At 47.9% G+C, this 70932-nt stretch overlaps 4 protein-coding genes and 1 long non-coding RNA gene across 7 annotated transcripts; 2 read left to right on the forward strand and 3 right to left on the reverse strand.

The window, feature by feature from the left end:
- Positions 1–3403: 3403 nt before the first annotated feature.
- On the reverse strand, positions 3404–9058 carry LOC118229070 (programmed cell death protein 10-like). The gene is made up of 8 exons (XM_035420745.1): positions 8902–9058; positions 6958–7138; positions 6637–6690; positions 6097–6214; positions 5301–5427; positions 4996–5074; positions 4387–4469; positions 3404–3919 (listed from the first exon to the last, which is right to left on the reverse strand). Exons 2-8 carry the CDS (start codon positions 7045–7047, stop codon positions 3838–3840), a joined length of 633 nt encoding a protein of 210 aa, XP_035276636.1. The 5' UTR covers positions 7048–7138; positions 8902–9058; the 3' UTR covers positions 3404–3837.
- Positions 9059–9509: 451 nt separating this feature from the next.
- Positions 9510–29460, reverse strand: LOC118230848 (Golgi integral membrane protein 4-like). Of its 3 annotated transcripts, none has more exons than XM_035424244.1 (16): positions 29361–29460; positions 28708–29061; positions 21174–21248; positions 21014–21063; positions 20762–20815; positions 20148–20298; positions 19664–19746; positions 19001–19084; positions 16687–16836; positions 15955–16535; positions 15343–15419; positions 14827–14903; positions 14560–14700; positions 14135–14194; positions 13287–13376; positions 9510–12091 (listed from the first exon to the last, which is right to left on the reverse strand). In XM_035424244.1, exons 2-16 carry the CDS (start codon positions 28892–28894, stop codon positions 11933–11935), a joined length of 2019 nt encoding a protein of 672 aa, XP_035280135.1. In that variant the 5' UTR covers positions 28895–29061; positions 29361–29460; the 3' UTR covers positions 9510–11932. The 3 variants fall into 3 exon arrangements, with proteins under 3 accessions (XP_035280135.1, XP_035280136.1, XP_035280137.1); XM_035424245.1 differs by having other exon boundaries at positions 29385–29401; XM_035424246.1 differs by having other exon boundaries at positions 14560–14697; positions 28708–29430.
- Positions 29461–35287: 5827 nt separating this feature from the next.
- Positions 35288–40636, reverse strand: LOC118229371 (pentraxin-related protein PTX3-like). The gene is made up of 3 exons (XM_035421281.1): positions 40342–40636; positions 37785–38315; positions 35288–36513 (listed from the first exon to the last, which is right to left on the reverse strand). The coding sequence occupies exons 1-3, from the start codon at positions 40475–40477 to the stop codon at positions 35879–35881; spliced, it is 1302 nt and encodes a 433-aa protein (XP_035277172.1). The 5' UTR covers positions 40478–40636; the 3' UTR covers positions 35288–35878.
- A 24465-nt stretch (positions 40637–65101) lies between these two features.
- LOC118229564 lies at positions 65102–69271 on the forward strand. Its single transcript, XM_035421622.1, has 7 exons — positions 65102–65155; positions 65623–65752; positions 66910–67050; positions 67701–67838; positions 68293–68444; positions 68757–68860; positions 69043–69271. Exons 1-7 carry the CDS (start codon positions 65147–65149, stop codon positions 69269–69271), a joined length of 903 nt encoding a protein of 300 aa, XP_035277513.1. The 5' UTR covers positions 65102–65146.
- A 323-nt stretch (positions 69272–69594) lies between these two features.
- LOC118230827 lies at positions 69595–70060 on the forward strand. The gene is made up of 2 exons (XR_004765931.1): positions 69595–69720; positions 70000–70060. It is a non-coding gene; the product is annotated as an uncharacterized LOC118230827 (long non-coding RNA).
- The last annotated feature ends 872 nt before the right edge of the window (positions 70061–70932 follow it).

The following is a 70932-nucleotide window of genomic DNA, read 5'->3' on the forward strand; positions in this document are numbered from 1 at the left end:
CAAGCACGCGTGTGTGTTCAGATGCACGCGCATACACCTGCACTTGCAGTCTTACATGCAGGCACACTCACACACATACACAATCACATGCGGCTGCACAGATATGTGCGCACACACACATAAACACACACACACACACACACACACACACGTGCGCTTGCGGTCTTATACGCAGGCGCGCTTACACACATACACAATCGCTCACGTGTGCACACAAACACGAGCGTGCACAAACACACACTCACACGCTTGCAGTCTTACACGCAGGCATGCTTACACACATACACGATCACTCACACATGGCTGCACAAACACAAGTACAAGTGCACGCGCACGCACACACACACACACACACACACACACACACAAAAACACCCTAAAAGCATTTCGTCACATTTGCAAAGTTGTACACCAAAGTCAAATTAGAGAGCTTCATTCACAAGGCAGTCTGAAAGAATCCAGCACAGAACAGCGTCTGCTGCAGTTCCAGCACACATTGTGCAAACCACAGCTGCTTCCATTAACCTTAATGCACATTTAAACCGGCTATTTAGCAATTTTCCCGTTCACTTCCTAAAAACTGTTAGCGTGAGAGCGTGCAGTTTTTTGTTTTTTTTTTCCAATAAAGAGTACTTTCATTTTTATATACACAACTCCAATTCTCGTTCAGCCAGTCAACAGTCCTACAGTCGCATTACTCTCCAGCTAATGGAATAATGGCACATAAGAATTGACCAACACACACACGCACATACACACACACACACACACGCACACAGCCTTATGTCTTTAAAACACTCCTGCAGGCCTCCTTCTCTTACACAAAATTACACATATACGTACACACACACACTTATAAAGTTAAATACCTACTATGAAAATCTATTGCTTCTAAGGAGATGGTTCCGAACTGCAGATAATATTGAATGCCATTTTTTAAAAGACATATCACTTCAAAGTGCGTATATATATTTATATATAAAACATTCTCAGGGTGTCATATTTTACTGACACTGAAGTCTGAGTCAATTTCCAAACATGGATTTTAAGTTCATTTAAAGGTTTCTCCAAAAAAAAAAAAAAATGTGATTTGGGCTTATTCGATATTAAACTGCGCCTGGATGCCAACGCTAGAGCCTGTTTCAACTGTAAACTGCCGGTGGAATATTCCTGTGGCTGGGGAAGGTGTGGAGATCCATGTGCCATTAAGCAGCGGGTACCTCCCCCCAGGAGGGCTCCGCAGTGGGTACCTCCCCCCCAGGAGGGCTCCCCTCCATCTGCACAGTTTCCGTCTGTCTCCGAGCGAAAGAGGCAGAACCGGGAGACAGCAAGACCGCCCGCCCCCTTTATTCAATCTTTACAGGATCGCGGATCCAAATAATCCGGACTCTTCCGGAACAGGGGTGCTCCTCCCGTAACGATTAAAGAAAAATAAGCCGGGGGGGGGGGGGGTAAAGAATAAGGGAGAACAAAAATACAAACAAAAGACATTTATTGCCCCCTGCTGGACACAATGCGTTACTGCGTGTCAATTAGACGCTTCCTTTGAAAGGACACTAGACCCTAATTCAATGTTATTGTCTTTCATCGATCCCTTGCAGTTGGAGGGTTTAAAAATACTGCTCCGAGTAGCGGCTGTCCAGATATCTCTCCGTATCCTGCCTCCACAGCACGCCTGGTCTGACTGAGGCACACATCGCCGGCGTGATGAATGTGGGCGTGGCCCTTTTCAAAAGTAGGTGTGGCCTCTTTTTTTTTCCCCAGGAGAGTGGGTGAGGCTTTTTTTTTTTTGCCTGGATAGCGAAAGCTACAAGACTGCCATGTTTTAACTGCGTTATCGGAGTGGACCCCAGGACGCACACAGGAGGGCCCGCAAACGCGACCGTGAACGCCGCTCGCGCGACCCCCCTGTGGCGGCCGGTGAGAAGCCGCGGTCACGGTCGCAGGTCGACCCGGAGCGACCGAGGTGCTTTCTGACGGCTTCGGCTTAACCTCAGAAACAGCCACAGGCCCAGAGGCCACGCGAGCCTGTCCCAAACGCTCCGGAGTCCGCACGGATCGACTCCTCGCCTCGACCCTGCGTCGCCCTCGCTCGACCCCGCGCACGCCTGACCCCATACCCCCCTCTCCCCCCACCCCACCCCACCCCCCCGGCCGCGTAGACCAAAGCCACGCCGTCACAATCCAGTCAACCCGCCGCGCATATTTCGCTCTCAGACACGCCACTAAGGAAGCGCCCGCGCCCGCGGCTGCCGCACACGGACACCGCTGCGTGCTGCCATGACAACGGCGGGGTCATCCCAGTTAAACCCCCCCCCCGCAGGTTTCAGCATTAAGGCAAGGGGACGACACGTGCTGAGCACACAGCCCCACCACCTCACCTAAAACACCTGCGGGAATATGCTACAGGACGGAGTGTAGCACAGTGGGTAAGGAACTGGGCTTGTAACCGAAAGGTCGCAGGTTCGATTCCCGGGTAAGGACACTGCCGTTGTACCCTTGAGCAAGGTACTTAACCTGCATTGCTTCAGTATATATCCAGCTGGATAAATGGATACAATGTAAAAATGCTGTGTAAAAAGTTGTGTAAGTCGCTCTGGATAAGAGCGTCTGCTAAATGCCTGTAATGTAATGCTATACAAATAAAGCTATTATTCTTATTATAAAATCACTCCCGCTCCAATGTGTCCCACCACCAGAAGTGAAGAGGAAGTGAGAAAGCTGAGGACATCACAGCTAATCTGGTGAATAAACCCCTGGCTCCACACCAGGCGTGACTCAGCAGGAAGTGACACGCGAGTGCTGGTGCACACGCTCTCAAGTGAGACACACCCGCCCTAAACAGAGAGGGGGGGCTTACGAAACTCCTGAGCAGGACGAGAGGCACTGCTTCATATTACTCGTCTAGACTGCACAAAGGTGTGTGTGAAAGGTGTGCACCTGTACTATTGCAAAGAAATTTAACGATGTCATTGTTTTAATTGTTTAAATGATACTTCACACGTATAAATTTATGCAACTTCGTTTTTGGCATTCTGACCAAGTTTAACGTTAGCTAGCTTGCTAACTGTGCCAGCTGTCACCGACAGAGCCAGAGCGATTGAGTCGACAGGGTGATCGTGAGTTAGTGAGGGCGTGGGGCACCAGAATCTGAATTCGGTTCGATACCGGTTCCAGAGTCTTCCCAGGTTCTGGTACCCCACCAAACTTCTGAGAGCTACGACAACACCAGCAGCACAAGTTAGTAGCTTACTGCAGCTTTATTACGATGACATCTACTGTATATGTATTTATGTCTTTTATTTATCTATTTATGATGTGTACTGGTTGTGTTGACCTCGGGGACAATAAAGACTATCCAATCCAATCCAATCCAAAAGTTAAAATAAAACCCACCAAGAACTTTCAATATATGCAAACTATTTATTACAACATTTGCCACAAGATATTTGTTAAATACATAACTTGCCTTTTTCCCGTCCTTCTTTAACTGGGGGGTTTCAGGAACAGGAAACGCATATTTACACTTTTTATACGGAATGTTACGTGACACTTGTTAAGGCGCGCAAAAAAAATAGCCTGGCTTGCTTTTGATCGCGACACCAGAAAAGGAAAAGAAAATAAAAAAGTGAAGAGAAGTGTGTGTGTGTGTGTGGAGATTGCAGCCATGATTCAGACCCCGAACGAGTGTTCCCTCCGAACCGACTCGCTTCCGGTCTTCCCAAACTAAGCAAGGTTTCATAAATTACAGTCCCATGAAGAAAACAAACTTTACATTTTACACAGAGAGGGGGCGGCCCGTCGCCTGTCTGCGTGCGATAGGGGCGGGAGGCTCCTCTAGGCCACGGTTTTGAAGGTCTGCAGTATCAAGTTGGTTTGGTGGATGAGTCTGTTGGCACTGATGAAGACGTTTATCGCCCTGGAAACAGAGAGACCCAGAATCAGGGAGGAGAACCAAAGGCTTATATATACATACACTCACAGGCCACTTCATTAGGTGACAGGAGTGGCACCCGGTGTGGTCTTCTGCTGCTGTAGCGCATCTGCTTCAAGGTTTGACATGGTGTGCGTTCAGAGATGCTCTTCTGCATATATATATATATATACACATCTCTTTTATAGAAACCCTGCATCACATGACCGCTGCGTGCACTTGGATTGGCTATCAGGATCTGTGGTCTTGCCAATCAGCGCCGCCCAGCTCGCTTGCCACGAAGGTGGCTGTCAGCTTTAAAACGCTAATTACGACACTATCATGGCACGTAGGTATCTGCCTAGCAACAGCCGACGCTGACATGACCCCAAAATGGGCGGGCCCAAAGCCAGACCAGCGCAGGCCTGCCATTGGCCCATCGGCCGCCGCATGGGCGGGGCGCGGCAGCTTACTTTCCGTCTTTGAAGTAGGTCTTCAGGGTGTCGCTGAAGCTCTTGGAGTACTTCACGAACTCCTTCTTCTGGTGTTCCAGGGCCTGGAAATGAACAAAGTTTGCCCCGGTTCCAATGAATCCATTAATAATGCATTCTAAAAGCCTCAATGCCTCAATACAAGTGTGCGAAAAGAGGAAAAAAGAAAGGGAATGAATCTGTGTTAATTGCACTTTATCACAGTCGCTAGATCTACTGGGCACATAAAAGGCAAGGCAAGCCAAAAGCAGGGATCTGTGTCACAGGGCCTGTAGAGGCACAGGGACCCCAGAGTCCTGTAGAGGCACAGGGTCCGCAGGGTCCTGTAGAGGCACAGGGTCCGCAGGGTCCCCCTGCTCTCGGTTTTTCACCTCACACACATCCAGCATCCGCTGCAGGCCCAAGGAACCAGGTGAGGTCAGGTGACCACTTATGGAACTGCGTTAGCTGAGCAACTAAGCGCTGAGAAACTCTGAAATCCCGGGGCCCTGTCCCTCTCCAGGTCCGGGCCTGCGGGCCACTGGCCGACAGGGAGGCCCAACGTGCACTGGCCACTGTTCGCCACACGGGGGCAGCAGAGCACGCACTCACTCTGCGGTTCTGGTACTGGTACTTCTTGAACACGATGTTCACCGTGTCCAACAGCTCCTTAATGGCACTGGCGATGTCTCTGCGCAAGAGAGGGGAGAGAAAGCACAGATGAGAGAGAGAGGGAGAGGGAGAGAGAGAGAGAGAGAGAGAGAGAGAGAGAGAGAGAGAGAGAGAGAAGGAGAGAGAGAGAGACGGAGAGAGCACCTGCATGATTTTGCACCTGTGCACTTGGATGATTTTGCGTGTGTGTGTGTGTGTGTGTGTGTGTGTGTGTGTACGCTAGCGCGCGTGTGCGTGAGGCTCACTTGATGGTCTGCAGGAAGCGCACTCTGTCGTTGATCTCGTCGGGGATTTTGCTCAGGATCTGCTTCAGGGCCCGGGCCTTCTCGTTCAGGTCCTGGAACTCCTGCTCCGGCCTGTCAATCATGTACTCTGCAAGCACACGGCCACACAGGAGACAGCCAATCACCACGGAGGGAGGGCGGGACAGAAAAGGAGTCGCCGGTCTCCAGTGTAAGGGGAACGCGGCACCGTCGCCAGCGTTCATGGGGCACAGACCGTTCCTCCTGCACAGAGACTCCGAGACTTTAAACTGCCACTGATCACAGAAAATAACAAACGAGAAGGGAACAGCGAAAGCAGAACGAGAGTGACCGATATTCCAAACCCGATCCACCTGCTAAATGAGAAAAACGCCCCAAACTGCCCTCCCCACCTCACAACCTTACATGTTCACCTTCTAGACACCTTTTCCCATTTCTCTCCCTCCCTCTCATCCCCTCCCTCCCTGTCTCTCTCACTCCCTCGCTCCCTCTCTCTCTCATCCCCTCCCTCCCGGTCTCTGTCATTCCTTCGCTCCCTCTCACTCTCATTCCCTTCACTCCCTGTCTCTGTCATTCCTTCGCTCCCTCTCTCTCTCATCCCCTCCCTCCCTGTCTCTCTCACTCCCTCGCTCCCTCTCTCTCTCATCCCCTCCCTCCCTGTCTCTCTCACTCACTCTGTCCCCCTCTCTCTCATCCACTCCCTCCCTCTCTCATTCCCTTGCTCCCTCTCTCTCATCCCCTCCCTCCCTCTCTCATTCCCTCGCTCCCTCTCTCTCACCCTCCACGTCGTCAGCAGCCATTCGTAGCAGGGACTCTGTGAAGTTCACCTCCACGTTCTTCTTCTCCAGGATCTTCATGATGATGTCCTGAGTCAGGCCCGGGTTCTCCTTCTCCGCCTGCCCAGGGGAGAGCAATCCACTACTGAGGTCATCTCCATCCAGGGGAGAGCGATCAACTGCCAATCACTTCTCCATCCAGGGGAGAGCAATCAACTACTGATCTCATCTCCAAATGAACAAAAGCGAGGCAGTGGGGAAGGACTCTGGGCTCTTATAAACTGTTAAAGGAGATGTAACTCAGAGATTGCAGGTTTCAATCCTAAATTGGGACACAGCTATTGCACCCTTGAGCAAGACGCTCAACCTGAACTGCTTCATAAAAAATATCCAGCAATATGACATTATGACTGACAGCAAGCTGTGCAAATCTGCAGATCTCGGCAGATAATAATAAAAACAATTGTTGTCAAAAGTATTTAGCGAGAAAACCTGTCAGTACTCTTCACCAATGTAAAGGGGAAGTCGAACCCGACTCCTACCTTGATGAAGGCAGCACGCAGTGTCTGTGCCGCAGACAGGTTTACCCTCTCCAGCTGTCAATCAAAAAGTAAGACTTCTCATTAGCACACCAGAAGAGACACCAGCACAGATATCACCACTGACATTAAAAATGAACGCAGTATCTGTGCTTCACCTCACACAAATCAGTGAGGCGAGCATTAGAATCACGCCTGGCTTATTTACGCATCGGTGATGTCAAAATGTATGATTTGGTCAGGCTAGCTGTTCCACGTCTTATGTCACGAATACACACATAAAAGCCCGTAGGCCCATTAGCCCGTTAGCTAAGGCTGGCCCACCTCGTTGAAAACTGGATACATGACCGCGTAGAGCGTCATGGAAACCATGGAGTTTGTCTCAGCTTCATTCTTCATCTCTTCCATTGTCATCCTCGTGGGCAGCCTCGCTCAGGGTGAGAAAAAAGCAGCAGCGGGCCAAGGCGTCGATCACGGGAAGGGCCCCGCCAATCACACAGAGACGCTGCGCAGGAGAGAAAAGCAAAAAGTTAACCACACTATTGACACAAAGTGCATCGCCCCCCGAGTTAACCCTATGAAGAGTAAGTTTCCTAGGAAGGTTTTTTCAAAATTCCAAGTCAGTGTTCTAGAACTCCACTGCTTTAAATCAGCTGCAGCGATTGTTGCATCAGCATTAGAATGTTCAGTTAAGAACATTCTAATCACATATTTGTGACATCACACCTTAAAAAAGGTTAATCGACTCATCTTCCATTCTCAGTCCTGAGCGCACCTGTGCTGTAGAGTTGGACTGCAGTACTGTGGCATCAGGACTGCATTGCTCAGGGTTTTAAATTGTTCACCAATGCTGATGTAGATCACGTAATTAGGTAATGTTTCCGAAAAATAAAATCATCTCCATCTCAAATCATCTCAATGACCATTCACATACTTTTGAGGAAAAAAACAAAAAACATAAATAATCATTAAGAAAATTAGGGACAGTACCCAAGTCCACTCCACTCTTAGCCTACCCTCCTCTGCTTCTGAAGCCTAGTTTGAAAACTGTAAATGGTTAAAAACAGTATCTTTCTCTCACCTCGTGTAATCACGAAGACTTGCTCAACAATATAGGCCATGTTTGAATACTTTGACCTAATTATTTGTATTAATTAACTATTAAAATTAATAATCTAATTCTCAAAACTCTTTTAAAACTTTTACTCTATTTTTAATTTGTTGTTCTACATTCTGAAGTATACACATTGTAGATACAAGAGTTGGATCTCTTGTACTTTGTGCTTCACAGCAATATTACAAGGGGTGACTGACTGGTTAAAGCACGGGTTGCACATCTCCAGTCCTGGCTACGGTTTTAATGAATTACCCTTCTTTTAGTTTTCTGACAGCTCTAAAAACTACAATGGTTCCCTCCTGTACTTGAGCACAATAAAATCTTTAGGGTACACTTGCAGTCTGTGACTGTAGGTGGTGATAATACAAATGTCAGCTCAAGATATGATTGAGTTAATCAATTAACATTAAATAAGATCAGAAGTTGGCACAAAACTCTGAAACGGATCGGCTAAGTTACCCATCTTATTACCCATGAGGGACCTAGTTATCTAAAGGTTTTGTGCTTGCTAGTCAACGCTATATGGCAAACTTGAATCTTAGTTCGCCCAAGTCAAACAGTTAAGTATTATATGCACTAACAACAGGTAAGTCCGTCAGCTAAATAGCTAGCCAGATTTCATTCTGCTATACAGCTGACAGTTGGGAGCACTGATATTAGGCCGACCTAATTCTTCCTCCTTGGTCGCGTTGTTTTTACTACACGAGTTAGTTACATTAACTTAACCCATATATGACACCGTTAAGCAACGTATCAACTAAGGTTGAAAGTTCAGCTACTTATATAATTAACTTTCCTAACTTTTAACAGTTGCTAATTAACTACGCTACACGGCATGCTACAGGGTCAGTAGCACAGCTAGCTAGTTAACAACAAATTACTGTTAGGCTAATAGCTATGCTAGCTAGCAAACTAACGTCGGTTAAACAGACTAGTAAAACCGTGATTAAACAAGCTAGCTAGTTGTCTAGGTTCTTACCTATGTCAGTTAGGCACGTTAAAGAGCAAAAAGCAGGCTTAGCTAACATTAGCCCCCATCAAGCCAAACAAGCAAGGTGACTACAAGCTAGCCTTCGATGGTGGAAACAAACACGGTTTTCAGAAACATATATCTGGTTAGCTAACATGTTTAATGATTGCATAACCCATACCTGCTATTATTTCCGTCTTCAATTTGTTTAGGATTGTTTGCTGATAGATGTAACTACCGGGCGGCTAATATTAGCAGCCTGCTTGTTTGCTTTCTTCGACCCGAAGAAGGAAGTTTTCACAAAAACAGTAGAGCTCAGAGGATTCGCTGACGCGAGCGAGCGCTTCTGTCAAAGATCCAATCAGTTTGCACCACACAAGACTGCACAGTGACGTAAATATAACAGGAATTGTAGTCCTTTGAGGGTCCTTCCGCCCTTTTATAGTACAAAATGGCTTTCTTTCAGAAATACGTATCCCGTTATGCTTTAGTGGTTTGCGGGCCGGCTCTATTTAACCAATTAAATTATAGAATATAAAGGCATAATTTATTTACTATTTCTGCAACAATTACGAATTAGACTTCTGCGTTTCGTTCGTTCTTTAAAAAAATATGGCGGTGGTCATTTGCTACAAATGAGTCCAAAGTTCAGGCGTCGTCGGATGAAATATTGTAAAGGCGTGTTTTTGTGTAAGGTCAAATCCCAAACAGCATGAGTGAGACAATTTAAAAATGGGAATACATTGACACGACATTGCTGAATGAGAAGTTACATTTCAAACACTGATCCGGTAGCACAAAGACCAATTTTATTTCACCATCCATTCATCTTCACATACAAGCTTTTAAAAAATCAAACAGCAATTTTTCCCCAGTTGCTGGAAACATATGTACAAAATGTGTATATTTATATCTGTATATTTTACAGCAGTAAATAAGCAATTGATTGGATGATTGATTGATCAATTTCGTTGCATAGTTGATCTGAAAAAATCTTCCACTGACACAGAATATACAACAGCACACAAGACCACTGAATTATGATACCCACTAAAAATGAAAGTTTCAGATATTGCCCATAATGTACAGGTGCATAGATTCATACTGCAACAGTGTCCCTCGTTTAAAGAAAGAACAAAAGATAGTATTAAAAACATAAATCTTCCAGATGACACACTTAATGGTACCCATGATCAGCAATGGGAGACCGCGGATTCAGGTATCCCAAATTAGGTGAACCGTCAGGTTTTACCAGTGACACGCTGACTCAAACTATTTCACAGTGTTTCCCTGCAGAGAGCAAAGTCTTGCAGCCAATGGTTTCAAGTCAGTGGCTCGAAACGTGACACAAATCTCCCCGTAGCTACACCCAACACTGCACACATTCGCACTCCGTGGTCATTTCTAACAGTACTGTTCACACTCAAGGAAAACAGAATGTCTTTTCCAGATTCACCAGAGTTGGTGGCGCCAGATAACATTCATTCAGGTATGCCTTATAAAAGGGCAGCACATGTTAAAGGAAGACACATAAAACATCAGGAATATAGTTCTTTTTTTTTTTTTTTGAAAATACAAGTATAAAGACTTTTTATAGGGACTTGGCAGGATTTTATTTTCCCATCAATCTCTGCACTCAGTATTAACTCTTATTAAAATATATTTACATTAAATTACACAACCAGATGACAGCATCCATAGCACACAGCTCTGAACACTGGTGTGTGTAACAAATGTTCATAAATACAGCAGGTTTGTCTTGCATTTAATACTTCAAGTCAGAAACTTTCAACATGCTGTAGGTGGGTGGCTAATGTCTTCCTTCAGGCAGTTGGGATGCTCTTGATATTTACATATGTTATCGTGACATAAGTTGAATCCTGCCAAGTCTGAAGACATTTTTTGTTTTTTGGAAAGGCATTATGTTGCTACAACAGCTCAGTGACACCGTGGCAGTGAGAGTTAAGGAAAGAGTGGGCAAGTGCTGCGGAGTCTTCTAATCCCAGCTCTGAGCAGATGGATGCAAGTAATTATTTTCGAGGAGGGACTGGATTCACCAAAAAAATCCCTCCGGGGTGGTGATTATACCTGATTAAGCCTGCAAGACCCCAGCATTAGCCAAAAGACGCTCTTCACTGAACATTCTAACGCTGATGTCACAATCACTGCTGGTCATTAAAAGCAATGGCGTTCTAGAACACTGACTTAAGAATTAAAAAAAAAAAAAAAACATTCTCTAAAAACCTGCTCTTCTTTCACCCGAAGGCAGCGCAGATACGCAGCCGCCACACAGACGGTCTCTGCGGCTCAGCGGCGCTCTGCGGTCCGTCGGATGAGGAAGGCGAAGCACGGCCACGCTTTCTGTAATCAGCTCTCAGCGGTGCAGTCTCTGGCCGTTTGTCTCCTGCAGAAAGGCCGAACCCAAGCAGCAGAGGACAACATTCGGCTGCCAGGGCCCCCCCCCCGCAGCGCGGGCAGGAAGTGCTACCGCGGCGGCGGCAGGAAATGGTACCGCGTGCGGCAGGCCTGAAGAGAATCACGCGGCTCTGCCTGTGTGAAGGCAGGCGGAACAGGTGCGCAGGTGCGCTGTGGTCAGGTGACCAGCCGGGGCAGCATCTGCTCAGCAGCTACAAGTTCAGCTCTTCAAGGGTGCGGGGTGGTTGAGGGTCTGGGAAGTCTCAGCCGCTTCAGACGCTTTTTAAAAGTTTTAAATCCTCTGGGTCTCCTGTATCGAACACACGCCTACGGAAGACTTTTAAAGGGGGACCCTTTCACACAAATGCATGAATAAAACAGTCACGTCCGCCCATGCTTTATCTTTTTAAAAAAATCATCCGTGACTTTACGTCTCCATCGAATCAGTCTCTTCTCACGGGAGGTCCCTTCGGAAGGACGGGCAGACAGACACGCAGACAGACGGTGTGTGTGAACCCCCGTGTGTCACATGTCTGTCGGTGAGGTCAAGGGTCATCTCTTCCCCTTGAGGACGGATAAGAGTCTGGCCCTCAACGGATTTCAACATCTCCGCCTTCCAGAGGATTCATTCATTCGACTCACACAGAATACTCAAAACATTTATTTAGAAAAAAAAAAGAAAAAATATAATATTAATAATAATAATAATAATAATTAAAAAATAAGAAGCTTTGAAGGCCAACGTGAAGGGGCTGGGTGTGTCCTGGCAAAAGGCACTACGTCTCCCTGGCAACGCCTCACATCTCCGCTCTCCGATTGGGCCGGGTGTCCCTGGCCCCGCCCTCCTCCACCACGTCCTCCTCGTCCTCCTCGTAGTTCCCCACTGCGTTGGCTTTCGCCTCGCCCCGGGGCGCTTTGTCCTGCCGTCCCGCCTCTTTCTGCCCGTTCATCTCCACCTGAAAAGGAGAGAGGGCTGAGAACAGCTACACCCATCGCAGGGGTACGCCCCAATACAGGGGTACCCCCCATCGCAGGGGTACGCCCCAATACAGGGGTACACCCATCACAGGGGTACACCCCATCACAGGGGTACACCCATCACAGGGGTACCCCCCATCACAGGGGTACACCCATCACAGGGGTACACCCATCACAGGGGTACACCCCATCACAGGGGTACGCCCCATCACAGGGGTACGCCCCATCACAGGGGTACCCCCCATCACAGGGGTACCCCCCATCACAGGGGTACGCCCCATCACAGGGGTACACCCATCACCGGGGTATGCCTGTAAGAATCCTCTCAAATAGCAGAAGCATCTGTGTGGTAAAAGAATGCATCTGACAAAATAACGTTGTAACCTTTCCTCTGTGCTAACAATTACGCACTATCGCTGTAAGCCTATCGCACCCGGTTAACCTTTGTAGCCGGCAGCTGACTCATAACCGTTCACTTCTGAACGGTGTGCTTTAGTCAGCGGCCACTGCACCACGCCATCAAGGACACCCGCTTAAAGGCTTACATAACGCTCATCCAGTAGAATGCTTAGCAACTGCCGTCTTGTTATCATAGGCTGCTGACTCAGCTCCGTAAACACGGTCTATTTTCCTTTGGGGGGGGTCCGATAAGGGGCACACTTCTGTACACCCCCCCCCCCCCCACACACACACACACACACACCTCAGTACAGAGCCTGGCAAACACCATAGTACAACTTAAGAACACTTAAAATCCACAGCGACTTTTTAGAACACTCAACAGATGGACGTGGAAGCCGTAGGTTGAGGTAGAATTCGGAACGGAGGAAAACGGAACGTTCCGGAATGATGGTGGACGGAACTCTTCCGGCATGGCGGATGCTGAGTTCACCGCCAGCGGCTAACAGGAACGTCGGTGGCGCTGAGTGGTCACATGACTGAAGTAGAGACGTTACAAACAACAAACAGAGACCAATCGATGCGCTCCTCGATCAACAGTTTGAACTGTGCTGTTATGATTCAATTCAAGTCGAGCTCCTCTCAACGCGAGCCTTCCATTTGCCTTTTTAACCCCGTTCACAGTGCATCATGGGAAAGCTCGGCACGCTGGGCTCCCGTGGGGGGGGGGGGGGGGTACAGCGGGCCCTCGGTCAGCCCCGGCGGGACACTCACGGGCTCCCCGTTCTCCTCGTTGTACGGGTCCTCTTCGTTCTCCTCCTCTTCCTCCTCCCTGTGCTGGCCGTCCGGCAGGTCGTCCGGGACCTGGAGAACAACGGGGCCGTTATCTCAGCCGGGGCCGCGGGGGGGGGGGGCGGGGGGGGGGGTCTGACGGTTATACGGGCCCCCCGTGCACCCGGTTTAATCGCGCGTGTCACATGAATAATGAGCCCGGGGGGGGGGGGGGGGGGGGGGGGGGGGACGAGAGATTTCCCCTTAAACAGGCCTCGCTGGAGGAAACGCACCACTGCTGAAATCAAACGATACGTACATGGCAGCGTGTGTGTGTGTGTGTGTGTGTGTGTGTGTGTGTGTGTGTGTGTGTGTGTGTGTGTCTGTGTGTGTGTGTGTGTGTCTGTGTGTGTGTGTGTGTCTGTGTGTGTGTGTGTGTCTGTGTGTGTGTGTGTGTCTGTGTGTGTGTGTGTGTCTGTGTGTGTGTCTGTGTGTGTGTGTGTGTGTCTGTGTGTGTGTGTGTGTGTGTGTGTGTGTGTGTGTGTGTCTGTGTGCGATGATCACATCTGTGTTTCTTATCTACACAAACCGGAGACTGAATTCAGCAGAGTAAACGAGGAATGCACTTCCCTTTCCAAACGCGCATACCTGGACAGTTATTAACTTGTCTGTTTTCTGTAATAACTTCATAATCTGGCCCAGGACCTACAGCAATTAAATCACGCGCCGAGCCATTCTGGACATAGTTCTAAAATGTACAACCGCGTTACATAACGGTGAAATGTAACAGCTTATGGGTGTGTTTTATGTCTCTGCACATGTGCGTGTGAGCTTGGGGATGAAAGTCTCACCTCTTCCTCCTCCTCTTCCTCATACTGCTCATCCTCTTGTTGGTCTGGATTTCCAGCCATCTGCAACAACCCATGACAACTGTCACCAAGGCGACAAGTTGCCTTCAACCCGACACAAAACAAGCGCACAGCCACCCTCCGTGGTTTCCGGAAACAATGTCCTTCCAGACTTCGCATTCAGCGAAGTCAAAGTGAATTCCTGACGTTTGCAGCATCATTGACGTGGTTAAACACGTGATTGGAACAGCATTAATACTGTTTATAGACTCTTTTACCCAGAATGACATACTCTGGTTTCCACACCAGCAGGACCAGCAATGCCCTACCCTTTATCTACGCTGCTGCTCAATGCCCCTCCCCCTCCCCACCACTAGCCCCTCCTCCTTCCTGACCCATGTCATCAGCCCCTCCCCCTCCTCTCTCACCACCAGCTGCTCGTCGGTGGCAGGGCGGTTTGGGGCCGCCGCCGCCGCCGCCGCCGCCTCCCCCCGGTGCCCCGCCGCCTCCTCGAACTCGTCCTCCCCCTGGTTATTGGGGTCGTCCTCCGGGTTCAGGTCCCCCTCCTTCTGGTTGGGGGGAGGAGCAGAAGCAGGGACGCTCAGCCTGTGGTCTGGGGTTCTGAGAGACGGCAGACTCAAACCTGCCGCCGCTGTCGAAGACAAGATGGCGGACGGCGGTGTGCGTCGACGTACCTCCCCTTCGTGCTGCGGCTGGGCCCCTTCGTCATGCTCTTCTTCCTCAGGGTGCGAGTGGGTCATCCTCTCTGCAACTGAGCACACGGTCACGGGACAGTCAAACTTTAAACGCATTCCCCACACACACACACACACACACACACACACACACACACACACACGCGCATGCGCACACGCACACACACGTGCACACGCGCGCACACACACACACACACACACACACACACACACTGACACACACACGCACACACGCACACACACACTCACACACACACACACACACACACACACACACACACACACACACACACACTCACACTCACACACACACACACTCTCACACACACACGCACACACACGCACACACACGCACGCACGCACACACACACACGCGCACACGCGCGCACGCACACGCGCACACGCACACGCACACACACACACTCACACGCACACACGCACGCACACGCACACACACACATCCAGTGTGTTAGTGTCCAGGGAAGGGAGTCTGACCTTCATCTCCCTCGTTCTGAGGAACCTCCTCACCCTCAGCATTGTCGGCATCGATGTTGTCATACTGACTCCTATGCCTGAGAGAGAGAGAGAGTAAGAGAGAGAGTAAGAGAGAGAAAGAGAGAGAGAGAGAGAGAGAGAGAGACAGAGAGAGAGAGAGAGAGAGAGAGAGAGAGAGAGAGAGAGAGATGTCCCATGTTCCACGAGTGGAATGCAGTTTGCATTTTCAGATAGGCTCTTAGGTACAATAACGAGAAACTATCAGACGTAAACCTGGACACCTGGATCTAAATCATAGTTCTTAAACTTCATAATATTTGGACCCAAATTAGAAATTTTGTACCTTTCAGGGACCTTTCAAGTACACATACAAGCACGGTCTAGTGGACTAGGACCCATCTCATACACTCCCGCGACCCATTTTGGGTCCCAACCCGTACTTTAAGAAACTCTGATCTAAAATTCTATTTTGTCAGAAAGCAGTGACTTTAGTGGAGTGGCTGAAGGGCAAGTTCAAGCTTCTCTAATCACCATGACCCTGACCAGAGCTGATTCAGTTCCTGCCAAAATGACCTGTGAACTCCACTCTGACCCCGACCCCTGACCCCTGACCTGAGTCTGTGTTCCTGGAGAGCGGCCTCTCTCTGCTCCTGGATGTCCCTCTGCTCCTGCTCCTGCCGGTGCTGCTCCCTCTCCTGAAGGTCGTGTTGGTGCTGCTCTGTCTCCTGCTGCTCCTGGAGCTGCTGCTCCTGCTCCTGCTGCTCCCGCAGGAGCTGCGCCCGCTCCTGCTCCTCCCGCAGCCGCCGCTCCCGCTCCTGCCGCTCCCGCACGCCGCGGTCCCGCTCCTCCTGCTGGAGGCGCTGCTCCCTCTCCTGCTGCCCGCGCAGGAGCCGCTGCTGCAGCGCCTCCTGGCGGAGCTGGAGCTGCTGGCGCTCCTCGGCCAGCTGAGCGGCCAGCCGCTGCTGCTCCTGCTGCTGCTCGTACGGCGACTTCACCCTCTGCGCCGGGGCCTGCGCCTCCTGCTCCTTCGGCACCTCCCCCACGGGCTGCTGCACGTGCTCCTCCTGCTCATGCTCCTCCTCCTGGGCCCCTCCTTCGTCCCTGTGCACCTCCACCTCAGTTTGCACTGCATTCTGGGATATCTCAGGCTGAGGCTGGTTGTTCTGTTCTTCCTCCTCTTCCTGAAGATCTACCTGCAGGTAGAAAAGGAGTGTGTTTACAGTGTGTGTCGGCACAGAACAGACAATCACCCTGAATGTACAGGATCTACACTGCCAAAACTCAAAATCCCATGATGCAATTCAGCCAGAAGGATCCTTTCGCTCCTCATTCACTCTCTCGCACCCGCGGCTCGTCCTCGTGACGTGGCTCCTCCTCGTGGGCGGCGGCCTGGCGCGGGGCCGGGGCCGGGGTGCGGTTCGGACTCAGGGGCTGGTTTAAAACGGGCCTCCTTTTCAGGTTCTCCTTCAGATTCTTCAGCTCCTCCACTTGCACCTTCACAGAAAGAGAGAGAGAGACGACGGAACATTCAAAACTGTCCCGCAACGCGCATCACCTGACCTCAGCGAACGCTGAGACGTCTTCAGAGAACGTACGCCTGAGGATGAACGACAGGAGGTCGCACAAACACAGCGCTGTCTCCATGCTTTTGATTGGTAGGTAGGGTTGGTACGACGCTTTTGATTGGTAGGATTGGTAGGATTGGTGTGCATATAGTGTCTCAAGATTTCAGCTTGGTTTTCAGAACACGGTCAGGCCACACAAAATAACTGTAAGTGAAAGTGCACCGTCATACAATATATCTCTTGGAACAGACAGTCTAGCAATAATGTGTACACCTTGCAGGACATACATACCAAGAAAAGCAATTATTTTCAAACATTTTCCCCTCAGAAATCAGTAAACCATTGTGAAGATCGGCAACTTCAAACAAAATGTGATTTGCACATTTTAAAAGTTTTAAAAGTCTAATAATTGGATGGGCAGGTCTGATTTGTTTGAGTGAAGCCTTGAATATAAACACAGCAGCCGCAAATTAATAAAGCAACGACTGCGGAAAATGTATGACTGTCAGACAAACCACCAGGGGGAGCTCTCACAGACCATAGTGGATATGGTGGTGCTCTATGCTTCGACAACAAAGAATATACAGTTATGTTCTGTTCTTACAAAGAATAAAGAGGACAGATATATTCTGCTATTCTGTTCTTGGCCATATGAAGGATATAGCCTCGTTCTACTCCACAGGCATGCATTATGTGAGTAGAAACAATCATGACAAGCAGTAAGTAGCGTTTATAATTCAGAAAATAAGAAATCAAATCAAATAAACAGAGAGAGGTTGAGAGAATAACCTTGCGTGTTACTGAGCGGTGGCATGCAGGATTTGGGGAGCAGGTGGAAAGGTTAGGGTGAGTGCAGGGTTAGTATCAGGCTCTTCTCCAACAAGACACACTTCAACAGCCAATCCACACCAGCGCCATGCTCCAGGAAGTTAGGGGGTCAAGGGTCAAGGGTCAACGCGCAGGCAACGACAACCGCGACGGCAGCCACCTACAGGGAGGAGACAACATGGCCGCCCGTTACACCTGAACCTCGTTCGCACACACACACACACACACCGTGACTCCACCTGCTCTCTGCAGTAGGCACAGCCCTCTGGTGTAGCATCCAGTACAGACGCGGGTGCGTATGAAATTCTAAACTTACACAGGAAGCTCGGCCACAACTCACAGAGGTGAGGTGACCAATCTAGTGTGCCTAATATCTATGGTGCAGCGTCGCTCTTTTGTCCAAAAGCCAAACTGCCGACAGCGGTGACGTTTCAGTGCCCCCGTCCCGCCCGCGACCTTTGCCCCCGGGCTCTGCGCATAGTTTTCCGCTTGATTTGTCAGAGAATGCGACCGCAGTCGCGCTTAGTCACCCTCGAACCCACGGCCGGGGCCCAGCGAACAGCCATGACGGGTGACCGATTCAGGGCTCACCTGGGTCTGCATCCTGATCGAGGACAGCTTTAGAAAAATCTAAAAAAGCACTGCTTTGCAAAAACACTGTATCGTTTCTCAAAAGCACCAAGTTACTACTGGAAATAAAAAATTTTTTTTTTTTTTTTTTTAAACACAGAATGAAAAATTTTGTGAGCGCTGACCTTTATTTTAACGGCTGAGTTAGTCCCTTTAAACAGATCATTTCAACAAAATCAGCCTTAGAGTGAAGTTTAATCAGGTCATTCAATCACTTGTAAAGTAATTTAAACCAAGAACAGGTCATGGAGAAGGAGAGAGAAGGAGAGAGAGAGAGAGAGAGGAGAGCACAGGTCCTGGAGAAAAAGGGAGAGGGAGAGAGATAGGGAGTGAGAGGGAGAGAGAGAGGGAGAGCACAGATCCTGGAGAAAGAGAGAGAGGGAGGGAGAGACAGAATGAGAGAGAGAATGAGAGACAGACAGAGAGCAAGACTAAGAGTGAGAGGAAGAGATAGGGAGGGAGAGAAAGAGAAAGAGGGAGACAGAGAGTAAGACAGAGAGATAGAGAGCACTGTGTTTTCTGTTCCATGAGAGGAATGTGCTCTTCATTCACTGAGGCAGTGAGTAGTGAATGAAGCCATAGCCGCCCCCCCCCACTCCCCCCCCCCCCCCCGCATTATGAACTCATCCTATGACCTGGGCCACGGCCAGTGCATTCCGGTGGTCCTGCAGGGTCAGTGAGAGCTGGTCGTGGGACGTCTTCAGGTCTTTGTGCTGTTGCTGCGTGCGAAGGAGAGAGAAACAACCTGTCGGTTCACCTGCAGAGCAACACGGCTGAACACCTGTAGAGCAACATGGCTGAACACCTGCAGAGCTATACAGCTGAACACCTAGAGAGTTATACAGCTGAACACCTAGAGAGTTATACAGCTGAACAACTGCAAAGCAACACGGCTGAACACCTGCAGAGCTATACGGCTGAACACCTAGAGAGTTATACAGCTGAACACCTAGAGAGTTATACGGCTGAACACCTAGAGAGCTATACGGCTGAAAGTGAGCCATAAGCAAATCATAAAACGCGCACATAAATTCAAAAACCAACATACATGAACATGGAAAAATTCCCTGTGGGGGGCGGAGGGTGTGTAAGCATGCACACGCGTACATACACACACGAGCCAGTCCTCTATTTGTTCTATTAGCCCATGGTTTTATTGTCCTCTCTACTGTATCGACACTCCACTACATCAACACACCCCCAACTCCACCCCAAGACATTCTTTAGTCCAGCCCTTACTCCGCCCCTACCCCCCCCCCCCCCCATGATTACCCAGCAGCCCCTGGGCTTAGCCTCACCCGCACGTCCAGCAGCTGGGAGTGCACGTCCAGATGGGCCTTCCTCAGCTGCCTGTTCTCCTCCCGCAGGTTGTACAAGTTCTCTGTGAGGGAGGAGCAGTGCAGTTACACACACACACATATACATACACACCCACAAGTGCAGTTACACACACACACATACACACACACCCACATACACATACAAACATACACATATACACACACACACACACACACATACACACACACCCACAAGTGCAGTTACACACACACACATATACACACACACCCACATACACATACAAACATACACATATACACACACACACACACACACACACCCACATACACATATACACACATACACACACTGAGCTTATTGGTTCTCACTCTACAAAAAGACCTCACTGGAAGGTAGCTTCTCCATGTTTGGTCCTCAGAAGTATAGGAATGCACACAAACACGCCCAGGGGGAAGGAGCCCTGCCTCACATCTCAGGCACCTTTGAAGCGGGAGATCTCCTCCTCCTTGGTCTGCTGGACCCGCTGGATCTGGTCGCGGTGCTCGTCCACCACCCGACTGTGCTCCTCCTCCCGGTTCTGGTGCTGCTCCTGCAGGTCGTAGAACTGCTTCTTCAGGTCATCGTGCTGGTTCTGAGGAAGGGGAGGAGAGAGGGAGAGAGAGAGGGAGAGGGAGAGAGAGAGAGAGAGGGAGAGAGAGGGAGAGGGAGAGAGAGAGAGAGAGGGAGAGAGGATTAAGGGAGGGGTGTGGGGCCTTAAGGATATGAAAAAGTGAGCAATTGAATTTGAATGAGCACATGTGGTTATTCACAAGTGAAAATTAGCCGGTGAGTGTGTGAGTGTGTGTGTGTGTGTGTTTATGGGCATGGCTGAGAGTGTGTATACGTGTGTATGTGTGTGTGTGTGTGTTTGAGAGAGAGAAATATAGGACTTGTCTGCCCATCTACAGGAGAAGCTAGCCACAGAAATGTGTATGAAAAGTAAAGAGGAGCCAGTAGTGCCCAGTAAAATGATCTAATCCTGTATAAACGCTGTTTCACAACTCATCGCTTCCCCAAAACGTCACATTTGCAAGTCGCTCATGCTCTTGATTTACCTTCAACAGCTGGTGCTGCACGTGCAGAGCATTAAACCGGTTGCCGTATTCTTGCTGTTCACATAAAAACAAATGAAAAACACTCAGATTAATAAAAGTACCACATTTATTTTATGTCAATACACACACACGCACACACACACACATGCATACACACACGCACACACACACACACCCTTTAAAATGTTCATTTTAATCATTTCTGAAGTGGATCTCCTGTGTACACTGACTGAACTTGTTGTATAAACACACCTTCTCCTTGTTCAGCGACTGTTGTGATTCCAGTTTGTAGACCTGGTAATCTGCAATCACAAACACAGGAAGAGGGGTATTGTGGGAACCAAGGGCACAAACACGGAGCCAGATCAGATCCTCACACTTGCAGTAGCGTCATTTTAATCACTGGTTCTACCTTCCTTGGACTTCTTGTGCTCGAGCCTCTCCTTCTGCAGGGATTTCTCCAGTCTGGACCGGTGTTCATAAACCACTGACACAGAGAACGAAAGGAGGGCAAGATCACTGCACTGCATCAAGTACAACACACACACAGCATCAACTACACCACACACAACACTAATACAGCATCGCTTACACCAAGTACAACACACACACAGCATCAACTACACCACACACAACACTAATACAGCATCGCTTACACCAAGTACAACACACACACAGCATCACCTACACCACATACAACACTAATACAGCATCAGTTACACCAAGTACAACACACACACAGCATCAACTACACCACATACAACACACATACGGCATCACTTACACCAAGTACAACACACACACAGCATCAACTACACCACATACAACACACATACGGCATCACTTACACCAAGTACAACACACACACAGCATCACTTACACCAAGTACAACACACATACAGCATCACCTACACCACATACAACACTAATACAGCATCAGTTACACCAAGTACAACACACACACAGCATCAACTACACCACACACAACACCAATACAGCATCGCTTACACCAAGTACAACACACACACAGCATCAACTACACCACATACAACACTAACACAGCATCACTTACACCAAGCACAAAACACACACAGCATCAACTACACCACATACAACACACATACGGCATCACCTACACAAAGTACAGCACATATACAGCATCACCTACACCAAGTACAACACACACACAGCATCAACTACACCACATACAACACTAATACAGCATCGCTTACACCAAGTACAACACACACACAGCATCAACTACACCACATACAACACTAACACACCATCACTTACACCAAGTACTACACACACAGCATCAACTACACCACATACAACACTAATACAGCTTCACTTACACCAAGTACAACACACACACAGCATCAACTACACCACATACAACACTAATACAGCATCAGTTACACCAAGTACAACACACACACAGCATCAACTACACCACATACAACACTAATACAGCATCAGTTACACCAAGTACACAACACACACACAGCATCAACTACACCACATACAACACACATACGGCATCACCTACACAAAGTACAGCACATATACAGCATCACCTACACCAAGTACAACACACACACAGCATCAACTACACCACATACAACACTAATACACCATCGCTTACACCAAGTACAACACACATACGGCATCACTTACACCAAGTAAAGCAAATATACAGCATTGCCTACACCAAGTACAACACACATACTGCATCACCTACACCACATACAACACTAATACACCATCGCTTACACCAAGTACAACACACATACTGCATCACCTACACAAAGTACAACACTAATACTTCCATACACAGTATGAATTCAGTGGCATGGTGTTCTCATGCTTTCAGCTACACACTAAATGTCTCTATACCCATCATTCATTGTGTTTGCAGTGTCTAATGCTAAAAGAACAAACTGTCCGCATATCTCACAAAATAAAGGAAACACAGAAATAAGAAAAAGAATGCTGTGACCAATCAGCAGCATTGTGGGTAAGTCTAAAATCGGTCACGTAAAAAAAAAAAAGAGCCAATTACACACCTTTTAATCAGGAACTTCCTGGTTCCTGGCTGAAACGATCGCAGCCTACACGCCGGCCCTCCGGCCGAGGCGCTACGCTAACGGAATACGCTCTGCGCAGCAGGAGTCGGACGCACTGGCGTAACAGTATCCCCCCCTGCATTATGACAGCGTCATTCTAGAACTGTGACGGAACCCGCCGCGGTTCCGCATCACCGGGGAGCCGTTAAACGCGACTGAATCCGTCCAGCCCAACACCGGGTCGCACCGCCCTACCAAACGCGCGGAGCCGCACCACGGGGCCGGCCTGGTAATCCTATATCAGAGGTCAAGGGGGAGCAGCACAAAGGCAGCGTCTGTAGCCCTGTGTAGCGTGGGAGGAGAGCGGTGGAGACTGACCCAGCACACTGCCACACACACACACTGAGAGCTACTGGCTGTCATACACACACAGGAGCACACACACACACTGACAGCTACTGGCTGTCAGATACACACAGAAACACACACACACTCACACACGCACACACACGCACTGAGAGCTACTGGCTGTCATACACACACAGAAGCACACACACACTCACACACGCACACACACACACTGACAGCTACTGGCTGTCATACACACACAGAAACACACACACACACAGACAGACACATACAGAAACGCACACACACACACACACACTGAGAGCTACTGGCTGTCATATACACAAACCCACACACACACACACAGACATACACACGCACGCATGCACACACACACAGACACACCCACACTGAGAGCTACTGTCAGATACACACAGAAACACACACACACACAGAAGCACACACACATACTGAGAGCTACTGGCTGTCATACACACACAGAAACACACACACATACACACACACACACACATGCACACACACACAGACACACCCACACTGAGAGCTACTGTCAGATACACACAGAAACACACACACACACACACACACACACACACACACACACACAGAAACACACACACACACACACACAGACAGATACACACAGAAACACACCCACACACACGTGCAAGGTCATATTGGGATCAGACTGACACACAGAGCTGAAATTCCCCACTGGGGTGACAGTCACTGAAGACTCTGTCACTGTCAGCACAGTCTACTCTGCACAGACATAACAGCCTGCTATACAGACACAATAAAGCACAGTCTGCTATTCCCAGACACAATAAAGTCTGCTCCACAAATGCTCTGTACATCAGCTACTCCACACAGACAGCACAGTCGCACACACATATAGCACAGTCTATTCCACACAGACGGCCTTGTCAACTATATGCAGACAGCACAGTCCCCTACACATAGACAACACAGTCAGCTCCACACATACAGCACAGTCTCAAAAACACAGACAACACAGTCTCACACACACACACACGCACACACACACACATGCACACACACTCACACACACACCTCAGTGAGCGCGCTCAGTGGCACAGCTCAAGGTCCCTCTAACCCAAGCACAGGAAAAGTGAGGACCGGGTCACGCCCCACACTCCCACGGCCCCCTGCACTTCACACGTCGCCATGGCGATATGAGCAGCCAATCGATACAGCGCTGCCCCGAAGCACCGCGCAGAGACAGGAACTCTGTCAACCAGCGAATTAGCCCTAAAAGCCTCTTTCACGGGCGGATCGGATGTCCCTAAAGGGGCCCGTCTTGGTTCGGAGGCACCGTAACTGACACCGGCCCCTCGAAAAAAAAACGCTCCTCCGCTTCTCCGATTCCCACCTCTGTTCACGGGACGCTGAAGCCGTAAACGAATTAAAAAAAACATAAATAAAGAAAAAATTCGATTATCGTCCATTTCCTCCGCCGTCGCTTGAAATTTTTTATGGAGTGTTGTAGGAAAATTTTTCCAAGCGGGCTATCAATAAACTATAAAAGCGCCCAGGGCTGGCTATTATGGGAGATGATGAAACAGTTCGTGGACTCAAATGATCTCCACTGCCCTTCTGTGAAGGACTGCGAAAAGCCATCGACAGGCTGGCTGGCCTCGGTTTAACAGAGGGGTAAATTTACCCCCAGGGGCAGCGGCAGCGGCAGCTGGGGAACTGCAAATAAGACAGTTGGCTTTCGAACCCGGGACTGCCCAACCCCTGCTCCCGGAGATCTACTGTCCAGCAGGTTTTCACTCCGGCCCTAACAAAGCACACCTCACTGAACAGCTAGAGATCCTGTTGAAGCGCTGAACAGTGGAGTCAGGTGTGCCAAATTAGGGTTGAAACCGAAACCTACAGGATGGAAGATCTTCGAGGAACAGGGTTGGGCAGCCCTGTTCCAGCTGGCCACCGTGGGCCCAGACCTGTTCTTCAGTGTTCATACCGTGATATACGAGCGCACAGGTAAATGGTAAATGGACTGCATTTATATAGCGCTTTTATCCAAAGCGCTTTACAATTGATGCCTCTCATTCGCCAGAGCAGCTAGGGGTTAGGGGTTAGGTGTCTTGCTCAAGGACACTTCGACATGCCCAGGGCGGGGTTTGAACCGGCAACCCTCCAACTGCCAGACAATCGTTCTTACCTCCTGAGCTATGTCGCCCCAGGTCTGTGTAAGGCATTCGCATTAGCAGCTAGCCTAACTGGCTAATGTTAAGGCAGTACAGTTAACTTTACACACTTCAGGCAAAATTATTCTGTAGGAGACAATTCATATATTTGGTTGCTTAATATATTATTATTATTATTATTATTATTATTATTATTATTATTATTAAGCATATTACGACTTATCACGATTTATCCGTTTATCATTGGTGTTCATATGTGGATTTACAAATGGGTGCTTTCCTTTCAGTCAGGGATTATTATTTGGTGTGCAGCGCAGTCGTCCGCACACGTTCCCAATAGCAGTGGTGACCAAGCTCACACGACTGGGCGGCAGGGAGGAGCTAGCCCGATAGCGAGCGACGAACTAGCCCGATAGCGAGCGGCTCCGGGCCGGATCCAGGCCGACGCTGGCCCGAAGTCGGCGCCGCCGGGCCGGACCCCGCCGCAGATCTGGCCCGGGGGCGCTGGCTATCTGGGTAGCGCGCTGAGATTCTCAAAACCCGCCGCCCGCCCGCTGAACTCGACTGCCCCGGCTTTCTCACGGGCCTGAAACAGGCCGACATCGCGATCCTGGATGTTCGGAGTAGCTTTTGTTTGCTGAGTGAAGGCTGAGTCCTTAATCAGTAGCAGACAGATGCCACTGCACATTGTTACACACGTGTAGCCATAGCTGTGGTGCGCTTGAACTGTTTTCGTATTCAAATCCATCTCCAGTCACAGCGTCATAACCATAATCGATTTTTTTTTTCCCAAGTATTGTTTTAATGCTGCCACGTTTAATAGGTTAAAAAAAACCTGTGATTATGGGAGTTTTCATGCTGATGCTTGGCAGTTTGTTGATGACAACAAATAAAAAGAGGGTTAGGGGCAGTTATCAGTTCAGTTAAAGGTCAGTTCTCCAGCTTTCTTATCTTTCCCACAAGCCACCGCTGCTTTGTGGATAGTCAACATCAGTTCCAGCGTGTTCAGTAAAATCGGCCTGGCTCTGAAAGTGTTCAGTAAAATCGGCCTGGCCCTGAGCACGTTCAGTAAAATCTGCCTGGCTTTGAACGTGCCCAGTAAAATCTGCCTGGCTTTGAACGTGTTCAGTAAAGTCGGCCTGGCTCTGAGCGTGTTCAGTAAAGTCGGCCTGGCTCTGAGCGTGTTCAGTAAAGTCGGCCCGGCTCTGAGCGTGTTCAGTAAAGTCGGCCCGGCTCTGAGCGTGTTCAGTAAAGTCGGCCCGGCTCTGAGCGTGTTCAGTAAAGTCGGCCCGGCTCTGAGCGTGTTCAGTAAAGTCGGCCCGGCTCTGAGCGTGTTCAGTAAAGTCGGCCTGGCTCTGAGCGTGTTCAGTAAAGTCGGCCTGGCCCTGAGCGTGTTCAGTAAAGTCGGCCTGGCTCTGAGCGTGTTCAGTAAAGTCGGCCTGGCTCTGAGCGTGTTCAGTAAAGTCGGCCTGGCTCTGAGCGTGTTCAGTAAAGTCGGCCTGGCTCTGAGCGTGTTCAGTAAAGTCGGCCTGGCTCTGAGCGTGTTCAGTAAAGTCGGCCTGGCTCTGAGCGTGTTCAGTAAAGTCGGCCTGGCCCTGAGCACGTCTGTCTGACCGGCTCTTATCCGGATCCCCGCCCCGCGCGGGCCGCCGAGCCACAGCTCATTAACACGGCCGGTCACAAGCACGTCCATTACCCAGCTTACAGCCTCACGCGCATTACATCACACTCTGACTGCTCGTAAAGCCGGGCGGGCGGGGCCAGAGCAGGCTTTTAGGATCGCTCCTTTGGGGCCCACGGGAAAGGCCCAGGGGTAGGGGTAGGGGTAGGGGGGCGTGCACCGTGACTGAATCTCCATTATTCATAACCCCCTGAAATCTCAGGCAGCGCAGCCCTCGGGCACTCCGGAACACAAAGCTCAGCCTGACGTTCCGAGCCACGGAACTCTGGACGCGGGGGAATTCCGCGGCATGGAGGGGGGGGGGGGGGTGGAAGCTAGGCCTGAGACACAGAGACCGCGGTGAGGGGGCAAGAACATGAACCCTCCCTCTCTACTCCAGGGCTACAATAACATAGCTTGCTAATACCCAACAATTATACTGCACACTACGATATGACTACAAACAGTGCACACATGTTCTGACGTCTAATACACACAGAGGTACTAATACACACAGTATACAAATGCAGCAATATGTAGTACACACTTAGTTATCAATACCCACTGTGCACAAATATACCAATGCCAACTAACATACTAATATGCACTGCTGAATATAGGTCACGTAATTACCTCTGCAAAATAACAAACTGATACACATAGACATGTCCTATCTACCGCACACTAACACAGCAATAACCAGTGCACAATAACGTGTTCACATATACCACACGCGTACACACTAATATTGCTTAATAAACCTGATCCTTGGTTCCATTGTAGTCGCAGGAGAATGGCGGATTGGTGGTGCAATGTAATTTTGTGAGACTAGTTGATCAGTGCTCTACTTTTGTGCCAACCCAAGATCCCATAAATTTATATTAACAACTGGCTAATTGTTTCTGTGCTATGATGGTCACAGCGTACCTAGTGTAAACCATGCATTTATAAGAGTAGATCAAAGTAATGGCTTTGGAATCCTTAACTTTGATCAAGCTGTTAACTGACACATTGTACCACAGAGTGTAATACCCAGACAGTACAGTCCAGTACAACAGTACAACTGACAAACGTGTGAGATTCAATCAACAAGTCCTTAACTTTGACTATGAATTATAATGAATTAACTTTCTTCTAAAACACAGTTTGGCGAGTTGAGAGACATCACCAAAACGAACTCGACAAACTGTAAATAAAAGAGGATACGGCTAGCGTTTACTGGCAAGTCAAAGACAAGTTAAGGGCAAGCGTTGTGATTAAAAATACAGCGCGGGGACAATAGTTGATTACATACAGCCCAAAGCGTCACATTCCAATTACAGACGGGCCAAAACTAAAGGCGCGCGTGACGAATCAACAGTACTGTAACCGAGCGCTTTACCTTCCCCCCCGCAGCAGTTCTGTTGAGGTGGGAGATACATTAGAAAGACGTGGCGACCAAATAAGCCACTGAAAAAAAGAATGGGTAGTCTCTCCAAAGCAGAACGTTTCCAAAACAGGACGTGATCATATATAAAACTAGACTTACGCTGAAATGTCATATCATGAAACGCATTGCACGAATACAAGGGATTTGTTTCCAAAGTCCACGCGCCAATGTTTAGGCTACAGAAGAGAAAGAAGAATAAAAAACTTCGTCGCGTTTTGGACATTAATTAGGCTACTGCGCATTACCTTGAAGCTGCGCCGAGAGGGACTCTTGATGCTGCAGATATTTCACCGCCATCGCCTCGGTCCTCTTCAACTGCTTGTGCATTTCGTACGATATCATGCCCGCGTACACGGTCCCGCAGACCAGGGTGACCAACACCAGGGACTGAAAGATCCGCTTCTGTCTCCGCGAACACACTCCGCTCCCCATGTTCACTCGCGCCTCCACCCCGCTAGCCAGTGCGGACCGGCTGACTTAAGGCGAGTCGCCCTACAGTGTAGCAATACAAACTTTTTTTTTTCCTGCTTTCCTTCTTTTATACAAAGTGTTCTGCAACTTCACCTTCTCCAGAGCATTGCTTCACGCCAGTCACGAAACTGTGAGAGTAAAAGAAACGAATAAATGTTGGGGTAAAAAAAAAGATACATATATAACTGAAATCGCTTGTGACCGAGTTTACAGTTCTGCCCAAAACTATGCAGCCAAGTCTGTCCCTCCTGCTGAAAAGTAGGTAAAAACTCAAATCGAAGATTTCAGAAATTTCACACTTGTCAGCGGCCCTAAAACAAACACGGAGAAAGAGACACAAGGTATTTCGAAATGCAACGCGCCGGCTAGAACAAACGTTCTTAAAAATGCATTGCCTTGGGCAATCCTGGCAACGCCAACATGGTACCTTTTAATTTTAGTTACGTGTCACCTAGAAGTAGCGAGAAACCATCCAACGACGAAGCTAGAAGGAAGTCCCGCCCTTCTGGAATACTGTACAAAATAAATCCAGGCCCACTCCGCTGCTCCAACCGCACAACCATATAATTGGTTCTGACTTAATTTAACCACGCCCAATTCGGAGAGTAAAACTTTCCAATTGGGCGCCACCGTTGACTGTCACATGAGTTCGGGAATGTTATTAGGGGTGTCTCCGCGTACGAGTGACGGATGGGGACCCCCTGTTGAATTGTACGGGACCAATCCTGCGGAACTGCACTTATGCCAGCAGCAGTAGCGTTATGCACCGCTGGAGAAGACAGACTGAATAACCAGAGCTGGATTGTGAAAAGCAAAACATTTACAATTGATTTACAACAAATTTGGTCTTTGGCTTGTCCAATGATCCTAAGTTTTAAGCTGGTTAGTATTGGATATTATTATATAGTATTTTGGATGTACCAGATGAAAACACATGTCTGCAGATTCGCCCTTGACTAACTTTCACAGTGCGCTTCTCTGCAGGACTACCCCCACTCACGAAGCTCTTTCATGCACCACTTGTATCACTGGTCCTGATCTTCTAACGGTTTCATGTAGCACTTGTATCTTGATCTTGATGTTGAAGTTCTTTGATCACATCTCTCTTGCAATTCTCTTGTAATCATACCTCACCCGAGTCATTCACTGCTTATCTCTAAGCCATAGCTTTACTGACATAGCCGTAAGACCGAGCCACATCTCTACTGCGTGAACTAGACTTGGTGTTCATGGCTATGGCTAGCAGCTGCTTTATCGTAGCTTATCTGAACCGCGTTCGTTTTTGTTCCGGTGGCCTTCAGTATGCACTTACTGTGCATCGCTTTGGAAAAAAGCGTCTGCCAAACACAAGTGTAATGTAATAGTTACATGCCAATTCAACATACTCATTTGCCATATGTCAGAAAACTGGGCGACGGTATCATACAACACACACACACATGCACACACACACACACACACGCACACACATGCACACACACACACACCCTAATGTGACCTCCCTATGGTTAAACATAGAACAGCAGTGGCCCACCTGGCTTTAACGTAGAAATCTGCCCATTTAAACATACGGGTTGAGTAACATGCCCAAGGAGTTGACTGCAGCGCCCTGGCTGTGAGTCAGAACCTACCTTGTGATGTATGAAGGTGATATTCAGACAGCTACAGAAACAGGCCTTCTTCGCTGTGATTTATTTGCATTCGATAAACGCAGAGCACATTAACTTTAACAGGACAGGGGGTATACCCGGGAAAATCGATGATAACATTCTGTCAGGGTCCGTCGGCGGCCTTGTGGGAGGTAGGAGGCACCTCGGTGACCTTGACTCCCCCCCCCCCCCCACCCCCCAAAGGATCCCCCTTCAGCCGTAGTCCCCCTCCTGAGGTCTCTCGGCTTCATCCCGCAAGGCCAAAGCTGGGCCTTGCCTTCACCACGAGCGGCCATTCTCCTAACCCCCCCGGTGTGTCCCCACATCACGTTAATGGTCATCGTTTCATGTCCTTCCCTCTTCCGCCTTTCTGCCATCCCTAACTACTCCTCTGTCCTCTACACTGTCTCTCTCTCTCAACTGCCCTCCCCTCTGCTGTTCTGTCACCCCTCCCTCCTGCTGAATCATTTCCCCTAAACCTGCCCCCCTTACCCCACACTCCCCTTCCCACTCACTCCATCCTATCTCCAACCAAAAGTGAGCTTGTCCGTCTGTTCTTAATTCTGGGCTAACCGGCCGCACACGTGCAGATAGAGCCAAACTGCCGGTGGCAAGGAGGAAGCTGAGGAAGACCTGATCTCTGGGCGACCTGTCAATCTTCCTCTCGCTGGTGACCTCTTTCTCATCAGTGCTTGCCTCTGCTAAGTCTTCCCTCCTTTTTTGCCCATCTGGAATCCAATCTGCTACATCTAGCCTGCGCCAAACTCTTCTCCTCTGTCCTCCTCCCCCCCCCCCCCCCCAACTATGAATTTTGTATTTTTCACTCTTTTCTCTTCTCTTGACCCTATTCCCTCCATCCACCAGTTCATTTCTGGAGGGCATCCTTCCTTCCATCTCTTCTCTAATCAACTGCTCTCTTTCATTTTTGGGCCGCAGTCCCTGTGTCACTGCCCTCCTCAAGAACCCCCTTCTCTGAGCCCAGCAGATACACAGACTTACCCAGCCCTCTCAGTCCTCTCATTCTATACCCAGAACCCTCCAGCGTACAGTCGGCAATCAACCGCCTCTCAGGCTCCTGCAGGACAGACTCCTCGACCCAAAGGAGGGCTTCAAGTCCAGCCAGCCCACTGAGGCTGCTCTCAGTGAAGAGTCTTAGAAGCTCTTCACTCAGCTTATCCTGCTCGAGTTGCAGGATTTTCAGATCTTCAAATGACACCCTCCTCTTATTTTTTTCTTCAGTTGATTGATTATCCAGTGTATCTATAGTTAGATACAAGCTCATACTGTACATCAAGTCGGACAGTATTAATCTCCATTTAAACTAACACGCTGCTGCTGCTGCCACCTACTGGACAATGAACCTCACTGCTGTGGGCAATGGGCATGCCGAGGGTTAGATTTTCCCAAAGCGTTTCTGTAAACTGGCTCCAAGGGGAGCCAAATCCTACGAAATGAGTTTTTGCCGCTACCAGAGGTAGAAAGTCCAGGGGTCAGAAAGCAAACGTCCTGCCATGTGTTTCTTCCATCCAGCCAGCTGATTTCACTAATTAGTCCTACCTCCTGGCTGAATAAATTGTCCTAATTAGCAAATCCAGGGGATTTACCTTCTGATATTGGATTGTATTCCACCTCAAGCTGCCAGTCAAGCAGACTGCAGAGAGGCAGTTTGAACTGGGAGAAATAAAGAGATTACATCACATCATTATTGATGAATATCTCTGGATCAAAATGATTGTTTTGCTGCTGTTGCTGTTGTTGTTGTTGTTGTTGTTGTTGTTGCTCTTGTTGTTGCCGTTGCTGTTGTTTGTTGCCCTTAATCCTTCTTCATCTTCCTTCGTCATCCGTTTTCATTCAGTTTCCCTTGGTCCTCTTTTTGTACTGCAGTATACTGCGTTTTACATGCAGACATACGTATAGTAAACTTTTTAAAAATGTGTACTCATTGTTGACCACAAGGGGGCGGTAAATCCCTTGAAATCACACACATTTGTCCCTCAGGACCCCAGCAGGAGCTGAAGAGAGAGACGTTCTCTTTGCTCAGCACTGTTCCAGTTACCTGTCCAGGTGGCCACCTGCTGGTGCCAGAATGGCTCGCACCTGCACAGACCTGTGAGGCCTTCTCAGTTTCACAAGACCTGAGGGGGTTGGGGGTGGGGGTGGGGGGAGGACTACTCTTTCCTCCATTTTAGTGTTCAATTTCCTCATTCATAGTCTAACACCAGCAAAGTCCTGCACCTTAAGGATTTCAATCCTGTTTGTATTCTGATTTTTGACACGGAGCAACAAATTTTTTGCTGAAAATGGATTCCAGCGTGTCTGAACAGGACGGCCTTGCACAGCGAGTTGTTCTGTGTTAGAGCACCTGCCAAGTAAATGCGCAATAGATGTATATCTGACCTTATAGTGGTGCCCAAAAGCTGTAAGAGAATGAATGATATGCTGTTTAGAGTTTTTGATATTGCTTGAATAATAATGTTTCAGATTTAACAGTATATTCAATTTTGATTTGTGAGGCAGCCCACAAGTGTCTGTGGGGAGGAGTGACTACGGTTGGAGGAGAGGTTGTGTCTACGGACCAATCAGAGCTGGTTTTGGGCCCATGTGGCCCCCAATGTTCCCCACACAGCCATGGACAGCTAGTCCTCCCCTCCCCCCGCCCCCCCCCCCCCCCACCTCCCACCGCAACCCCAAAACAAATATTGGGGAAAAGGGACTCAGAAAAGGAATAACAAGCGGGAATGCAAAGAAAACCAAACGGGAATTTGACGGAAAACTGCACGCTTCAAATGCTGGCTCTGCCGAGCCAGGTTTCCTGTTGAACCCGTGAGCGGTGACATGTAGAATGTGTGTGCATGTGCGTGTGTGTGTGTGTGTGTGTGCGTATGTGTGCGTGTATGTGTGTGTGTGTGTGTGTGTGTGTGTATGTGTGCGTGTATGTGTGTGCGTGCGTGCGTGCGTGTATGTGTGTATGTGTGTGTGTGTGTGTGTGTGTGTGTGTGCGTGTATGTGTGTGTGTGTGTGTGTGTGTGTGTGTGTGGGGCTGTGTGTGTATGTGTGTATCTGTGTGTGTGCATGTGTGTGCGTGTGTGTGTATGTGTGTGTATGTGTGTATCTGTGTGTGTGCATGTGTGTGCGTGTGTGTGTATGTGTGTGTGTGCGTGTTAGATATGCCAGCTAAGCCTCTGTATGACATAAAATAAAATTTAACGGTCGTTGATTTGCATTGTGTTTGAGATTGCTTTGTATTTTACGCCGTGCACTGTAACTCCTTAGCCAAAGCTCCCTTTAAAACAAGATGTTTAACTTAAATAGACATTGGCATTTGTTTATCTACAAAGCCCTCTCTGGAAAATCACTTTATATCACTTCACTGTTACACTGGTCTGTCGGTCTACAAACCCACTCTCATGACTGGTTTATGTTTCAAGCACCTCGATTCAGGATGGGCTCGGAAGGACTGCTTTTAGTCACATAAAAATCCATTCTCTTTTTCCTTTTGGCCACTTTAGAAATATGATGACAAACCTTCCCATATCTGTTTGCAGCTGTCTCAACTGATTTATGTTTGTTTTTATGTTTTTTTGTTTTGTTTTTTTGTTTTTTTTTAGATATATTTGTTTTATTTTGGGGGTTTTTTTTCTCTATGGTGTAATGTTGGCATCATTGCAATTGAGGGCCCACCCACAATGACCTTAAATAAAGGTTGATGACAATGATGATGATGATGATGATGATGATGATGATGATGAACTGCTTCAAGCTCTGCGACTTGAATTTCTCATTAAGGAACCCCAGGTCCGGAGCACCCAAAGCCCCCCCCCCCCCCCACCCCCCCCCCCCCCCCCCCCCCCCCCACCCCTCGTTTCAACGGCCCGCGTTCCTCTCTGTCGTAAAAACGTCTTTCGCGCACATGTGGAGCCAATTACACACGGGGGTCCAGCCGCGGTCAGCGGGGGCGGGGGCACGTGAGCTGGCCCCGCCTCCCCGCCGTCTCCCTCAGATTAATGATCACACGCATGAAACCTGACCGTATACCGCCCACAGAGCCGCTAACGATGTAGCCAACCAGAGGCAGCCAAGAGACCGGCTATAAATAGCACAACGCTCTTCGAAATATATATATATATAAATAAATAAAAACACAGTAATTCCAGAAACCAGACCAGAGCTAAAACAACCGTTTTTCTTTGGGGTAGGGGCTAAAAATATGATGTAAACATGACATCATTTAGAACAAGGTTTAGCGTGCAGGTGAAGCTGCCCTTTATATACGGGACGCTACGGCTCGCGCTAACGTTAATTTGAACGCTGACTGACGTATTCCAGGGGCTGCAGCGAATGAATTTTCAGTTTTTCTGATTGGCTGGGACCGTCTGCGTCCACTGCGCAGCTCTGCAGACGACCGCGCGCATCGCACTCGCCCATTATGGCATAATTCCTGAAAACACGTGCACGTTCTTAGGAATTATGCCATAATACGAAACTTAATGTCGTATTCTGCGGGTTTGTTCTGTTGCACTAAACTTGGAATAATTTAAAATGTCTGCTTCTTTGCGCGATGCTTTATGTCTCCTGACATCCATCAGACAAGAGAAATGAGAAGCAATGATAATGAATGAGAGATAATGAAGGCGCAGTGTGTCATAGATCAGTCAGGACATCAAAGTCCAGGCACATGCCAATCACAGCTCCGCACAAACTTGTGGACTTATCAGACCTTTATTCAGTACACAAAAATATATTTATGTACAAAAAATGTATTCGTTTTCATTTCCAAAAGAAACATAATTTACACTATAGTACATGTTTGGCAATGGACCTCAGGTCTCCTCTCAGTGTACATGTAAGGGAGACATCTCTTAGGGCTTTATGAATAACAAATCCATTCAAATAGCACAACAAAAACAAAAAATGTGAATGGATATAATGCAGCATTGCTGATAGGGAAGGGCGTAGTGGAAATAAGTGGGAGATATGCCGCAGGACTTAATTAAAAAAAAAAAAAAATTTAAACGTTGAATATTTACTTCATATCAAATAAAATAACATGAAAATGAACATAGCATGGTCGTAAGACCCTCCTGGGAAGTCTGCGGACTGGCTCCTTAGGTTTAACACTCTGTTCCCTGTGTCACTTACGATTCATAAATAATAGAGTTGGTGAAAAAAAGCAGAAGCATCCTCATTCACAAAGCACCCATTTTCTCGGCCAATGACGTCGCTCGATTCGGAGGGGGGGGGGGTGGGCCTGCAAGGCGGAGTTCTTGGGCGTGGCGCGGCGGCCGGAGCGCCAGAGCTAGTTCACGTACTTGGCGCCCCCGCGCGGCAGGATGCTGGAAACGCCCCAGCCCACCACGTTGCCCCCGGCGCCGCAGGACCCGTCCAGCCGTGCATGCTGGGAGATCTCCTCCGCCGTCAGCACGCGGTCCCACACGTTGAAGCCCGTCAGCTTGCCGGCGAAGGCCGGCCTGGGGTCGAGGGCGAGCATGTGGTTCCACTCCTGGCCCAGGAGCATGACTCCGCCCTCCGGCAGGGCGTGGCCCCCCTCCGCCGCCGCCGCCCCGGTCGCCGTGGCGACCAGCCGCCCGTCGGCCCACAGGGAGGCGCGGCCCTGCTCGGGGCTCCAGGTCCCGCAGTAGTGGCCCCAGCGCCCGTCCTCCGCCGCCCCCTGCGCCTCCGCCACCGCCCCCTCCGCCCCCTCCGCCCCCCCGCCCACGGCGAACCGAGCCGTCCCGCCACTCAGCAGGAGCTGCGCCCCCTGCGGGTTCCGGCGGGTCCCGTAGGAGAAGAGCACGGTCCTGTTGAGCGCCTGCGTCGGCTTGGCCCACAGGCAGACCGTGAGGGACCGCGCCGGCAGGCCATCGTCCTCGGGCCTGACCACGGCGTGGATGGAGCGCGAGCGCATGGGGAAGAGCAGGGCCGTGTCACAGCCTGGGGGGGGAGGATAGAGAGAGAGAAAGGGGGACAGGGGAAGGGGGGGGATAGAGGGGGGTGGGTGGGGAAAGAGAGAGAGAAAGGGGGAGGGGGGAGAGAGAGGGGGAGAGAGGGGGGGGTGGGGAGAGAGAGAAATGGGGAGTGGGGGAGAGAGGGGGGGTCAGGAGAAAGAGAAAAGGGGGGGGGGGGAGAGGGAGGGGGGAGAGAGGGGGGTGGGGGAGAGTGAGAGAGAAATGGGGAGTGGGGGAGAGAGACAGAAAAAGAGAGAGGGTGAGGGAGAGAGAGAGCGACAGAGAGAGAGAGAGAGGCAGAGAAGGGGGAGAGGGAGAGAGGAAGAGAAAGCAGGAGGAAGTGAGAGGAGACAGAGTGAGGGAGTGAGAGACAAAGAGTGAGAGAGAGGAGTTAAAACTCATACAAGGCCCAGTGCCAAAGGAACACAGTTTAAAACTGACGCTTGACCACACACACAGAATCGTTGCCATGAATTATTGTGCTCCTACATCATTTTGTCACACTTTTCACCAGATAGTAAAGTTTCACAGCCATCTCCTAAAGCATCTCTGGGACCGAAGTTACTGCGTGTGAGCGTAAAACCACGAGTGACCTCTGACCCTCCTGTCCCTTCACCCGACTGCGAAACCAACGGGACTCACGAGTGCCCCGATCGACCTTTTTATCACTGCCACTAAAAAAAGGAGGAGCACAGTGGAAAGGTGTTTGTGGCACACGTTTTTACGATCGCTGTTGTTCTCTGTACGCAGACAAACCGGTCGAAAGAATCGGCCACCGCTGCTGCCGAAAATGAGCCTGACACGGTGACCCCCAGAGGGGGGGGGGGGGGGGGGCTGCTGGGCGACCTTTGACCCCTCTTCCGCTCTCTGGCTGCGGCCTCTGGCATTCGTCAGGTTGTTTGCTTTTTTTTCTTCCCTCCCGATTTCTCGGCAGCTAAAGCTAGCGGCGTTCGGCGCAGCGGGACAAAGAAGCGCTCTTTGAGAGCTATACGGCACGGCCTAACGGCGGGGGGGGGGCAGGGGGTTAGGGGGGGTCGTGATTTACTGGCCCCGGCCACGGGTTTGATGTGGAACGGAGGTGCTGCGGATTTCGGGAGTCTCCTCTGTCGGCCAGAGGGGTGTCAGATTCACGACCCGTTTCGGACACAGCCGGGGGGGGGGGTGGGGGGTGACCTCCTGGGGTCCCTTTCCCCCCCCCTCTGCAGTTTGGAGTCACGAAGCATGCCGTTACCGTGGAAACGGAGAGAGGGCACTCACCGGAGGGCAGGAAGTTCTGCTGGGCCAATCGCTGTGAGGCCTCCAGCTGGGCCCGGACCCTCTGGAGGTCCGTCGCCACGGCGGCCACCATCTTCTCCAGGCGCGCCACCTCCGCGCCGCCGACGCCTGAGGTCACTTCCTGTTGTCCCGGCCCCGCCCTCTTCAGACAGGCGCCCTCCACCTCGTGGAGCCGGGCCGCCTGGTCGCGCCCGGCCTCCAGGAGGCGCTGGAGAGCGGCGTCCTGACGGGCCGCCGTCTCCGCCCCGGCGTCCCGAACCCGCTCCACCGCCCGCTCCACCGTCCCGCTGAGCCGCTCGCCCACCGCGGCCGCCGCCCCGGCGCAGGCCGCCCCGTCGCCGCCGGCGACCTGCCGCCGCAGCTCCGCCCCCAGGGCCCGCAGCTCCGCCCCGACGACCGTATCCAGGGAGTGCAGCAGCATGTTCTGCCTCATCTGGGAGTCCTCCATCATGATGAAGAGCTTGTCCCAGCGGGACGCCTCCTCGGCCTGCCAGGGGGTGTCCGTGGGGCCCGCTGTGGGACAGAGAGGGACACCCCCGTCAGTGTGGGGGGTGGGGCCAGGGGTGGGGACGAGGGCAGGGCAGGGAGGCAGGGGGGGCAGTGCAGGGGCAGTGCGGAGGCAGGGGGGTGGGGAGGGCTGGGTACGGGGGTGGAGGTGGGGGCAGGGGACCAGGGGCATGGGGGGCGGGGGTGATGGACAGACTCTCAGGCAGAGGGACGGATAGGTAGAAAAGCAGGACTGGGTAGTCCTCTGCAATAGACATAATGAATGCATGAGTGCGTATATGTTCATCAGGGCATGGGGCCAATTCCAGCCACAACATTGATTTAGCCATAAAATCCCCATAAATGTTACGGCCATTCATAAAGTGAATTTCAATTCATTTCTTGACTTTACCAAATTGTGATGGTGATGGAATTGACTCCCAACTTTGATGCCCAAAGAGAAAGAAAGATAAATGCATACATGACAAACACATACATACATACATGCACACATGCATATATACATACATGCACACATACATACAGTACATACTACACACACTCATACATACATAACTATATACATTCATACCCGCATACTGTACATACATACATACACACAGATATGCATGCATACTGTACATACGTGCGCACATACATGCATTTGTGTATACATTCATACATGCATACGTACATACAGATAGCACATGTCTGTATAAGTCATGGACAGAATGGTGAATATTAAATGGTTCAGAAGGCTGTGGTATCCATAGTGACAAGGATTACATTAAATTACATTACAGGCATATATAGCAGACACTCTTATCCAGAGAAACTTACACAACTTTTACACAGCATTTACATTGCAACCATTTATACAGCTGGATATAATGCTGAAGCAGTGCAGGTTAAGTACCTTTCTCAAGGCTACAGCGGCAGTGTCCTTGTAATCGAACCTATGAACTTTATGTTACGATACCAACTCCTTACCCATTAAACTACGCTGCCGCCACCGACAAGGAAAATGCAGTAAAAAAGGGAAGGCAATGTGGGATGAGCAGAGGAGAAGAAGATTTTTTTAAAAGTCTGTTTCTCCTCAAACAAAGAAAAGACCCTTCTGTCAGGAGTCTGGTTTTCCCCAGACGCAAAGCTTCAAAAAAAAAGACCCGTTCTCAAACCTTGGAGCAGCACCGAATTTTACCTCCGGGTGTTACTCTTCCCTCCGTGTGTCCCAGGACCCCCCTCCCCAACCCGCTTGGGGTTGTTAGTTTGGGTTTCTCCTGGCAGACCCCCCCCCCCGTGCCTCCCCTGCCGTTCCCACTGTCCCACGCTGGGGTTATTTTTTTTGTGTGTGTGTTTTTTTTTTTTTTTTTTTGGTGGAGGCTCCCGCACGCATTTCGCCTAATGGCGTGATGTAAGCGGGTCAACGTCCAGGCCCTCGCAGTTATGCACAGTTATAATTACTCAGCGTGCCATGCAGAATTACTATGAGTGCACCTCCAATTAAGCTCGCCCTGGTTCCTCGTTAGATTTCCGATTGCTTGGTCGCCACGGGCAACCCCCAGCGACACCTAGCTCCTTTCTCCCATTACATTACATCACATTACATTACAGGCATTTGGCAGACGCTCTTATCCAGAGCGACGTACAACAAAGTGTACAACCAAGACCAGGAACAAGTGTGTTAAAAACCCCAGAGGGAAGTACAGTTCCAAGTGCAGGGAACGACAGCATAGTTTAACTTGGACCCTGTAGGTTAATCTGATTAACACAGATTAACAGAAACAGCAACAAAGCAGTCTATGCAAATAAAACAAGCAATAGTTGAGTACGCACAAGTGCAATAACAAAGTCAACTAAGATAAACAGCTCACCTTGCTACAACCCTAAGATTACAGAGTCAATTAGAGACTACGGGGAGGTAGGGAGGGATGGGGAGAGGTGCAGCCTAAAGAGGTGAGTCTCCCCTTTCTGGCTGATGAACGGGGAAGGGAGGGGGGTGGGTGAGGTTAGGTACAGAACAAAAAAATAAAAAACGGGCAAGAGCGCTCACCTTCCCGTTCCCCGTCCACCGGGATCTCGTTGAAGTAGGAGTCATCGTAGGCCACCGCGTAGTCCTCCTCGTACCCGAGCGCAGCCCGGCAGCACAGGAGGAGACAGCCGGCCAGGAGGACCCTCGGCAGGGCCATGCTGGGTGTGCGTGTGTGCGTGTGTGTGTGTGCGTGTGTGCGCGTCTGTGTGAGACAGAAAGAGAGAGAGAGAGAGGGAGAGCAAGCTTGCCCTCCAGGCTACCTACGAGACCGCTGATTTGGGCTCTCTGCTGCCCCGCCCCCTCTCCTTTGCAGACGATCGTGCTCGGCGAGCTCCTGACAGGGCGAGCGCTGGCTGCGTACTGAGCGCGCTCAGTGGTCCGCGCGGTCTATATAAGCGCGGCGCTCCGAGCAGCCAGCGGTGAGAGACGCTCTGCTGGAGGTAAGGCGTGTTGTAATCAAATATTACAAGGGGGGCGGGGGGGGGGGGCTGCTCCTGGCCGGTCGGTGGTGGTGGGAGGGGACGTGGGGGCAGGGAGGCGTGGGGTGGGGAGGGGTGGGGGGGTTCAGAGAGGAGGAGAAAGAGAGAGAGAGAGAGAGAGAGAGTGGGGGAGGGGAGGGGAGGGGAGGGGAGGGGAGGGGGGGGGGTCCGCCTGGGTTTCCTAACCTCCTCTCCCCACAACCAAGCCCCCACCCCCACCACTCCCCTGAGTATCCTGGTGTGTTCCCCCCCCCCTTCTTTTTTTTCTGACAGATAGAAAAACAGTAATGACTTCCTCATGAGACTGCCCCCCCCCCTCCCCTCCCTGTTCTCCTTCACTCTCTGGCTGCTCTGCTCACAGAGTGAGGATGATGATGGCCTGGCAAGCTGCCACAGAGAGGAGGTATGGGGCAGGGGGGGAGGGGGGGGGTGTTAGGGGTAAAGAGTCGTCACACATGTCCCAGCACGACATTGTCTGAACCCGAAGGCATTTTCAGAATGCCCCCTCCCCCCCTCCCTTTAGGGGTAAAAATAAACTCAGTGGGAACAGGTAAGAGGAGAAGCAGAGGACCCTGCCGATCAGAGCTACAGACCTACGAGAGCTTTGTCTGTGGCTTCGGGTTCCCGCCCCCGAAAGCAAATCCCCATTCAGCATCCATTCCTCTGCAATTCAGTCAGCTCTGGAAATGAATCCTCACGGAATGTGGTGACAGTTTTGAAAAGTGAGAACGAAATTTTGACTAATTTCCCGAATTGAAAGTTAAGTTGAAATGGAACCGACCTCGGACCCCAGGACAGCGTCACTGTTTCTGCTTGTGCTCTTTCTAGCCTGCATTACATTATGTTAACTTCCATTACATTACATTACATTACATTACATTGCATTACGGTACTTTATGTTACATCACATTACATCGTGCGACATTACATTGTTACATTATGTTACACTGAATTAGGTTACATTGTGCTACCTTATGTCATGTCACATTACATTGTTACATCACATTTACGGTTACATTACATTGCATGATGTTATAGGCCATTACATTGGATTCACTTAGCAGACGCTCTTACCCAGAGCGCCATACAAAAGTGGAGACCATCAACATCAGTCTCAGGAGCACAAGCGTGACATCACCAAGAAGGCACGGACAAACCACTTATAATCAACAAGTGTAAAGTTCGCTAAACAAACCAACGCTAAGTACTGTAAACAAGGGCGAGTGTGAATACACAGCAAACCTCTCTTTATGAATACGCAGCTTTTCTCTCATTATGAATACGCAGCTATTCTCTCATTATGAATACGCAGCTATTCTCTCATTATGAATACACAGTTCCCTCGCATTATTGATGTGAAGGGAAATCGGAAAAGAAAGAATGAGGGCATGGAGGTGGTCAGGAGAGCCACGGGACGGTCTGAGGAGGAGGGGGGTTTCGGTCGAGGCGAGACAGGCGGGGGCGGGGGGGTGGGGGGTGGGGGGGTTCGACGCGTGGAGACGACCGCACGGCAGGGTCAGGCCCGGCGGCTCGGCGGCACGGCGGGGGGGGGACGGGGACGGAGGAGACGCGATACGCGCCTGTCTGGGACATCAAAGCGGGGGGGGGGGGGTGCAGACGCCGCGGACATGCCGGACTTTGTGGGGAACCCCCCCCCCCCCTCGGCCGGAGAGGGTCAGACGCATGCCTGTCATTCCTGCAGACGGGGGGGGAGGGGAGGCGGCGGGGGTGAGGGTCGGGGTGGGACAAGAAAGGGCAGCGTCCAGCTGTGCTGGCCTTCCTCTGACGGGACTTGTCCAGACGAGAAGCGTTCCGAAAATTTGCCCCCGGGCCGTGACCCGCGCACGAGGGGTTCCCACGGCCGAAGGGTCTCCGGGTTTCCCCCCGATCTCCTCTCAGTCCGCGGCCGCACTGCGCGGAGGCTGCGGGTTTGAATCCCGGCCGGGGCCATTCTGTGCACAGTTGCATGATGTCCGCGTAAGTTTTCTCCAGGTACTCCGGTTTCCTCCCACAGTTTAAAGCCATGCAGGTTAAGCTAACTGGGGAGTGTAAATTGCCCAAAAGGTAAGGGCGTGAGAGTGAACGGTGTGTGTGTGTGTGTGTGTGTGTGCCCTGCGATGGATTGGCGACATGTCCAGGGTGTATTCCTGTCTCTCGCCCAATGCCTGCTGGGAAAGCCTTGAGCACCCCCGCGACTCTGACCAAGAATAAGCGGGTTAGATAATGGATGGATATGGATGGATGAATGGATATGGATGGATGGATGGATGGATGGATATGGATAGATGGATGGATGGATGGATGGATGGATATGGATGGATGGATGGATGGCTGGATGGCTGGATGGCTGGATGGATGGATGGATGGATGAATGGAACTCACCAGTGTCAGACACTGTGGCATTCCAGGATCTGAGATTTTGAGATCCCTGCTGAAATGGAGGAGACATGAACAATTTTGCACGGAAAATGCTCAGGTCTGGTTGACGGGCATCTCTTCAGCCAAAAACACGTCAAATATGAAACGCATCAATGTCCCCGCCCCCCCCCCCCCCCAAACCCCCTGCAGAACATGCGAGATCCTTTGGGGGGACATTTCCCACGCAAACGAGTCGTGCCGGATGGGAGCGGGGTCGATTTTCCAGTTTTCTTTTCTGGACCCGGAGAGTCAGAACCGCGACCGACCGTCCCACCGCGAGCCGAAGGAAGAGGCGGAACGGCGAGTCACAGCGCCCGTCGGGGCGGGCCGCGCCGCGAGATCTACGAGCGCTCTGGGGGGCTCGGCGGCCTGAGCGCCGTGCTCCGAAACCGGCGAGTTGCGGGTTTGAATCCCGACGGGGCACAGCTGCGTAAGCCCCTGGTGGATTAGGATTAGGTCTATAACCGCGGCCCCCTTCGTGTGAAACTCCAGATGTCTGCGTTTGGGGGGTGGGGGGGGGACTGGGCATGTGCGAAATGCAAAAACTCCTGACGTTCTATGGTCCCCCAGTGCCCGCATCTGCTGAGCGAATGAATTATTAGGAGTCGCACAAATTCAAAGAAGTCATTCGTAACTGCGGCTCTTAAACTATGTCCCCCAGCGTACCCGTGGTGTGTGTGTGTGTGTGTGTGTGAGAGAGAGAAAGAGAGAGAGAGAGGAAAAAAGAACAAGAGAGGAAAAGAAAGATGTTGATACATTTTACGGTTTATAGTTTACATTTAAGTCTCGAAAAGTCGACATCAATCATTGTGTTGTGCCTGAAGATCTCGTCATTGTGGTTACAACGTAATAAAATCTGTTTCTCAGTCCAACTCTCTCAACTCTGTCTCCAAGACCCTAGCGAAAAGGATTGAGACTGAAAGATTTAGTGTCCTGGACCAGAAAAACCTATAATCACGGCACGAAAATCACGTCACTGTTATGAAGCATTCGATTCAATAGGCATATTAATATCTAGTCATCTGGTTGTGGACAGTGGCCATTTTTGTCATGGCAGTGACACTTTGGTGTCAGTGTAATTGTGGCCACACCATTTGAGAGTTATTTTAGCATCAGATTCACATTTTCAGTTTAATTTCTGGTACTAATGTAACGGCATCATTTCAGCACCCATGTTTCAGGGCTCTTGTGGGGTCTGGCATTTCGGTGTCAGTGTCAAAGGAGGGTGGAGGAGCACTGCTCCACAGATCGGGACGCCCTTAACTGAACATGCTAATGTAACAGTCGCTAACGGCAAGCGAAAGCGATGAAGTTCTAGAACTCTGAGAACTTAGAATTTTTGGAGAGAAAAAAAAAAAAAACACCCTCCCGAAAAAAATCTACTTTTCAAAAGGGTTCACCGCAAGGGGGGCGGAGCTCATCACACGGATGCAGGGAGGGCGCGGTCTCCGCGGAGACGTGCGTACGGCGCGCGTTCGGTTCCTGTATCTGGGGAGCGCACGCAGCGCAGTTTCCCCCCAAAACCGCAGTAAAGCGTTTCTCTCTCTCTCTGTTTCTGACGGGCGGGGTCCGTCTCTCATTAAACACCCAAAATCCACCTCAGACCTCTCGCCCACATCTGGGGGGGTCCGGCGTGACTATCCCGGTCAGAACAACCGAAGTTGCTCAGCTCGAGAGTAGAGTACATTGGACAGGTAACGGCACTGAAAGGATGTGTCTTCCTGTTTGCTGCGTGCTCGGCGGTGCCCATGTGACACTACGAGGGCCAATGAGGTCGTTTGTCTTGTGCACCAAGCTCCAGTTCGGCTCGAGGATCGAATGACGGACTGCTCAAAGGGGCGGCTGGCGCTCACGGCAGAGCGATACGAGCAGCAATAAATCCCAGCATTCCCTGCTGCCAGACGACTGTCTCCTGACCTGTGCATTCTTCTGAATAACTAATGAGTACTGCTTCAGACAAACACACACACACACACACACATAAACATACATGTACGCACGCATCCACGCACACACACAGACACACGCAAGCACACACGCACACACACAGACACACGCACACACAGACAAACACACACACACTCACATAAACATACATGTACGCACGCATCCACGCACACACACAGACACACGCAAGCACACACTGACACACACACACAGACACACAAACACATGCACACACAGACACACACACACACAAACACATGCACACACACACACATTCGCACACACACCCACACCAAAATTCCGTTTTTTTTTTGTGCCATATATAGACTTGAAAGGAAAAAAAAAGTGTTTATACCAGATTTAGTACAGTAAATTTAGTACGGTGAATTTGTACTCAAAAACTATATGAGCCAATACAAATGCATGTCAAGTGGATTTGTACTCTACAAACCATATGTTGTAGGCCAACAGAGATGCACACGCGTGCCCGTGCGCGTGTGTCTTCTTGTGTTATTGGGTACATCGCAAAAGTAGCGGAGGCACGGGTTGCGCCGCGCAAAGGTACGACGCGCGCGAGAAACGCGCGAGCGAGCCAGCCAGCAGTACAAGGTGAAACAAGTCCGCCATCTGCTAGCCGTTAGCCAACGCCAGGCATGAGGGGAGAAGCACAATGCAGTTAGCGCTCCACACAGGAGACCGTTGTGCAACAATGGGGGAAAGCCTGCTTGCTCTCAGCTGCGGTTTTGCATCAACACGTTCGGACCGATCCGGTCCGGTTCTCCTTCGCGCGGCGAGCGTGAAGAGCGAGACCGGTGGGAACGCGTCGCCGCAACAACCTCGAGCGGCCGCAAGGGGTTTGTGGGCCGCCCCCCCGTCGTCTGGAATCAAGGGGGGTGGGGGGGGCGTGGGGGCGGTGGCGGCAATTCGGACGTCTGGCCTCTGAGTTTCTGCCCGCTGTGCAACTCCAACGCTGCGGCCCAAACTGTAAACGGATACGTCCCACAGGAAATTTTATTGCAAGTGTTAAATTGTTCAGTTTCTTTTTTTAGAGTGGTGGGGTGGGGTGGGGTGGGGGTGGGGGGGGATAGGAAGGGGTAGGGGCGGGGGCAGGGGGGAGCTATGGGTTAGGAAATAAAGTGGAGAGAGTCATGGCTTTTTTGGGTATATAACTGATGACAAGTAGAGTTCTTTTCTGGCTATGCAATTCCCTGCAGAAACCATATATTACTGACCCCTGTCACAAAAAGAGCTCAGTAGGCGTTCAGGCTGTGGGGTAAACATGCTTGTTTTGTCCCCCAAACCGCGTTCCATCTCAACGGGGCGGGACCTACACATCCGACTTCTGCGGTGTGGTGTGACACCATTAGGGCCCAGGGAATGTTCCTGTTTATTTTAAATAAAGTGAAATTCCCTTATTGGCAATTTGAGCTAAACAACTTGACGATTTAAAAGCAATTATTCAATTGCAAATGGACAAACACATTTTCTACCAATACAGCAATGGACGTATATTGAACATGTATTAAAATAAGATACCGCAACAATTCAGAATAGGCAGACAAGTGTATTAATTATTTTAGCTTCCAATCTTTTTTTGAAGATGAACTGCTGTAAAACATATTTTGCATGCCATCATAGAAATTTGAAAACATTCTGATATTTGCCTCATATTGCCATATACAGCGTATTCAAGTTCCTCAAGGGTGTCAATTAACTCTTTTCTTTCTTTCCTACTAATCTAGGTACATGGCATAATGTACCTAGATTAGTAATCATAATGGTAATGTAGAATATAAAGAGCCAAACGTGCATTTGACACTGGAAATTGGCCATGTTTCCCCTTTAACACGCTTTTTTAATAAAATTTAAAAAATTTTTAAATGAAACTTTTCAAAAACGCTTTGGACATGTTCTGTCTCTTCATCCATTGTGTCCCCCCGGATCCAGGCACGGCACTTTTTACCTCAAGTTCTGCATAATTGAATATGTCACACTTCCAGCGTACAACTCCACGGCCCATCCCCGCCGCTACAGAGGACTGAGTTTGCGGTTGACGTAGCTGGTCGCATAAGGCTAGTGTACATTTTTAGCTCACATTATAAAAGGCACATTGAAATCTAATACAGGAATGATCGGATACAGAAATTATTTAATTAACGAGTGAATGAGTGATTGAGTGAATGAGTGAATTAATCCTTTCCCACCCTCATCCTTCCTCAGCTCCCAGCTGCACAGCGACTGAAACGTCCTGTTGCACAGTGAGTGAAACTTCCTGTTGTACTGAGCCAGCTTCCACAACATGAACGCCATCCTCCGCCCGAAACAGGATCTGTGGGCCCTGATATCCACACAGGAAGTGATGGGGGGGGGGGGGGGGTACTGGGACCGGACCCATGCAAGCACCTCAACCACCTCCCCCAAAGTCTCTACCTTCCCCTCACCCCCACCCCCACCCCGCCTGTCCAAAAAAGGAAAATGAAGATTCCCATTTTGGTGTTTAGGAGCTATTAGCAATTGCATAAACCTCAGGGAGCTGCAAATATTAACTGAAACAAGATTCACCTGTGTTTTTACGAAAAAATACATAAATAATAATAATAATAATCTGACCGTGCGCTGATCATGTATGATAAGCTTTTTAAATGTGGCCTCTATTGCCGTGGCTACTCTTTGAGTATAGCCATGCTCGCGCAGTGTAAACAGGCTTTTAAACGAACCGTGACACTGCCTGCCTGTTTTATGCCCGCCAGACCACCCAAACATTATTTGCACGTTGAGTTACATGTTTTATTTTTAAAATAGCGGCATATAAATATAGTTAATTACTAATATTACTACAGTATTACCACTGTTACAGTGCTACTGTTTTGTTTCCATCACTATGACTGTACCAGCATTAGCGCTAGGCTACCACTGTTACTGTTTTACTATTGAGTACAGCTACTTTTTTAGCAACTTCAGTACTTCAAATTACATAAGAGATGATATTTTGACGATGATGATAAGATTCAGAAAGGGGATTTCAGTGAAACACCTCGACTTCAACATACGTATTTCTTATTACAAACCCTCTGTGTGTGGGCGGGGGGGGAGCTATTGAATAATGCAATTCATTTCTCATGCTATTTTTATTTTCTTTTTTACGCAGAGGAGAATACATTTATGTTCATTTGAATGAATCAGATGCAGGTTTTGAGCAATGAACTATTACAAAGGAGGACGGCGGTCCCCGTTTCGCTCCACTGCTTCTCTGCAAACCAAAGATACAGCTGCCGGATATCCGGCAAGGAGCTCCACAGAATGAACGTAAATTAAACACAGCGAACTTCTCCGAGACACGATAACACCCAGTAGGTTCGAAAAAGCTTGGCCGTTGTCTCTGGTTATGTACATGACACTCACTTGTTATACGCCTGTTATTCCACTTTAAGTGTACGTTTTGCATTTGTCACATAGTTCTGTGGCGCTTTCCAAATACATTCTGCACAGTACATTCTGCTCCGAATGTGGGGAGCCAATGTTAACTGTGAGATTGATGGTTTCCGTATAAATAAGTAGCATGCCCATATATTGTACCAACTGTGAAATACACACTTGAGAGGCATGTACTATCCGAATGCCAAAAAGTTATATTGCCGTCAGTTTTGACACATTTTCTCCTATTTTGCATTACATAGTTAAAACACAGTTTTCTTTATTTTATGAGGCGCGTTATATTATAATAATAATTCCTTGCATTTGTATAGCGCTTTTCTCGAAACTTTTTTTTTTACAGTGATGAAGGGGAAATTCACGTCAGTCACCAATGTGTAGCACGCACCTGGGCGAGGCACAGGACCCATTTTGTGCCAGAACGCTCACCACGTACAGTGTCAGCTGAGGTGGAGAGGGTCCGGAGAGACAGATTTTTCCATTGTTCCTTTGAATAGGAACAAAAGTGAGTTTTCAGAAATGACCCGTTCAGTTACACCATTATCTTCCTGAAAATGTACTGTATAATTGCAGTTCTCTTGTGGAAAAACCGAAGGAATAAGCCAAACCACGTGTTGCGGTGGAGCTCTAGCTGCAACGCGTCATGAAACGACTCTGGCATGAAATTGTTCTGAACCGAGGGGCGTAGCTAGACATAAAGCTATATTGGGGTACAGGCCCCCCATTACTCAAATCACACAATTTTTTTCTTGAATGCCTACGACATGCACACTGCCGTGCACGGACAGTAATGTGCGCGCCGCGGTGTACGGACCCGGACCGCAAGCCAAGGTGCGCGCCTCAGCTTGTATTTTGGGTTAAACTGCGTTGCTCTGACATTGTGGATTAGGAAAAAATCCATTATTTTCCCGTTATTATCAATCTAAATTAATCCACTTCCAAATATAGGAGCTTACCCCAGTAAAACTCGAACGTGAGATTTTACTGGGGCACAGCAGATCAATACGGGGGCACGTGTCCCAGTAAAAGGGGTCTAACAACACCCATGTCTAAACCAGCGGAGAAATATCCAGTTCTATATTAAAGAAATATAGAGCACTCTTTTATTTTAAGACACGTTTTATTGTAAAACAGGTCATACCAAGGTACTTGTGACTTTTTTTTTTTTTTTTTTAAAGAGGTATTTGAGTGCCGAGTGACAGTGTTGGGATAATTTTCTTCAAAACGGAATATATCAAGACGCACCTGAATACAGCCGTTGGGATTTCATTGGCTGAAACACACGCAGGCTTGATGGAAAGGGGTGACAGGCCGGGGTTGTTGATCCCTAAGGAAAATAGGAAAATACATATTTCACAACAAGATATATTATGAAAATATTTAAACGCTTTACAATATGGGCAAAGATACACATTATGCAACATAATTTCATCATTTTATAAAAATAAAAAAAAACATTTTTTTAATCCACATATATGATATATTGCATTGTATTCAATTCTCATTTAGGGAAATCTTGTGACCTTGTGACCTTGTTACATCAGGACTGACCTGAGACAGAGGTGATTCTAGTCTCAGTATCAATCTATGGTTTGAGCCGCACTTAAGAGCAAAACTGAAACGTTTCCGTATGAAGTACTTTCGCAGAACGTCACAAAAACGTATCTGCTTGTCACAAAACAAACCTGAGCCTGCAACCTAGCTCAGCTACAGAGGTGTCCCTGGCCATGGAGTGTACAATAGTTGTGCTTTCTACTAGACTGACCATGCATAAATAATGACGATGTCCTAATTGTCTTCTGAGTCATCCTGAAATAATGACCCACAGGCCCTGTTATTGGGCAAAGCGTGTCAATTCCATTTTCTGAAATTCTCTGCCCACGAACCCCCCCCCCCTCCTCCTCCACCCCCCACCCCCCCCCCACTTCCCAAAACTCATTCCAGTCTGGAGATTGTGAAAAGAGAAAGGACACCCCCCCCCCCCCGCAGTTATAATCTGAAATGGGGGGTTGGCAGGGGGGGTCAGGGGACCACAGTTCACGCTGTCTGAGTTTGTCAGCAGAGAGAAACCAGGGCACGCTCAGATGCCGCGGGCAACATGCCCAAGGGCGGGGGGGGGGGGGGGGGGGGGCGGGGGAGCGCCTGGTGGGGGGGGGGGCTTCCTGGTTTCATCACGGGGCTTGGAGGACATGCTTTTTACGGGCCTGTTTGCTGACACTTCCTGTCCGGAGGACACGGTCTGCATGAGTTATTAATGTGCTGCACACACGCAGAACCACACGCGCACACACACACACGCGTGCGCGCACGTTAACACACAAACATGCACATATGCACATGCAGAAACGCATGCACACAAACACACGCACACACATGTAGGCACACACACGCGCACACGCAGGCACACACACACGCACACAAACACACTCACACACACACACACACGCGTGCCCTCACACACATGCGCCAACACATACACACACAAATGCACCCACACACACGTGCACACACATATACATGCATGCATATTAATCTGACCAAAACGCACGTATTCAAACTGTGGAATGCAAAAAAAACAGAGGGGGGGTAGGATGGGGGTGCTGCTGTACTTCCAACATAACTCATTCATTCCCAAACCCATTCCATGTAAGTTTGTGGGAAGAAAAAAAAATTGGAAACATCTGGAGATGGAAATATTTACACTGTCACGCTTAGCAGGGGGGCAGGGGGAAGGGGCGCAGGGGCGCAGGGGCGCAGGGGGGAGGGGTGGGTTCCGCGCTGCTAAACGTGTTTTTGGAGCTTTTTTCGGGGTCCCATTAGAGCCCCGGGCCGCAGAGACCCCGCCCTGGATGCCAGTCTTACGCGCTGAGCTCGGGCCACCAGGCGAGCCCCAGAGGCAGCAGCGCCAGGCATCCCGCTGGCACCCTGCCCCACCGCGGGCACCCTGCGCCCGGGGCACTCTCCGCTCAGAGTGGGTCCCACGACCCCTGCCTGCAGCAGGACCCAAAATCAACCCCCCATTCTGTGACTTTTCGGCTGCTCGGGGCTGTGTGATTACATTACATTACATTTACAGGCATTTAGCAGATGCTCTTATCCAGAGCGACTTACACAACTTTTTACACAGCATCTACATTGCATCCATTTATACAGCTGGATATAATACTGAAGCTATGCAGGTGAAGTACCTTGCTCAAGGGTACAACGGCAGTGTCCAACCCAGGAATCGAACCTCTGACCTTTAGGTTACATGACCAGCTCCTTGCCCATTATACTACACTGCCGCCATGAGATGGTAACCCATAGCATGCTATCACCGCATAGTTTGCCACTATTCCACATCTTTTACAGTCGCACATTGTGTTATTAAACTACAACGCGCTATACTGCCCAATATAATATTACCCCCCCAGTGTCTTACGGCTTCAGTGCGTTTTATTCACGTCAGCAGGGGAGCCGTTGGAACAATAAAGACTGTTGTATCACTGTAAACTTCTTAACACTCATAGCGTGTCCAAGCACACACGTACAGTACATACACACACACACACACACACACACACACCTGCATGTTTCCAAACATACACATACACACTCACACACACACCTGCATGTTTCCAAACATATACATAAACACTCACACACACTCACACACACACACACACACACACAGTGCCGTAGTGTCTGGCTGTGCTGAAATGCCCACAGCTGCTCTCTCTCTCCCCGTTAATGAGATCCCACAGTCTGTGGGGGTGTGGTGGGGAGGGGGGTGTGTGCAGGAAAACCTCTCCCTCTACCTGAGGAATTACAGCCTGTCAGGAAAAGGCCAAATGACACACACAAAAACACCCGCTGACCCCCCATGACCACAACCTCCACCTTTCCTGTCAGAGCTCAGACGCCCCCCAAAAACGCCACGTTCGGGGGGTGTGGAGTGGGCGGGGTGGGGGCGGCACTCGACCAGCATATAGCCTCACTCAACAGCCTGTACGGGCCAGTGACCGGGGGGGGGGGGGGGGGGGGGGGGTTATAACTTATCCTGTACAGGTTAAAACAGCAGTGCCTGGGCGCCGCCCCACACTGACCTCAGATCAGGGTCACGTGTGAACTTGCGCTGGCCTGGGTTGGGTTGACCGTCAGGCGGGCTGACCTTTGATCAGCTGTCGGGGTCAGGAGCGGCCGCACGTGCCAGGCTTGTGCTGCAGGCCCACCCCTGACCATTTGGGAGCACTGTACGAAATTGGAATTGGGCCTCTCCCCCTTTTCACTCTGTGGCTGTCTTGCTAGGGGCCCTAGCATTGGTGTGTGTGTGGCGGGGGAGGGGGGGGGGGGGTGTAATGGGTTGGTAGTACTCATTTTTGACCAGGGGATGGGGCTGATGGTGTTAGATGGCAGCTTGTGATTGTAGACCGGGGGGTGGGGGGGAATAAAGTAGTTGTCATTGACAAAAGCTTCGTTCTTATCTTTGGAAGAGAGGGGGCAGGGGGGCCGGTGATGTACTACTTATCCCTTGTCGTAGCCAATGCCTACGATGACCCTGAATGAGGGCGACTTCTCATTGGATGCCAGTATGAGTGGGACTGCATTTAGGGTGGGTATCGCAGCCGAGTTTGCTGGAACAGGCGCCGGTCCGAACGACCCTCTAATGTAAAGAAGGGCAGCTGGAGTCGGAGCTGAATGACGACGTCTCATCCGTGGAGAGGCAGCCCAGCTGACTGCAGACATGTCTGGAACGTTGAGGTAAGATTCCGCATTCCGTATTCCGTATTCCGCATTCCATTCCGTTCCATTCCCGTTGGGCTATGATGCAACAATATGAATAGATGAGTCCCCGCACAGTTTTCGGAATGTATGTCCTCTTCCAGACAAGCTCTGTAAATCACACAAACTTGCTCCAGTGATGTCATACGAAACACGCCGCTGTCCTCGCCTGATGGTTATCATTTAGTCACGAAAAAACACTTCCCATGTCCCTCCTCCACATCCCTTCCTTCGAACCGTAAGGGCACAGATAGCCATCTTTGGACAGTCCCTCTCGGTCCGGGGGGGGGGGGGGGGGGGTGTGCAAATATACTCGTTTCCAAATGGGTGCATGAGTCAGCGCCGTTCGGTTGCAGTTACTAACCGGTGTTTTCAATTTCCCGGCTCGTCGGCCCCCCCCCCCCCCAAGGAATAAAATGATAGATGGAGCATAACAGTCCCCGTTTTGATTTTAACTCTGGTTTGTTTCAAAATATTTAGGGGCAACATCATCACGGATGGGGCGGAGAAAGGCTGGCCAATTCAACATGAATTGTGGTAAATTATTTCACGCTCATAATATACTAATGAGCTCTTTCCTGGCAACAGCATCTTAGTCATTGAATAAGCCTGTAGCGTGCTGATGAGTACGTCCGTAAACAAGTTTACCGTTAACGCAGTATCTGTGCACCAAATGCACACGGTAAAATGCAATGTTAATTCAACTCTGACAGAGTACATGCAAGTCCAGTAGGGAGCATGTGTACTTCACAAGGATTGATTTAACACTGAACATTAAACATCCACACCAGTGAGTATATGCCCATAAAAGGTATTATAGCACACGATATCTCTAAGCACATAGATATTGCGTGCTATAACATTATGTTCAGAACCAGGCTGCCGCAGTGCAGAAGAAAGTGATATTTATAAATAGGCACAAATGAAAACTTGTTCTTCGTATTTACGTAATAAGGGGAATTGTGAAAGTCTCAGATTCGCTCATAAACGCTCCCCTGGTAAAAACTGTCTCTGCTGCAGCCAAGGAACAAATGAGATGATTTATTCTCAGACCTCCTCGTTTAAAAAAACCCGCTGCCTCGCTTGCCTCGTTCGTCCCCACGGCGGCATGCGTTCTGAATAGGAACCAGGGCCTCTCACACGTGCACACTGCGTATGGATGCAGAGCTGTGTGTGTCTGGGGCGAGCTGAGGATCAGAGAGATGGAATGACCCTGTGGAGCATTCCCACTGTACTACTTGCTTTCCCACTGTACTACCTGCTTTCCCGCTGCACTACCTGCTTTCCCACTGCGCTTCTCTCTGCACTTCCTGCTTTCGCACTGTGCTTTCCCCTGGACTTCCCACTGTGCTTCCCTCTGTGTTCCCACAATCCTGCTGTACTTCCCTCTGTGCTTCCCGTTTTCCCGCTGCACTTCCCACTTTCGCACTGCACTTCCTGCTTTCCTTCTGCGCTTCCTGCTTTCCCACTGCACTTCTCTCTGCACTTCCTGCTTTCGCACTGTGCTTCCCCCTGGATTTCCCGCTGTTCTTCCCTCTGTGCTTCCCACTTTCCTGCATCATTTCCCGCTGTGCTTCCCACTTTCCCGCTGCACTTCCTGCTTTCCCACTGCACTTCTCTCTGCACTTCCTGCTTTCGCACTGTGCTTCCCCCTGGACTTCCTGCTGTTCTTCCCTCTGTGCTTCCCACTTTCCTGCAGCACTTCCCGCTGTGCTTCCCTCTGTGCTTCCCACTTTCCTGCAGCACTTCCCGCTGTGCTTCCCTCTGTGACTCCCGCTTTCCTGCTGTGCTTCTCTCCCCAATTCCCGCTGCCCTTCCTGCTGTGCTTCCCACTGGTGCAGCGAAGCCTGCCTCTCCGTAAACCATCAAAAAGGTCTCTGTCTCTGTCTCTGCCTCAAACCAGATTAAAAACACATGTTTCTATTTTCAACTTGTTTTATCGCTGCAGTAAGCTTTTTTCTGCCGATACAAAAAATCATTGTCAACCTACCTTTTAATGAACACTGTGTGTGTGAATATGGGAGGAGTGGTTAGATAGCTGAATTTCCAGTTGGCACACTAGACTGTCTGATTCACATTTGAGGTGATTTCATGGGTGGTTAAGCATAGAAACCAAATTTATTGCTTAGTAAGTTCCAGAAAATCTCATACAGTTGTTTTATTTTATTTGCAGACTTTGTGTAAATTAAGCATCTGTTGTCCAAAGCTGGGAGAGAGAGCATTTTCTCTGCCCACTTTCAGCCCTGTGGTCCCCAAGACCAGTAATGGTCAGGACTGCAGAATCATGGGAAATGTAGGCAGGCATGCATGGAGCAGCAGGAGGAGACCCATTCCGGTCGGCTATCAGCGCTTTGCTGTGTTTCGGAGGGTTAGGGGTTCTGGGCGGGATTGAGAAGGGGTGTCCAATGCAGTCTTTTACAAAATAAACCTCAATTAGCCCATTAGTGAAAACAGAAAGAGGCAGAGAGTATAACCCAGCAGAGAGTATAACCCAGCTGATCGGCACAGGTGACCTAATGTGGCTGAGAACAAACACAGTGTCCCATTTTTTTCCTGTCCTCAGTTAATGACGGATCAAGAAAACCGAAGAGGAAAACAGTTCGACAATCGGCCCTTTGTTTGTCTTTACCCTGGATGGGGGGGGTGGGGGGGTGGGGGGGCCACACGCACTGACTTCACTAGGGGAGTGGAGTGGTGGGGGTGGCAGCCCAACTGAAGGGTTTCTTCCACCCCCCCCCCCCCCCCCACCCCAGCCCTCAATACGCTGTAGGGGGTACTGTGTTCCTTGGCCACATAACAGCCTTTTTTTCCTCATGTAACATTCCTCTCCCCCCCTCTCCCCTTTTCGGAAAACCACAGACCGTTTCCTTTTTTTTCCTGCTGAATATTATCCAGTTGTGATGCAACTGCGGATGGTGGGTGAGTGTGTGTGCGTGTGCGTGTTTGCGAGTGTGTGTGTGTGTGTGCGTGCGTACGTGCGTGTGCAAGGCTGAGTGTAAGTTTTGAAGGGGAGGTGCTGGCTGACGTGTACGTACCCAAGCTTGCTTATTGCGCCATGTTTACCGATACTGGGGAGCCAGATTTCCCAGTCCGCTGTTCTGAGCTCAGTGATGAAGCCCCGAGTTTTTTGGAGCCAGTCTGTGGTCGTCCCACTCAGTCCGTTTCCCAGAATCCAAAGTTCGGTTCCTCCTGTGCTCAATCACTCACTACGTCTGCCTGTGTGGCAGTGTTCGCCTGTGTTCTGATAAAGGCCGGCATTTACAGATCCAAAATATAACCATATCTGTGACTAATAAGTCTGGAGCGTTACGTGTATACACACACACACACACACACACACACATATACGCACACGCGTACGTGCACATGCACACACACACAAACACATACACAAGCACACACACTTGCACACGTACAAACACAAGCACACACACACACACACACGACTACTAAATGCACATGGATTAATGCAGATAGTAAATATTGAATGATTAAGGTGACTGCCGCCAACAAGTAAATTACTGAGTTCTTGATATGTGGCATAGAGCAGTTGCTGATTTGAGCCAGATTAGCTCAAAAGCAGAATATGAAAGTTTGCACAAGACAATAACAAACGAAATCTGTCAAAAAGTCAGTTTAGACCGAATAAGGAAAAACAACAATCACTCAATCACTGGCAAGAAAATGGAAATCAAATTAGCCTCTGAGAGAGCATCACCCCAAAAGATGACAATTATCATGTAAAAAAAAAAAAAAAACTATATTGTAAAGGGTTCTACGTGGAAGCTAGACATCAAACAAGATCTCAATAGAATAGTATGTAAAACTGGCCATTTTAAAGAAAAACAAATAACATTCTACTGTAATGTTAGTCCTAATAAAAATGTCTGTTTGACAACGTGTAAAACATCGAGATCCATGGGCACTGCATGACATTACAGGCAATTCGCTGACGCTCTTATCCAGAGCGACATACACAACCTTTTTTTTTTTTTTTTTACATTGTATCATGAAGCAATGCAGGTTAAGTACTTTGTTCAAGGGTACAGCGGCAGTGTCCTACCCAGGAATCGAACCTGTGACCTTTCGGTTACAAGCCCAGTTCCTTACCCACTGTGCTACACTGCAGAATGCCTGGGGGAGATCTGTCAGCAGGACCACTGCTTGCCTGATTTTAAGAGCTGAAAATGTGCATGGCTTACATAAACCATGGTTGTTACAAGCTAAGCTATTTTGAAATGGAAAGAACGTGTTTTTTTTTTGTTTTTTTTTTGTTGTTTTAAAAAAAATTATTACTCATATTTTGACTCAAGAGTTTTCTGCTATTTACAATCAGAAGGCTTTACATTGACGTAACAATTTCCATTGTACCTCCTTTGTCAGATGGGGAAAAAAAAGGTTTCCCACAATTAAATTCTGACGGTTCTGAAATAATTTAATAATTTTTCAAGACAATTATTCCCATAGATCCTCCACGCTCACCATTTTGTATGTGAAAAATGTTTTTTTTCCACAGGTCCCCAAAATACCAATGGGGGAATAATTTATCTGAGAGTCTAAACTGACACATATTACAACACCCCTTCCCCTACCCCAAGTACGTCAGTTTAACAGGATTCCCTTGTTTTCCCACAGAAAAAAATTACTGAATTACTGTAAAGAGGCCTTCTCCCAGAAGCCCTGAAAAGGGGACGTGTCACTTTTTCTTTATGTGCCAAAACGCATTACAAACAGAGACTGAAAGAAACTTAAATCAAATGAACAAAATCTGATTTATTTCCATTTTGGGTGTTTATGTTGTCGATGGGGTAGATGTGAAACAGCCTTCCACATTTTTTGGTCAGCAATCAAGTTGTTTTTTGTTTTTTTGAGGGTGTGTCTCTTTATTAGCTGCTAGCATGCCCCTTACATGCCCAGGTTCTTCTTTTGGGAGTTTAACTCTGCCAGGGAATGCAGTGGAGGATCTGCAATTTGGGAAAAGAAGGGGTGACAACATGGAGTCATTATCACTTGAGATCTATGTGAGGGGCTTTGTGACTGACGGCTGTGTTGAGTGCGAGACTCTGGAGGAGGAACTGCGTTGGGTATGTTGCTGTGGGTTGGCTGTGTTGGATATGTGACTGTGGGTTGGCTGTGTTGGATATGTGACTGTGGGTTGGTTGTGTTGGGTATGTGACTGGGTTGGCTGTGTTGGGTATGTGACTGTGGGTTGGCTGTGTTGGGTATGTGACTGTTGGTTGGCTGTGTTGGATATGTGACTGTTGGTTGCTGCGTTGGGTATGTGACTGGGTTGGCTGTGTTGGATATGTGACTGTGGGTTCGCTAGGTTGGGTATGTGATTGTGGATTGGTTGTGTTGGGTATGTGACTGGGTTGGCTGTGTTGGGTATGTGACTGTGGGTTGGCTGTGTTGGGTATGTGACTGTTGGTTGGCTGTGTTGGATATGTGACTGTTGGTTGCTGCGTTGGGTATGTGACTGGGTTGGCTGTGTTGGATATGTGACTGTTGGTTGGCTGTGTTGGGTGTTACTGTGGGTTGGCTGTGTTGGGTATGTGACTGCATTGGCTGCATTGGGTATGTGACTGTGGGCTGGCTGTGTTGGGTATGTGACTGTGGGCTAGCTGTGTTGGGTATGTGACTCTGGGTTGGCTGTGCCAGGTATGTGATCGCGCGTTGGCTGTGTTGGGTGTGCAACTGAGGGATGACTATATGTTCAGTGGTATACATGACAACTTACTGTTCAGGAGTGAGTGGGAAACACAAGACCAAGGCACATGTGACCCACTACAAAATGGCTGATGCCAAAAGTAGTGCACTATACAGGGAGAAGGGGGTGATTTGGGACTCAGCCCGAGATGTTCTCCAGTGGAGACGCCAAGACGTTCTCCAGTGAAACCCCTCCCCCCCACTCCCAAGCACCCAGCAAGGCTCCTCCCATTTAGAGCCGTCAGCCGATTGGTGGAGCACAAGGAGGGCTGGTATCCGGCTGGAAGCGATTAGTCCACTGTGCCGGCGCCAGTTGCCTTACACATCTGCTCCCGAGTAACAGTTTGTTTCAAATGCCAATCACAGCCGAAAGCAAATGGCAGGGTGCCATTCCTCGCCCACCTCCTGCCTCTCCGCTGCTGCGTGTTGTAGTGTGTGTGTGTGTGTAAGTGTAAGTGTGTGTGTGTGTGTGTGTGTGCGTGTGTTTGTAAGCACAGCCCTCCAACACTACAGCAGAGCTCTACCAGTTTGAAAATCCCAGTGCAAGATTATTATAACCTGAGAGATTAGCTCAAGTTCAAAATGTAGAAAGTAAAGGGGGGGGGGGGGGCCCGGTGCATGGCCAATCCACCCTATCCACCCCAACTCCCAAACACCCCCTAAACCCCCCCCCCCCCCCCCCCCCCCCCCAAACACACACACACACACACAGCTGAAAATTTCTGCCAAATTCCTTTAACTTGTCCACCTGTCTATACTCAAGCAATCATGTGATTGAGTGGGACACTTATCTTATGAGAGCCTGAGAACAAAAAATTGTGCATTAAAACGTACGCCATTTCTATTCCTGTAGGCCGAAACAAGAAAGATATATGATTGTGCATGTGCGATGTGATGTCACAAGAGGTTTGGAACTTTACCTTTAGGTCTTGTGCAGCATGGGTTGAGAAACGATCCATAAACCAGACTGGCTTACCAAGAAAAGGTTTCTTTAGTTAACAAACTTAAGTTTAACAAACAAACTTAAACATAAACAAAAGAAAAATTAAACAAGGCCTTGTTTCCCTCCGTTCTCTATTTATCATTCTCTGTTTCCAAGAATTGTTTCAGAGAGCTCCTGCAAAAATAGTTTCCTTCCTCTATCAACTCAGCATCAGCCCAATTCATTTCACCTGGGCAGCAAGGTTTCCCTGATGGTCATGGGCTTTGTAGTTCAAAACTGGGCCACCATAATGGTATGTAGTCCCTGAAGAGCCCATCAATGGGTCTGCCTCTGATCACATCACATTATGTGTGCGTGTGCATGTGCATATGTGTATGGGCAGGGTATGAACGTGTGTAAAATATAAAATCCATAATACTTCAAATTTCTCATTACTTGGAAAAAATACATTAGAACATGGGTCTATGTATGGTTCCATTTGTATGTGTATATCATATATACATATATTTTTTCACGTACACTATACGATCAAATATCTGGACACCCCTTGGTCTGGGGCTGTTTTTCATGGTTTTGTCTTGGACCCTTATTTCCAGTGAAGTCAAATGTTAGTGCTACAGCCTAAAATCACATTCTAGATGATTCACTGCTTCCCCAACATTTTCGGGAAGGCCTTTTCCTGTTTTGGCATGGCAGTGCTCCTGGGTACACAGTAATGTATGTCTTTAGTCATTTAGAAAATTATCTCTGAAAAATGTTTCTTTAACAGAGATATTACATCCCACTAGAGCACATCATCATATGAATATGAATAATGTATATTCTAACCAGGAAATGTGCTGTATGCATTAAATTGATTTGCACGTACTCAGCTCTTCTCTCATTGTGATTGGGTGTTGTTAAAAAACCCAGGAATTCACCTCAGCTAGAAATCAGCAGGAGAAACAGCATGCTCTTCACGTTACAAAACACATCAAAGACCATGCCTTCTCAGAAATCGGGAGATCCAGAAGTCCGTCTCCCAGCCTCCGCCCCCGTCCCCACCTCCCAAACCCCAAACCCATCCCCCCCCCCTCCCATTTGTGAACTGTCACCCCATTCAGTCATTCTTGTATTATTCCTTTCCTTTTTTGCTGGATTTATGACGGAAACAGTCGTCTTTTCGAAAATGATTTTGCCCAGAGGAACGCATCAAAGCCCAGGGAAATAGAATTGGTCCAAAAGTGGGCCCGTGGGGGACGAAGCAGAAACACAATCGCAGAAACAAAATAAATCAAGGAGTTTCATAAATTGGGAGTCAAACCCAATTCCCAAAAGCGGAGGGTGGGGGGTGGGGGGTGGGGGGGGGGGGGGGGGCAGGGAAGGGAGTGGACGAAATGTGAGGAAAAGAGAAAGGGCTGGGAACGGCGAGTCAAATTTGGCGCGAGGACATGGCGCAGTTGAACATGAGCCACTGTCGTCCAGGAGAAGTTCCTTAATCAAAACCACACCAAAGGGGCGTTGAGGTCAGCCGTCCTGCGGCAACCTCTGACTGGCACGCCAAAGAAAGCCAGAGAAAGTCAAGGTCACACGAAGTAATTCATCCAAGTCTGAGGCATGAATGAGGAGGCGGTAGGTAGTGAGGTTTCCCAGTGCTGTTTGAAAACCGCTTTCTCATTTTTCAGAGGTGAAACTATATCTGTGTGGTAGCTGGGTTAAGGGCAACCAAGTGTGTTTATTGTTGAACAATCTCTGTTTTTTTATGTAAAGCACATATTTCGTGGCTCTGTGTGGGTGTCACATTCCTCTGGTTTTCGGCGGGGGGTGGGGGGGGGGGCGGTGGAGGAAACACAAAGCTGCCCCCACGTAAAACAAAAAGTGTCCTCCCCCTGCTAAAGCTGCCCCCCCAACAAGTCAATGTGCCCTATGAATGACCCCTAACATCACGTTTTTTAATGACACAAAGGCAGGCAGGCTGGAGCACTTTGTTGTCAGAGCTGCCATTTTTTAAATGTCCATGTTCCACAGCTCGATGGAATGCTGCATTGTGTATCATGTACCCCATAATCAGGAACAGATTGTGTGTGTGTGCGTGTGTGTGTTTTTCGAACACCTTCAGGGCCTACTGGCTAAGAGCCTGAGATTGTGAGTATGTGTTTGTGTGCACATGTGTGTTTGTGTGTGTATGTATGTGTGTGCGTGTGTGTACAGTATACACACAAAAACACACAGAGAGTGAGAGGTGTTGCGTTTAATACCCATTCTTATCAAAATCCATACATACTGCAGGAAATTAATAGCATGTTGTCTAAAAATCTCTACAATACTATACAATAAATGCGTAAAATTACAAAGACTATTTCAAAGTATAAATGAAATTATAATTAAAAAAATGATCCATTGCATTAAAATTGGACAGTGGGATTCGCCCTGCATCAGTGGAAACATTTCAACAGTTAAAAATGTTTCCACTGACACACAAGGCAGAATCCTCTGTCCCGTTGACTGACAGGGGTCAATGTGTAGTAATGCTTCTTTAACCTTCAGGTTTAAAACCCTTGACCACAGAACTTCATCACAATTGGACCACCTAATCCATTTTTAACTGATCCCAATAGCTGTTCCAGTTGTAATGTAGTTCTGTGGTCTAGGGATTTAAAACGTGAGGTTTAAACTCTAGCTAAGCACACTGCAGTTGACTCCAGTGGAACATCCTTTATAAGGATTACTTTTAGTAAAAACACCAGATATTTGGTGAAGGTACTGGACTTTAAATTGCATTTCACACACACACACACACACACACGCACACACACACAAGCACACGTATGCACAGACACACACACTCTCTCGCACACACACGCACACACACACTCTCTTACACACACACACACACACTCATAGGCCAGTATCTGTATCACCCAAAGGGCACTCTGCTTCCTGTTGGCTGGCTGACACAGGAATTATCTGCTCTCCTCGTGGAGGTGCTGCTATTTAGGGAACACAGAGCCACTGTTAGTGGGCGGGGCGGGGTGCGGGGCGGGGGTGACCCCCATAGATCTGGACCGTCTCTTCCCCTGTGACCAGCTGAGGGGGAGGGCAGAGGGTGGGTTGTGGCTGAGTGATGACTCAGCGAGATTCTGTCCTCCTGTTATATTTTTCATATTTTCCCTGATAGACGTAGAATGCACATGTTGTATTTCTTTTTCGGATGTGTGCACTTCCCAGATATTTTGTTTGTTTTGATGACATAAACAATGCACCACTTTGTGTTCCGGGTGAATATTGCCCTGTGTATTACAAATTTAATCAAAAGAGTCAACCGCAATTTTTTCAGTTTGAAAGAAATCTTTCTTTTTCGCCAAAGGTACAATATCAAAAAATACCATGAACATTAACAAATGTATCCATACACACCATACACACTTGTCACATTTGTCACAGTATATGAGTGTCTGTGTGTGAGTTGCAATGTACCTTTTGCATTTGGAGCAAGTTGTGCCGGTTTTGCATTCTTTCCTGGACGGGCAGGTGTGGCAGCCCTTCCGCATTGGTTTCAGACCTCAGGTGGAGTATGACAAGATTCCTGAAAAAGGTACAGATTCCTCCACTTGAATGACCTTCATGATTAATGCAGAGGCTGGGGTTTTGGGAAGGTGCAGTCTTTTTTTTTTGGTTGGGGGGGGGGCTATATTTTGTGGAGCTGGGAGAGGACACACTTTCCCAAATGCTCAAGGAATATCCTCCTCCTGTGAAGTTTCCCACTGTTCCCATCCTGGGCCCACCTCATACCGAATGCGCAAATGCATTCTGCGCAGACACATCAATGAAACTGCAAGAGATGACCAAAGGCCTGAGGGTTATTACCCCCTAATTATAGCTGTATATTCCTGTAGGTTTATCAACCCCACCCCCTTCCTTTTATGTTGCTTTTTTGTTTTGCACGCCACCCATGTCTTGATGCCGCACTCCCCTGCTGGGCATGAACTGAAAGGACAGCCGAAAAACCGCCCTCCTCATGTATCAAGCAGGCGGTGCATAAAGCAATTCTGGAAGGTACCAGTCAAAATTTTCGAATTCATATTTTTAAAATTATAATTATTATCCTTTCGTACGTGAGAAGCCGTTGTATACCGTTTCGTGCTCGGCCTGGGTTCCTCTGAATGTCTGTATGTTTGTTTTGCTAAGCTACTGCGTGCAAATAAGTTGTGTGACAAAGAGGAGTCACCTTTTGTTAACTGTATGTTGACCTTGGTATTAGTCATCACTAAACTGCTGAAACCCAACTGCTTTATTCTGTTCCACCATTCAAAAACAAATTAGGTATAAACAATTCCCACCCAAATGTTATGCATTCATTTAATTATTTCTTATTGGTGGTTACAGGTTTTTGCATTTGATGTGTTTAAATTTTGGGTTGCAGACTGAGCATGAAATATGGACTGCTGGATTTAGAAAATTAAACATATTTTACTTAATCCTCACTTCCCCGACACCATATAACAATGAAAGATTGGGGTCCTTAGGGTCTTTTCTTCATTGTGGTGAGAATTTTTCAGTCATTAACTGTTGAGGTCTACCTTGGCCTACCAGGCCTTCTGCAATTTCTGAGCTCACCAGTGCTGTCATTCCTCCTAATGAGGCCTAATGTTTGGCCGATGTCTTTGTTTTTTCGGACTTCTCATAATCAGTCTCATAATAGCTTTCTTGACATTCACTGGCACAACCCTAGTCCAACTGGGGCACTTTGTCCAAGGCCCGGGCCTAAGGGGGGGCCCAGGATATGGGGTGTAACTATTTTTAATTTGTTGCAAAATATATTGTTTCCTGGGCCTTAGAATTCCACCCTGCATCTGTTTCTTCTGGCTTGTTAAATAAATGTAGTCTGCATGCATTTATAATTTGTACTTCGGTTCTTCACTAGCATAGTTGCACTGGAGCTTTTGGGATGTTGCAGCTATACTCACTGGTCTGTAAATGTTGGCCCGGTCTATTGCTCGTATTAATCAGGTGAATGCACATGCAGGTTTAACCAAATAATGAGTTACATCAATGGACACACCCAGACCGTTTGCGGAAAGTTTCAGCTCCACCTTTTCCAGGAACAGTGAACCTGAAAGTATTAGCTCCACACAACAGCACTGACCTTGGAGCAGCTGCGATGTCTAAGGTAATGTCTCCACAAAATAAACTAAAGTAAGCTGATTATTCATAAACAGGTGTATTTTACTAAGATATTGTTAATAATGATACATTGTATTGATGCTAATTAGAAGTTTATTCATGGTTTTTTATTGTGCATATTGAATCGGGAATAACTCAAATGAAACAATGAAACAAATGAAATAATTGCAAGCTCTGCATTTCACAATAATTACAGCTGGATTTCTTTGATTTCATTTTTAAGTTCATCACTCGCTTGCTATTTAAATATATGGTCTTAAAATATATGGTCTATATATTAAAGTTGTGACTGAAACACTGCTGGCAAAATACATTTAGATATACGAAATATGCGGTGTTAATTGTTTTGTAATTGCACAATTCATTGTTTATAAGTTTATACATTGCTCAGAGAAATTTTCAATACTTAATTATTACTCTGTTGTCATTTTTGTACATTTTGTGTCTTTATAGTTGGAAAAGATATTCTCCCTACTTCAGAGGTTCCGATTGGAATCTTACTACAATGCATATCTTGAAATTGGGGTAAAAGATGAGAGAGACTTCATTGATAGTATTGATGATGACATCTTAGCAACTTTAGGTGAGTAGCCCTGTCATGGTTCTGTGTTTTCCTGTCTGTGTTTCCCTTGTTGGGCTGCCAGATGGCGGCACTTCTGTTTTGTGTCCTGCTCCCCCCTGTTAATTGTATGATTGTTTTCAATTGTCTAATTATGGTTTGCTGGTTGTCTCGTTTCCCCATTCCCTCTCTGTGGCCTGATTGTTCATGGTGCCCTCCTGTGTCTCGTCAGTGTCTGCCTATATTCGTTTCCCTTCTCCTGGACTTAGGTGCTGGATCCTTGTTAGTTTGTCGGTTTTGATTGTGTCTGGTTGTGTTTGGTCGCGCATGTTCCTGCCCTGTGTATTCCTGCCCATGTTCTGGTTCCCTTGTGTTTAGGTTTTTCTGGATTTTCCTTGTTCCTGGGTTTTTTTTTTTTTTTGAAGTTTGTCTTTGTGTTTGTGAGGAGTTGCCCTGCCAGGCTTTTTGTTCCCTTTGTTCCCCTTTGTTGAGTAAAGTCTTTTGTTCTCCTCCCATTTTGGAGTTTTGAGGTTTTTTTTCCCTCTGCTTTTGGGTCTGTACCTCCCACAAGCCCTTTATTTCTTGCACTGAAAGAGACAGACCCACACACTAAAATGTTAATAAACTACAGTACAATATTAAACAAAATTTTTCTTTGTTTCATGAAACAGACCTTTTAAAGATTATTTTTATAATTTGTATTTTATAATGTAATTCTAAAATGCTCATTTCAAAAATGGTTTTGTGTACTGTGCTATTCTTTGTCTGGCCAGTTTGGTTTCAGCAGAGCCTGTGTAGTCATTTTGAATACCTTTGTTTTGTGAATGTCATCATATCATCATATGTGACTCTTTGTTGTTGCCATGCAAATTCTTTGCATGCAGCACAGCCAGTTTCTTCACAAACAAAGATAAACCAGGACTGTGGTCTCTAGTATTCTCAGAGTTTTTCTGGAAAACGTATCACATATTAATAAAACCTTGTTTGTATGAGTGTATTTTATTGTAATAAATAAAATAGAATCTTTTTATTTGTACATTTATGATATATTTGCATTCTTGCATCCTCACTGGAATATCTGCATGAATACAAGATAGGCTCTAGTGTTTATTTCAGAGAAATTATCAAGTGTTTTTTTCCGTGTTGTTTTCTTGATCTAAGTGTCCCCTCCCCCCTCCCAGGTTTATCTCAATTAGAGAAGAAAAGATTTGCAAACATGCAGACACACATTCAAAAGCTTGGAAGCACGATAGAAAAGTCGACGGAGGCATTCAAGGTGACATACAGCTTCCCCAAATGCTCTGAGCCTAAAGAGATCAGTGGTAAGAGAACTTCCTGAGTATTATACATTGAAATTACCGATTCTGGCATGGATTTTCTCCTAAATGCAATACAATCAGTAATCGAGGCGAAATTAAAGCAATTGTCAAAAATAAAATAGACTACCGAAATCAAATTGACAATCCCTCATACTCCAGCACGTCACCAATTGAGTTATAGTTAAGAGCTGTTTTTATATATCTCGATGGCAACACCACATATTCCTAACACCTACACCCCTGACTGCAGTGTCCTACCTGGGAACCTGTGACCTTCTGGTTACAAGACCAGTACCATATCAATTATACTACACTACAACCTATATTCCTTCTGATTAATTTGGTGAATGAAATGATGATGGCATGCCACTGTTCTTCAGTTGGCATTGCTTAGTTTGTGCTGATAGGAGGCTTTTTTTACAGCTTTACTACAACAAATGACACAACGAATGAAAGGAAATTAAATGAATGAAAGGAAAGAGCCCAATTTTCTGAGTGTGCCAAAAAAAAGTTTCAGACGCTGAGAGTGAACAGTCAAGGGGAACCCAGTCATAAGGATCCCAAATATTTTGGCTATTGAATGTACCTCAGTCTTCTTTTTTTTTTATTTTACCAGTTATATTTGAATTATTCTTTTATTTATCAACACACAGACATAGATCCATCTCAGAACACGCTGGATGATCTGATGCTCCGGATTGGTTTTCAGGAACAAATAGGCAATGACAAAGCCATGTGTATTTACACAGTAGACGGAATGCCTTTAACAGACGATCCTTTCTTCAACACATGTGAGTACGTGAGTACCTGATTGAAAGTCATTTCTGCAGCAATAATTTTTATGACTAAAATCTCAAAAAGAAAAATTAAGAAACTATCCAAATTAACTGCATAAACAACAAAAACAACAATAACGGTAATAATAATAATAATAATAAGGCAATCCTATACAGTTTGTCTTCCACCAGTCAAAATGGTTTATAATCTGACAAAGATATAGTGTCATTGATGAGTGAACAACAAATCCGCCTTTCTTTGTTATGCTATAAAATAAACCACACCCAATTAGAGTTTCATCCAAAACCTCAATCCTTACTGTCAGGTATGAGGCATAAATAAAACGTATTGAAATACAAATGCAAATAAATTTACTGAATCAAATATAGCATCACAGGGTATCCTAAGCAGCAGATGAGATCATGTGCTACTCACTGGCTGACAAATATTCGTTCCCTCTTTTTCCAGGGAGTTTAAAGGACAGGCACATTGAAAATGGAAGTGAGCTGTACGTCATATTTACACCCAAGCAGAACCTTCGAGCCGCACCAGCAGTCATTTCACAGGAGACCAGTGAGATTCCCGGGGATGACATTGTCCGGTGCCACATCATGCTCAAGGTGTGTATCTACATCCAGTCAAATGCATTTGAATTTGTTGCATGTATTCGTTCATTTGTCCACAGGTGGGCAATTCCATTCTCTGTCCCAGTGCAAATTGTGTTTGCAGGTTTCTTTTCCAACAATAACCCTGGCTCAATTAACCATTTGGCTGTTTACACCAATTCCAGTACACTCACAGATTAGGCCACAATGAAATATTTCATGCAGTGGCACAATAACAATCTTCAACTGTAATTTTTTCCTTATCCTTATCAAAAGTTTTCCTGAAAGTTTTAACCACCACCAACTAACCACTATATCACACTACAGGGAGACTATGAAATTCAGTTGGACTTGGAAAAAGACACACTGAGGGACCTGAGAAGGAAGCTGTCCAAAGAAAGCGGAATACCTGTACATGTCCTGCATGCTAGGTTGCTGCAATTTATTTTACCATTTCGGTCATGTGTTTTATTATTGTTTTGCCGTTCTGCATTAATAAACTGGTGTCTTATTTAATTTTACCCCATAAACAAGCCTCCAGATATCATGTAATCATGTAAACTAAAAATGCATGTTTGAATTCTAAGTGTAACATGTCATTATTTTCCTGCAGAGATGTAGGAGGAGGACCTGGACAATCCTTGAAAGATCTTGAGATCAGCAGCCAGTCTGTGGTTCATTTCTCACTGTCTTCATTTGAAAACACATACATGAAATACACAGAATTCTTCATGTCTGACATTTCCCCTTCAGTTCAACAAACACAGAAGGGAATGAGTGTTTTCTTCTCGACATTCTATATCATTGTAAGCTATGATGACCCTTTTTCTCATGCTCCTTAGGTAATTTGCAAAATTAGAGTATGCAACCTGTAAGCCATTTGTCATTTGTTAAATGTTTATATTTAACAAAACAGTTACCGTGTTGTATCAGTTTTGAGGACAACTCCATTTTAATTCCATCAATTCAGGAAATGAGCTTTGAATATTTTTCTGTGACAATAATTCACTCAATGAACTTGAAAATCTTAATTCTGCCAGATATTCTAGAAGATTCTGAGGTATTATTTATTATTATTATTTTTTATTATTATTATTATTATTATTATTATTATTATTATTATTAATGCACTTGTTTTCATGAATGTGTTGTTCTACAGTACAGATCTGAATCAGGAACCAGATTTCAGAAAGTAATAGCATACATTCGGAAGCTCACTGGATGCAATGCACTGGCCCAGGCTTTATATCAACTTGTGTGCAGAGGTGAATTTGGGACCAGGAACCAGAAGGTGATACATACGTTTCACAGTCACGCGAACACGCATTCAGTGTATGAAATATTTTATTTATGTTATATTTTTGAATCCATATCCAAAGTGTGCCAACTATCATGCTGTTTAGCAGCCAGCGCAAAAGTAAATTTCTAGTAAGTAACTACTAGTCAGGCATATAAAATATTGCGATAGGAATTTATGAGGACTTCACAAAATGTGAGGCTCAATATCTGTCTTTCATGAATTAATTGTGCATTTACGTGCTAACAATACGTCTTTTTTCAATTATTTTAGATTGCAGTTGTTGAAGGACTGTATTTACTCTTCAGAGAACTGCTGCCCAGTCAGGCCAAAAGAAGTCTTCAGATCATTGAAGACTCAGAGGTGTTTGAGCACTCAAATGTTTGCTGGGCCTACCTGATGTCTCAGTTTAAGGTATTTATAATCTCCACAAAAATGTCATCGACATAACAAAAGGTCAGATTACTCAAGGTAAACATATACATATATTGTAAAATTAGGTTAAGCACTCGAAAACACAATTCTTTTAAAAAGTTAATTTTAGAGCAATTTGTTCTTAATGTTAATATATCTCTTAATTGAATCCTTTCAGGATGAGGACATGGAGTTCTTTGCACCCATACCTTTGTGCTGTGAAGGATCAGGAAACCGCCTCTTTGAGCCGGTTCGCATTCCTGGGATACACTCGGTTTTCGACAGAGCATATGTTCTGGACAAAATAAGAGGTGAGGAAATGTTACTACTTACTTTTTTTTAGGGGGTGGGGGGGGGGGGGTTCCAAATATATCTTAAATCTTGTGCACAAGATGCCTTTTGTGGTATGAAAACAAAATGAAGACAGCTTACTGCATTTCATGCATGAAAAGTAAAATGTGCTTTGCATTTTGTGTATGAAATATTCAGTGTCTTTTGCATTTTGTACAGATGTAAAATGCATTCTGTATTTCGTTCATGAAATGTAAAGCACATTTAATATTTTGAAGATAAAATGCAAAATGCTTTCTGAATTATTATAATAGAATTATATTTACCATGTTAATTATACAATACAAGCCTTTCTGTAACAAGGAAGTAACTTTCGTGGCCACAAAATGTACACTTGGTCAGCATTTCGAGCACAAAAATATTCTGATGTATTTCATACCATAAAATGGCAGCTCAACAACCTGAAAATGAATCTTAGCTTCCATATCACATGACTACACC

Source organism: Anguilla anguilla, chromosome 6 (genome assembly GCF_013347855.1).
Source record: "Anguilla anguilla isolate fAngAng1 chromosome 6, fAngAng1.pri, whole genome shotgun sequence".
Lineage (NCBI taxonomy): Eukaryota > Metazoa > Chordata > Actinopteri > Anguilliformes > Anguillidae > Anguilla > Anguilla anguilla.

Bases quoted from the DNA above. Each gene is read 5' to 3' on its own strand.
- LOC118230848 (XM_035424244.1), bottom strand. From the start codon at position 28,894: ATGGGGAGCGGAGTGTGTTCGCGGAGACAGAAGCGGATCTTTCAGTCC. The intron at 20,299-20,761 runs GTAAATCAAGAG...CCCCTTCCTCAG, and splicing joins TGCAGCACCAGCTGTTGAAG to AACCAGCACGATGACCTGAA. The intron at 14,701-14,826 runs GTACGTCGACGC...CCCCCCAACCAG, and splicing joins AGCCGCAGCACGAAGGGGAG to AAGGAGGGGGACCTGAACCC.
- LOC118229070 (XM_035420745.1), bottom strand. From the start codon at position 7,047: ATGACAATGGAAGAGATGAAGAATGAAGCTGAGACAAACTCCATGGTT. The intron at 6,691-6,957 runs GTGGGCCAGCCT...TTTGATTGACAG, and splicing joins TGTATCCAGTTTTCAACGAG to CTGGAGAGGGTAAACCTGTC. The intron at 5,428-6,096 runs GTGAGAGAGAGG...GTGTGCTTGCAG, and splicing joins GGCTGCTGACGACGTGGAGG to AGTACATGATTGACAGGCCG.
- LOC118229564 (XM_035421622.1), top strand. The intron at 67,051-67,700 runs GTAAGAGAACTT...ATCAACACACAG, and splicing joins TGAGCCTAAAGAGATCAGTG to ACATAGATCCATCTCAGAAC. The intron at 67,839-68,292 runs GTGAGTACGTGA...CTCTTTTTCCAG, and splicing joins CGATCCTTTCTTCAACACAT to GGAGTTTAAAGGACAGGCAC.
- LOC118229371 (XM_035421281.1), bottom strand. From the start codon at position 40,477: ATGGCCCTGCCGAGGGTCCTCCTGGCCGGCTGTCTCCTCCTGTGCTGC. The intron at 38,316-40,341 runs GTGAGCGCTCTT...TCTGTCCCACAG, and splicing joins GGTGGACGGGGAACGGGAAG to CGGGCCCCACGGACACCCCC. The intron at 36,514-37,784 runs GTGAGTGCCCTC...CTCCCCCCCCAG, and splicing joins GCAGAACTTCCTGCCCTCCG to GCTGTGACACGGCCCTGCTC.